The 72,089-nt window shown below is 30.1% G+C and overlaps 3 protein-coding genes and 1 long non-coding RNA gene across 4 annotated transcripts; 2 read left to right on the top strand and 2 right to left on the bottom strand.

Moving 5' to 3' along the window:
• Window positions 1-22,944: 22,944 nt before the first annotated feature.
• Window positions 22,945-24,864, bottom strand: LOC107625036 (protein LIGHT-DEPENDENT SHORT HYPOCOTYLS 4). Its single transcript, XM_016327566.3, has 2 exons — window positions 24,323-24,864; window positions 22,945-23,604 (listed from the first exon to the last, which is right to left on the bottom strand). Exons 1-2 carry the CDS (start codon window positions 24,628-24,630, stop codon window positions 23,148-23,150), a joined length of 765 nt encoding a protein of 254 aa, XP_016183052.1. The 5' UTR covers window positions 24,631-24,864; the 3' UTR covers window positions 22,945-23,147.
• A 24,851-nt stretch (window positions 24,865-49,715) lies between these two features.
• On the top strand, window positions 49,716-50,882 carry LOC148573192 (protein FAR1-RELATED SEQUENCE 5-like). The gene has a single exon (XM_088505707.1). The coding sequence runs from the start codon at window positions 49,716-49,718 to the stop codon at window positions 50,880-50,882; it is 1,167 nt and encodes a 388-aa protein (XP_088361833.1).
• Window positions 50,883-56,511: 5,629 nt separating this feature from the next.
• LOC107625037 (uncharacterized) lies at window positions 56,512-59,401 on the top strand. The gene is made up of 11 exons (XM_016327567.3): window positions 56,512-56,537; window positions 56,637-56,724; window positions 56,881-57,423; window positions 57,539-57,645; window positions 57,748-57,835; window positions 57,923-58,012; window positions 58,253-58,342; window positions 58,638-58,775; window positions 58,882-59,006; window positions 59,107-59,176; window positions 59,261-59,401. Exons 1-11 carry the CDS (start codon window positions 56,512-56,514, stop codon window positions 59,399-59,401), a joined length of 1,506 nt encoding a protein of 501 aa, XP_016183053.2.
• Window positions 59,402-64,793: 5,392 nt separating this feature from the next.
• LOC107625038 (uncharacterized) lies at window positions 64,794-68,480 on the bottom strand. The gene is made up of 4 exons (XR_001617047.3): window positions 67,960-68,480; window positions 67,235-67,408; window positions 65,995-66,066; window positions 64,794-65,891 (listed from the first exon to the last, which is right to left on the bottom strand). It is a non-coding gene; the product is annotated as an uncharacterized LOC107625038 (long non-coding RNA).
• Between the last annotated feature and the right edge of the window lie 3,609 nt (window positions 68,481-72,089).

Genomic DNA, 72,089 nt, shown 5'->3' with positions numbered 1-72,089 from the left:
GTCATATATTTAATATTTGTAAAAAATTTTAAACTTTTAACATATTTAAAATATACAAAAATATTTATAATAAAATATAATAAATTTAAAATATCTCATAATTTTATTAATAATAAATAATTATTTATATATTTAATTATATTTTAACAGGCCCAGGCAGGCCTGACAGGCCTATAAGGCTAATTAGTGAGCCTGGGCCTGGCCTATTAATGTATTAAGGCTTTTAAAAGAGTCTGGGCCTGTACCTATTTTATAACAGGTCAGGCCAGGCCAGGCCAAACACAGGCCAGGCTGCAGGCCCCTGACAGGCCGCCTGGCCTTTTTCCACCCCTATTTTCAATAAGTCATTATCACAACTACACCAAACCCAACTCAAGAAAATCAACGAAATCCTAAAATACAAACAACCAATCCAGTGAATCACAATTTAAACCAACTTTAACATAATTAATTAAGAATCACAATTTTCAGCCACCTCAGCCGAACAATAACTCAATCAAGCAAACAATTTCATTTATCCAAAATAATTTAATCCAATCCATAAGATTAACATCATCATAAAAATATATTTTTGGCATTAATATGGACTTGTAATAATTCTTGAAAGTAAAATAAGCTTAAGAAAAGTTCCCCTACCTCAATCACGACTTAATCACACGACAAAATTCCTTTAGCGGAATCAACTCAGTCCATCCTAGCAGCAGCAACAGTTCATCAAACATAGCATGCAAGAACCGAAACTCAACCTTGAGATATTAACGTCACGTAAAACACAATAACTTATTACAGAATAATAACGCTAAGGATTTCGGGATAAGAACAACTTACTGAACTCAGAGAAGAACTAAATAACGGAGTAGCTGGAGTTCCAGTAGTAGTTTTTGGCGACCACAGCGCCTTTCCCGATAAACTTCGTCCACAGCAACGGCGACAGTAGCCCAGGTGTGGCCGTGGTAGTGGCGAAAACAGCTCTCTTTTGCACGGCACAAGCTTCACGTGCTTTTCCCTCTCACATGCAGTGGCGGGATGGCATTTTCGGCAGTGGCAGCAACGGTCCCGACAACGTGCGTGGCGAGGACATCTTCTCTCGGCGACGGTGGCGACAGGAAGCTCGACAGTTCAGCGGTGGTGACCAGGCCTGGCAGCAGCAGCGTCTCCTCGTGGCTCCATGGACGGCGATATGTGTGACGGTGGTGACGACAACGGACGCAACCAACGACGATGACAGATGCGATGAAGCTGACAGCAGCAAGGCGCGACAGCGGCAACGACTCCTCCCCCCTTCTGGTGTGTCGCGTCGTCTCTCTCTCTTCGTGCTCGGTGGCTCGGCGGCGGCGGTGTCCCTCTTCGCCGACGCCATCCTCTCTTCTTCCCTTCCCTTCTCCTTCCTCGATCGCAGCTTCCCCTCTCTTCTTTTCTGTTTTCCGTGTGTGAGTGTGGGAAGGGGAGTGGGTGGCAGCTGGGATAGATTAGGGGGTGTGTGTGTGTGTGTGAGAGAGCTTTTACAGTTAGGGTTTTTGAATTAAAAGGGGATAAAGGTGCAGTAATTTTAATAAGCGTATATTAATAATTTAAAACTAAAATAAATATAAAATAATTATCTTTGAAATATGATTTTATTATCAACTTGCAAATTATTTTTCAATAAATACTAATTCAATAGAAATGGGAGATAATCAAATTGATTTTTCTTTTAAAATCATAAATAATTATCGTAATCAAAATTTTAAAAATCTAGGGTCTTACACATTCTCTTCTTCATCATTAAAAAATGATCATAGAAGATGACACCTATAAATTTTATTAAATTAATATCTTGCATAATAAAAAATAAATATGAGTTTATTTATTTAAAAATAATTTCTTTTTGAAAAAAATACATCTTCAAAATTAATTTATAATTTATTTTAAAAATACATAAAAAAATTTGTATATAAATAATCAAATTTGACATATATAGACCGAATACATTAGAAACTAAAATTTATTAATTTAAAAATAATTATATATAAATTATTCAAAATGACTGTTTTGAAATTTTTAAAAATTTTCAAGGACTATTTTGAGATTTTTTAAACTTTGAAAAATTTTTTGTACTTCATCCTAGAAACTGATTTGTCCGAAATGCATACGTAGATACGTGGGAAAAAAATAAATTTATGTAACTAAAGATATTTTTATTTATTTTAAAAATAAAAAATTATTTTAATTCAATTCAAAAAATTTTCCAATAGTTTACGTAACAAGAGCATATTATTTTTAGCATGGACAAATTCCAAGTCAATGGTATAAAGTTTAGGAATTCTTGAATTTCTTAATTCTAAGATTCTTTATGTAGGAGGTGTTAACGGATTAGATTGGATTGGATACGGTCAAAATTTCGATCCGATCGACACTAAACTCATCAAATTAGATTGAATTGGATCCAATATCTACACATTTTATATTCGAATCCAATCGATCCACACATTTGCATATCAGATCGAATATTAAATATATACACAAAATAAAAAATATATTAAAAATATTATTTCTATAAAAGTCAATAAAATCTCTTTTTTGCTCTAATAAAATTTATTTTCACTCTTTTGAACTACTAAAATATTATTAAACTAACTTTTCTTAAATAACAAAAAATAAAATAATACAACAAAAATTTCTTTTCACTCTTTTATTTATTATTTATTTATTATTTGGTGCAGATATATATTATTATTTATTTATTTATTTATCATAATGCATGGTTCTTTTATCTTTTTTAACAAAAATTTACTGAATCTTTATTGACATAGAATAGCAATTTTTTAACAACATAAATTACAAAATAATTTTGATATTTTTTGGGACCAAAATCATGTATCTCTATTTAATTATTTATAGGAGCGTCAAAGCGAGTTAAATCAACTGGATCGACCCGCTAAACCCATGTTGGATTAGAATTTGAAACTCACCAAATCAAAAAAATGTTCAAAGTATGCACCACTAAAATTGTGAGTTTTGACAAGGAGGATCGGTCACCAGGCCAATGTTTGTGTTTAGAAGGTGATGAGTACTACAAGAATATATATATAAAAAATTAAAATTATAACTTCTAACCACAATTTTTTTATTTTTTTATCTTTTTTGTTATTAATTTTGTTTATTTTATTTTTTATTTTATTTTACACTCTCATATATATACTTAAATTATGTGACTTAACTTACTTCTTATAATAAAAATGATCTTTTGTTTTCTATCAGAAAACTCTAATATTTTTATTTTGTGTTGTATTCTATTGTAAATATTGTTATTGTTTAAAAAATTGGTTATTTGAAATTAAGTTGAAATTGTTTTTCAATCTTTGTAATGGTTTGAAAACGAATATCATTGTCCACGACTATACTTGAGTTAAAAATTTATAAAAATATTGTGAAAAAATTGTGCCGTGCACTATTTTTATTTATATTTGAATTTTGATTAAATTTTTATTTATATTTTTTATTAACTTCAACTAATTTTATTTTATTTTTTAAAAAAAAATATTAGCCAAATTAATTCACCCATCTACCAACTCACCATAAAATAGAATAGACTAGCATTTTAAGTCTGCATTTCCCTCTTTACCGTTTTATCTATTTATAATTGACTATTGATTCCCTTCAAATTTTGAAAGTCCATGTAAAATAAAACAATATCGATTTTATTCTTATTAAGACCTAAATCGATAAGTGGTCTTAGTTTTTTATTATTTAAACCAATAGTCAAATCACTTTATATAAGACAAAAAATAAATAGCTAATATAATTATAACATAATATTAATTATATATATATTACCCACAAAATAGGAAAAGAAAAATAAATTTTCCAAAACATAAAGGTAATTTTAATTTCTTAATTGATTAATAAGCAATAATTTCATCATTTTTTACTTTTTTTTTTATGATAGAATGAATGTTTATTACTATTAGTATATCATATTCCAAAATTTTCCAGTCATTTCAAAAAGATTCGTAAGATTTAGTTGTTCATTTGTTGCTTGAGAAGGTAGGTCCCTCTATAAATTCCTGTCGGGCAAAACTTAAAGCAATTATGAATAATTTTACCTCAATTTATTGCGACGAAAGTTTAGATACAGCTATTTTATTGTACCCACTACAAACTACTATATACGAGTACAATTTACAGGGAAAAAATGCCACCAAAAATGTTTATTTAATTTTAAAAAAGAGTTAGGACACTTATTAAGGGTACTAAAAATATTGTTATAAAAATAGCTATTATATTTAGGATACTAATTAAAAATAATTACTTGATTTTCTTAATTCTCAAATATAATAGCTATTTATCTTATTTAGATGAGATAATAATATAAGTAGCTAGTGTGTACGAAAACTCATATGATATTTTTTCTTATAACAATATACTCTTATTACAATATTTCAGAATATCGGATATTTGATTATTTATGTTTCATGAATCAGTTGGCAATTTTTGCGCAAAGGAACGAGAATTACACGAGTTTTTTAGAACCACTCTCAGTAGTTCATTCCGAAGTTTAGCATACTTTACAATTATATCCAAGACTTCTATTGGAATTGAAGTATAGAAAATTTGCTGAAAACCGATAAAAAAAAATGTCGTCGGATACCATTCCCTCGAAAAAAAATCTCTACGAAAAAATAATACTATCTGATTTTAGATATCCGGTGCTAATAAATAAACCATTTTAGAAATGATGGGGCAGAACTCGAATTAATCTATAATAATTGATCTACGTTTGCGCCATTTTTTTGCGACAGTAAATCCAACAATAATTTTTTATGCTAATTAACTACATTTGCGCCACTTTTTTTCAACAGACTTACCATCGGATTTATGTATTCGATGGTAATGAATTACGAAAGCGCTAATTTCAGAATTTTCGTCGATTAATCAGCCGGTAAATCTGATAGAAATTACCATCGAAAAACTTCAATCATAATTTTGCTGGTAATAAGCGCATTTCTAGTAGCGTCACTACAATAGAAGCGCTGAATAACAACAGTTTATTTTGCGATTTTCGGTGGTAGTAAACTGCCGCAAAATCGATCCCTAGCGGGCGTCCTTTAGCGGTTCCAAAAGCCATTGGCATAACTGTGTTGATCAAATATTTCGCACTGGATTGTTTGACAACAGTTTTAAACCGCTGCGATATGTCCAAAGAGAAGTTATTTGTTGTTTTGCGACAGACACAAACTGCCTCTATTTAGTACTGCTATTTTTATTTTAATTTTTTTTTTTTGTGATTACGAACCATTGCTATATGAAAACTGCATAATTTTTTAATTTATTTTCGTCGGTTTATAACCGCCGCTAGATTCTGATTTAAACTGCCGCAAAAATGTTATCTTTTGTAGCATAACTCGCTGCTATTTTTCTTTCAGTATTTTAGGTATATTTTTTGTGCTTTTGGGAGTTATTTTTTAATATTAAAAATCTTATTATTTTTCCTCAAAATATAAATTGATGGTGAAAACTCATGAAAATATAACTACGAAACAAATTAATATATTTATATTAATATCAATAAAGTATATATCTAATTAAGAACTGCATAGTCAAATAAAAAAATGTATACTTCAAATAAAATAACATCAAATCCAAACATCTATTTTCCGTTATGTCCCACCAAGGAAGTCATCCCTGCAATGATGTCTGGTGGCAGTTTTCCACCTTGCCATTGAATTAGATATCTTAGAACACTCTCCATTGTCTACCTCTTTATCTTCTATGTTGCTACTTCATCCTCTACTGCCTTCCTTTTCAATTTTTCAACTACCACCTTTGTCTGTAGTTCAAACAACACCCTTTAGGCCTCCTCAGTTTGAGCTCCATCCCCAGGCTAATGCAAATTCGGATTGAAGAGTTTACTAGGAATCAGTCCAAGACTTACGTCACGCACTCTATCTGAGTGCTCTTTTCTGAGAGTTTGGGCAAGCGAATCATTTTTAGACAACACTCTAGAGGATTCATCATGCTATTTAATCTCTACAATTTTTTTCTACAGATATAAATAAGCAAATATAAGCAATTAATAACTAGAGCATATTCAACACAATTTTATAATTAAAATCAATGAGAAACAACATAAAGAATCTCAACGTAGTACTTATACCATTGCCCCAAGCTTCTTCATTGATATAGGAGCCATTACTTTGTTTGTGCACTAAGTTCCATATATAACTCTCTTCTACTGACTTTCCTCCCTTGTAGTTCCGACTATAACCATATAGTTTATACCATCACCATATTCTACCCAAATAAATAAAATATAGTCGAAAAGACAATTCAAAGTGAATTCAAACGAAAACTTTCTCTTCTTCTCTTCGCCTCGCCAAGCTTTTTGAATCACTTGTGTGTATAGTTGTTTTAATCGATACACAACATTTTTCCTGCACTTCTCCTGTTATGCCATCAAAAATAAGAGTGATTAGACACCGATTTTGTCCAAATTAATGTAACATAAATAGTATTATTATTTTACAAATTCAAAATATGGTACATGTGTGTCAATTTTATTGCGATATGCAAGGAACCATCTTCAATGCTTTTTATTAATTTTCGGCGGACATTCCTCAATATTTTGTTCATTAAGTTGTAATACTCATGATACAACCTACTCTTTGTATCCTTTCCAGGACTTCCCTATACTTTTTAAAATTGTACTCTTAATACTTCCAATACTATCTTCATCAAATTGAAAATTTTCCTACAATGATAAGTTCAAAATTGTTAAATGAAATTTATTTAACTCAACAATACTATAAATTTTTACCTTTATACAATCATTATAAACTTTGTCTTTGGTGCTAATCTTTTTTCAACTTTTCTCACAAATGGAAAATTTATTATAATCAGCACCTAGCAATCCAAGAACAGCATGTAATAGACCAGCCCATCTCCAATTGGTTGCAGTTCCCTGTTGAACTTGAGTATGATCTTTCTACCGTTAGGCCGCTCCATAGCTTTCCTCAAACTTAAATGAGTTTACTTGATTACGCCATTAGAAACTATAAAGAATAGAATCTTATTTATATAACCGTTGTGGCCAAGATGCGAGAAAAAAAATAGAGTCTAAATTATTTTGAATATAAAGGATTCAAGATTTGTTATCGATGATATCATTTCAAAATTCGGTATTCTTGCGTTCTTTGCGCCTTTGAACATCAGATGCAATAAAGAGGTTGTCAATGTGTTGTTCAAATAAATCTATCTCATTTGCCTCTGGTCCAAGTCTTCATCACCTGGCTCTAAGTTTTGAACACCGTTTGTGCATGTATGTGGATCAAGTCTTAGTTCACTACACGGCGGACAGAATGGGCAAAAAGATGTAGCTTTGGGGAGACCACCATCATTTGGTAGGAGAATTAGACAGTCATCGTGATGGGCTGATGAAGCCGTAGGAGCTCTAGTTTGAGGCTGCTAACATGCTATTTCTAATTTTGAAGTTTTCGTGAAATGAGCATTCCTGGGCATCTTAAATTCCTAGTATAAAAATGCAACCATAAATTGAAAAATAGAGGAAAGAAAGAAACATATATCAATATTTCAACAAGAAACTAAACATGGATAGAATTTTGCACAACAATAATAATAATCAAATCTAAGGAAAAATAGACAATCTATCGCGAAAAACAACAAAAATTCTCTCACAATATACAAAATATAGTTAGAGAAAATTTGGTCAAAAGCAAAAATGGAAATAAATAGACAACAACATCAGAAAGTAGCAGTCAAATCTATTCATCATCACTCAACTTGGAAAAAGCAAGATCTATACGTGCAATTTGTAACTTCATTTTCAAGTTTGAATTGTGCATCCATCAAAAAGACGTACCCCTAACACAATTAGAATGAATAATACCTTGCAAAATTCTTATTCTAATCACAATGGTACCAACCTATTTAGATCAATTCTTATCAAAGACATGTATGCACACTATGATAAAAGGATAAACTTTTCTTTACTGAATTAAATTGAAGTTTATTCTCACATACTAGATTCTTTCATTCTCATTATATAGGGTTAGCATGTCTCTAAACTCATCATACGCTTATAGGGATTATTTTGCATGTGTATTATTATTTCGCTTTTGCAATATATATAGATATATACATCACAATAAAGGTAGCATACTAACATGAATAAAATAATTTTATAGTTGCAAGTGGAATGATAGGCAGGTAAAGTTATTTTTTATCCTTTAACTCTATTAGACTTTCTCCAATTTTACTTAATACACATAGCACAATAACACACAATAATACACAGAGCAAATGCATTGCCAATAAAACACAGAGCACACATTGTAAGACCCAGAACTTTTGAAAAGTCTTATTATGATCAAGTCTCAAATCATATAGTTATTTATAGCCTTAATTTCGGAAATCATTTTATTAAAGATAATTAAGGCAAATTTTGATTTATTGAATTTGAGACGAGTTATGATTTTTATCTAATTTTATAATTATTGGGTTATTTTCTATATTCAGATTATGAATTTGGCAATTATGAAATAAGAGGGGTTTTACATGATTTGGATTAAATAATTAATATTTTAAATATTAATACTGCTATTTTGGAAAATAGAGAAATTAATTATATTATTTCTAATTTTTAGATTTGGACATTTTATTGAAAATAATTTGTAGAATTGATGAGTAAATAGCATTTTTCTATATACAAATAGTGTTGGATTTAAATTGGGTTTCAATTACTACATTATCCCCAATTTCATTTGAAATTACCAATTTGCCCCTAACCCTAACTTTCAAAATAATGAAACCCTAAAGCCTTCATCCCAGCAGCCGAAACCATGCCTTGTCCCCCTTTCACCCACGGTTTTCCCTTCCTCCATGAACAAAGAAACAGAAAACAAAAGAAAGAACGGAGGGCCGCGGAGGGGAAGAGAAAGAGGATTGCGCTGACGTGCTGGGCTCACTGCCGTCGCAGTCGTCGTCGCGCCTTGCTGCGGTCAGCTTCACCGTCGCGTCCTGCCATCCTTGCCACTATGGAGCTGTTCCGATCTGGACTGAGGGAGAGAGTTTGAAGGGAGGCCGCTGCCCAATCCACGCCACCGTTGCCCTCACCATCGCAGCACAAGGAGCTTCCATGGCCACTGCTGTCAAGCTCGCAGATGGAAGAAGCAGGGATGACGCGAGGAAGAAAGGGAGTCATCGCGCTCTGCCACCGCGAGCCCTATCGCACCCTTCGCCGCCGAGGGTTCCGTCCTTGTCAGATCCGTCACCGTCCAGCCATCGCCGTCCTTCTCGCGCCGCCGCTTCTGTCCTCACCGTCATCGTCACCATCGGTGGGAGAGAGAGAGCTCACGTCGAAGACTGGAGGGACGTGGTCTGACTTACTGCTGCCTCCGTCGTGACTGGTCCGCCGGCGCCACTGCTAGGGGTTGTCGCCGGCCTACGCGCCGCCGCTGTGCTCCTTGTTGTAATGCCGCCGCTGTGTGCCGGGAGAGGGAAGCCGCCGGGTCGTAAGAAGAGAGGAGGCATAACCACGCCCAGCCACCGCCGTTTCTGCCGCCAAGAAACCCCGTTGTGCCTCTGGTTGCCGGGAAACGGTGTGGTTGCTGCGGGAGGTCGCCGCCGGAGCTGCTGCTCCACTCTGCCGGTAAGGGTTTTATTTGAAGTTTCTGCCCTTTTGCATTTCGAGAAGGTTTTAACGCTGCGCAGTCTTTATAGTTGATCTACCGAAGCTTCTGGCCGCCCCCGGAGCTGTTGCCGGGCCGGTTCGAAATCGCAGCTGCTTCGTGTTGTCATTCCGGTAAGAAATTATGTTTCGAAAGCCTTACGTTAGTGCCCCGTACGTGTATTAAAGCCTTTACGGTATCAATGTCCTTAGAGTTTAGTAACTGAGGTTGCTTGTGGTAATTTAGAGCTGTTTACGCTGCTGCGAAGCGTGTGGGGCTGTGCTTTGAAGCTGCCTTTGATTTCGGGTTGAGACGGAAAGGGCTCTGTGAGACGTTTGGATTATGGAATTGCGTTTTGAGGTAGGGGCGCTTTTCGAAAACTATAGTTTATTATTGGAATTATTACATATGGGTACTGATGTGAGATATTGTGTATTCGGTGATTGTATCTGCCTTATGTATCAATTGATTGACTCGAATGACTATGGATGTTGGTTTGGCTGAATTGTTGTGTGGCTTGTGAAATGTAATGCTTGAAGTTGATTCTTTAAATATTTGAAATGAGTTTAATCCGTTGAGGATTGGTTTGAATTGAGTCAATTATTTTGATGATGTGAAAGATAGAATGCTCTTGAAATTCAGCCTGGGTTGCTTTAATTGCTCTGGTTTTGATAAATGATTTATTGCTGAACCGATTCTTTAAAGCTTTGGGAATGAGTTAAATTGATTGATATTGAGTTGATTTCTGAAATAGTTTCCTTGAGATATGCCACTGAGGCGACTGTTGGATTTAGCTTGCTTTTGAATTGATTTCTGGTTTTGGGCTGTTAAAAAGGAATGAGAAACGGTTTAGTTGGGACCCGAACCGGGTGGCAAAAGTCCAAGTTTTAGGGGAGGTGCTGCCGAAATTTCTACAAAATCCTACTCTTGTTTGTAAAGTTATTTAAAAAGGGTTGGATTTGAGAAATTGTATTAATTGATTTATTAAGAGAATATTTATGTTTTCAAGCTTAATTTATTTAATGAACTTTATGCGTTGAGTTCAGCTTATTTAGAAACGAACTATTTGTACAGTTTGAATCACTGAAGGAAAGAATGATGCTCTAATATTAATTTCAATATAAAAAGGAGCTTTTAGTGATTTTAAAGGAATTTAGACTTTTGATTGAGTAATCAAGTTTGAGGCATTTTGGAAGAGTTAGAAAAATGGGTTCCAAAAAGAAACCTGAAGGTGGTTTGATTCAAATGAACCGGTTCCGTTTCAAATGAGTTGATTTTTGGACCGGGTTGGAACTTGTGATTTTGTATGATCGGTTTCATAATAAATTCAGTTTTATTTACTTGAACCGGGAATCTATGATTTTAAAAGTTTCAATGAATTTTAAGGAATTTATATAAGTTGACCTTCCCTAAAGACTTGGGACTCTGGCAAGAAACTTTTGTTATAAAATCCCATTGTTGGATGGGTGATTTTGAATGTTCCCAAAAAGAATCTTTAACTTTCCATGGTTTTGGAAGTTTTGGAAAGAGAATGCCGAGAGTGGCTTTGCTTTAAAAAGGAAACTCACTTTGAGTAAATTTGGCTTATGAGCCTGAGATGATTTGAAAATGAGATCTTCAAAGTCAAGGCTAAAAAGAGTTAAAACTCTATTTCAAGTGAAATGATTTGGGAAAAAGTGATTTATGGCTTAAATGTCGATTTTATGAATTTATGATGTTGAATGTGGAAGTGCTGTTTTGTTGTGAGCCGGAATGGCTATGTATGATTATAAATATTGGTTGGTTCTGGATTGAACCGTGAGCCGGAATGGCTGTGTATGATATGAATATTGGCTGGTTCTGGACTGAACCGTGAGCCGGATGGCTGAGATGGATGTTGATCCATGGATGAGATTGAATGAATGTTTATGCTGAATCATTGATAAATGTGAATGTTGCACTTCCACTATCTGAGATACGAGTTTTCCTGGGTAGTAGCAGTGGCTAGCCACCACGTGCTCCAGGTTGAGACTTGATACTCTGTTGACCCTATGTCGTAAGTGTGGCCGGACACTGTGAAAGTCCCGGATGAGCTCGCCCCCGTAAATATTCACCAGTGAAGGTGATGGATATGGATCATGATTATGATCAAGTTTATGATGAGTATAACTCGAGTTGGGGATGCGCGACAGAGGGACAGTCCAATGGTTAGCTACCAGGACTTGTCGGGTTGGCTCTATAACCGACAGATGATATCATCAGCCATTAGGGACAGGCATGCATCATATGCATCTATGTGACATTGTTTGGGTGTGCATATCATACTTGGTTTGCCTATGTGATTAATTGCTAATTGTTCTACTTGCAATAACTGTTTGTTTGTGCTTGCATCTTCCTTTTGTGTTTGCTACTGGGACTTTGTTGAATTGTGGTGATTGGTTGATGGTTGGGTTGTTTGGGCCTAGGGCCGTGGTTGGAATGATATGAACCGATGGTTGATTTTGGTTTCGTGTTTCTGGTTTGGAATAAAATATGAAAAGCTATTTTGGTACAGTATAGATAAACCTTTTTGAAAGGCTTTGATGTTTTGAGAATAGAATGGTTCCTCTTTCAGAAAAGATTTCCGACTTTACTTTTATTGTAAACCGTTGTTTTTGAAAAGAGGCATAAGACGGTTATAAATCACTGGCACGGTTTATCTTCATGTATCCTATTACAGTAATTCCCAAAAACCCTCTACTGAGAACCCTTTCGAGGATGATGTTCTCACCCCCCCTACATTTTTCCCCTTTCAGGATATGGGCGCAGAAGTTATGAAGAGCTTATTTAATTGTTGTTGTGATGCTCTGTATTGTTTTAGTTATGGTTTATTGTACCTTCGCCTTTATCTTGATATATATTCTGTAAGAGGGATAGGGATTGTATTGGTTAATGTTTGTAATATTATTTATATATATTTATGTATATATATGGATGTACTCTTTTTGAGTTGTTGTAAGTTGAATGGTATTTATGGATGTACGTTATCGAACGAAAGTATCTTTGGGAGCGGTATTGCGGTTTAAAGTTTTAAACAGGCTCATATTTTAGTATTAAATAATATAAAAGTCGTCGTAATGTCCGAACTATCAGAGTCGCGCAGCCGGAAGTGTGAGCTTTGGTAGTTAGGGTGTTACACACATAATCCATAAAATCCAATAAAACACTTCATATTTGTTTTTTAATAACCAATTGAAAAATTGAAACCCACGACATAAAATCAAGGTCATCGTCGAAGAAGAATTTCTAATTTGACACTTGAATATAGAATTTCTTTCACTATATTAATTCAGAAACAATAATTTAAAAAAAACTAGAGTAAACAGAATCAAATTAAATTCGAAAACATTAATCAAAATCACTAACTAGTTGTAGCAGACTTTGCACAAAAAGGATCGATGGGGCTGGATTTTGCTGGAGGGAAGGCGCGGCCAACAAAAGGCGTTGCAACGACTGCTAGAGTTGCGAACGGAAGTCGCTGCAATGACTGTAAGAGCTGCAAATGGAAGGCAAAATGATGATTGCGACAGAAGACGCTATGACGGTGGCTAAAGGGATTGAGGTTGGAAATGTGGTGACTTAGCATCGAGAGTTTACAATGATGGAGAGGGATTGAGGAAGTGCGACGCTGGAGTGTTTTTAAGAATGGGGTGTGCAATGTGTAGTAGTGTTAGTGTTTAAATAATAATAATAATATGAGTAAACCATCAATTCTTAGTTCCCAAATTATAATCACGCTAACAAAAGTGACCTTTACTTTTATTAACGAAAAATATATTCTTGAAATATTTTAAAATGCAACAAAAATCTCCAACGTTAAATATATATTTTCAAACAGTGCTTTAAATATTGGATTTTAATACAATTTTTTTCAAGCATCATTAGAAAAAAATATTTTATCTTTAAAATTTGACGATTGTAACGATAAGTAAAATTCTCTTTTTATGTTTTTTTTATCAATGACTAAGAATGATAAAGTAAAAGCTTCCCAATGATAAAAATAAGTAGTCAAAATTATTGATTTAATAGTGAATTTCATCAAATGATTGATTAAATATCATTTATCATTTTCTCCATTCTTTTCTTAATTTGCCCTCTTTTCTGAAGAGTAAATGTGATGATCCTGTATTTACTAGTACTAATAATATCAAGAAAGAGCCAAGTCATTCAATGTGCCAATTAAAAAATATACTAAGCTCCAATATAAAGTAATCAGTGTGTCAATTAAACATACTATTTAACAACTGTTAAGGGTGTTTCAATATGTCCTGTGAAAGAAATGATAGACTAAGGTCCTTCAATGTGACATCATAAAATTTTCTATCAAACTAAACATTTATCTAGTAAAAAAAAATGCAAAAATCAAGTCAAATTATCCTAAACAACATGAATAAAAAGACTTTAACTAAACTCCTGCACTACCTTCCCACATCGCTAAGAACCACTCATTCCTCTTCTCGGAAAATATTCCAACATAAGGTTCTTCATTCTCTTCTAGTGTTTTATTGAGGCCATAAGATAGCATGGAAGCGTTGTGTCCAGTAGAAACAATCTTATAAGAACTATTGCCAGTAATAACGTCTTCTTCCTCCATTGAATTTGAAATTATCTCCCCTGGTTCTTTTGTTGTCTCTTGAATCTTGTCCGAGATAAACCTGAAAGTTTCATCGTAGCCAAACAAGTCCAATCTATCAAGAATTATAGTGGCAACATGGTCAGGTAAGATTAACACAATAGAAATCTTATTTTTCTTACGTTCCCAAAGTCATGCAAGGTCACTTTCTATAAGAAGGAATTTCTCCCGAGATGCATTATCAAGTTCAACAATAAAACTGTTTACAGAGTGTGCCTGCACAATGTAAAAAATGCATATCGAAAAATTGTAATAGCTAGAGACTAGAAGTGATCATCTCACTTAACACAAAGACACATTTCATTCAACATCAACAAGTGTTTCACTTTGGAGCAAGGTTGGTTCTTATATATGCAATATATATACTGCCATTTTTCTTACCCTATGTGCCTAAAAGTTATGCTTTCAAATCTCATTTCATATCTCTCCCTCCATTTCATATCTCATTTCAAATCTCCTTCCACCTATATGATTCTCTACTCAACATATACAAGCTCTTGCAAACCTAAATATCTCAATTTTTTATTTATTTAAATTAACATATACACCTTGTTATTTAATTATTTTGGATTGATCGCTAAATTTTTAATTTCGGTAAAATGGAATGAATCTTATTCAGAATGAAAATTTTGATTTTTCACTTCACTGTTTCTTAATTTCATGTTAGCATATCAATACATACTTTCTTTTATCCTATTGCATAAATGTAATTTTTTATTATTTGATTTTGTGTGTATACAAACTAAGCTATTTAGACATGACTAGTTCACTCATTTATATCCAGCTAATAGATTTTTCTTGGATATAAAAGGATGCAAGAATTCTACATTGCTAAACATGCATATTCAATTACCATTATGTTTATAAAAAAGTAGCTTTACAAAAATGATAGTAATTAATAGCATGTTTCCACCCTTGAATATCTTCTAGCAGAATGATCAGCAAGCACCTTCTCAAAAGCTCCTTCGCCTCCACTATATGAGCAGAATTCATGGTCAACTTTGAGATTGTTGTGCTTGTTTGTTATTTCCATTTATTTGTAAGAGTTTCATTTTGCAGTCAATAAATATGATGTGCAAGTGTTTTAATGCTTTTCTTAAGATGACATTATTCCCTTACTATTTTGGGTGACCAAAACTTAATGCATGATGTCATGGCATGGTACTCTAGGTATATTCCCTAACTATTTTTTAGAATAATGAGTTTAGAACCTGCAAGTTGTTTGCCTAAAATTTTTTATAGCTATTCTATCCATGTATTGAGATATTGATTATTAACATATACTGAAATTTTGTGTTGACTATGATAGAGTTAAAAAACTTTTAAGTGTTCATAAATCCAAATCCAAATTTTCAAGTATTTGTTGCGTTAATCTTTTGTCTGTACTTGTTATGAACCCAAATCCAAATTTGTCGCTATACTTTTGTCCTTATTAATCCAATTCCTACAATTTTAAGAGACTCCAAGAATGAAATATCTTTGGGTGTTTCTTTTGTTTAAAGGATAATAAACTAATTAAATTACTGTTGCAATTCAAAAAAGATGCAAAACTTTAAAGCTGTTGGGCATATAAGAGAAAAACTTTCATAATTGCACTAGGTACATGACCAACAGTATCAGCTATATGAGTGTGTGTAGAGAAGGCACTCAGTCATGATTGCATACATGACTTCCTGAACCATAAGTCTCTTACAAATGATGTTGCGTGCTCTAGTGAATAGAATGAAAATGCTTCAACCATCTCCTTGGCAAACCAAATGCCAGTGGAGCAAAGAAAGAATTCTTGCATCTCCTATTTTCCTGATAAGCTCCATAATAAAAACAATGAGCAAAATACATAGCAGTGTACACATCAATCAATCAATCTATATATATATACGCATTAGTAGTAGTAGCATTAAAAGAGTAAAATAAGGATAGTTCATAGGCTATACATAGACTAAATGACCATGATAACAAAGTTCTATCTTTTAATTAGACTATACATAGATTAGTAGTGTACATATCTTTCAATGTCGACTATATACATTTATAAATTTGTAGCCTCTACGCAATTATCTAGGACATCATTTGTGAATTCTTTTAAATCGCCATCCCATGTCAACCGCAAACTTTCGACACGCGCCACACTCAGACAACCTAGTCAAACATGGTTGGGGAGAAAGATCGACCTCACATTGTTCATTGTCTTCACCCATGTCACAAATCTCTTGGCTTCACATGGACTACTACACTCCTCTTCTTACCAACTTCATCGTCCATATAGTATACAAGATGAGCCTCAGATACAAGTATGTATGGTTTGTCATCTTCTTGTTCACCAATGTGAATCAGATTAGAGAAGTTGACACATATGTGGCCCAAAACGTCTTGTTTTATGCCTCTACCATATGTGGTGTTTGCTGAGAGACATCTAAACAACATGACTATGAATTGGCCACTGTAATTCAGCTTAATGATGTCTACTAATATTTCATAATACAAGATGCCACCAACATCAATATTACTGTCACATTTGTTTGCAGAACTTCTAGTATCAAAAGTGACATAAACCCTGCTATTCTTGGTTTTCATCCCATCCTCTCTCAAGAGGGTTCTAAACTTAAATCCATTGATGTTGTACTCTTAAAGCATCTAGCTTGGATACTAAGGCCACATGCAAGCCACTGCAACTCATTTGAATGCCTGACCACACACTTGCACATGCCATCGTACACTCGCACGTCTCGGTCACGACAGATCCTCCTAGTCCTGTGACCATGAATGCTGCGGCATCTCCGTCCCATTAACGTTGCTTTACTCCCCTCTCATTAGTGCCACTGTCGTCCTTCCTGGGTTTGTGATATTTTCCTTTTAACATATGTGTTTTTAAATCTTGTAGACTTCTCTGTTTGTGATTTTTGCTTGTCATTGTGCATTTGTGCTTGTCTGGCTAATTAAACTTCTCTGTTAATTTTGTAATTTATGCTTGTGTTGTTAATTTCTTTGTTAATTCTAGTAAATTAAGATTCTTCTTTGTGTTAGTTATGTTCTGGTTCTGTTATTAAAATTTTATTTATTCATTTTTTCTTCTTTTTGCAGTGTTTAAATTGTTATTAATCTTCTATTTGTTTTGTTTTTTTTTTCTCTTTTTGCAATATTTAAATTTCTTTTGTTAGTTGTTTTTGGCTACTAATTTAAAAGTTCAACAATGTTAGTTTCATATTTTGAGGAAAAATATCTTTTGTAACGTGTATTTTGCTAACATATGAATAAATTGATTAATTGAAAAAAATAACATAAATTAATTGTTCTTTGTTATCACAGGATGTCCAAAGCAGTGAGTCAGAATTTACTAATGATACTTGTTCGACCTTTGGAGAATTATTTTTCATGATTTATACATTATAGAGTATTATTTCAGCGTTCTATATTAGTGAAGCAAAAGTTTATTTTTTTCTTATTTAAAAAATCACAAATCCAATCCAATCCAATCCAAATTACTTGGAATTGAATCAAAGTGTCTAAAAGAATCATCCAATACAAACCATACCGCATATAAAATAAGTGTTCGAATCAGATATTTTTTGCCTCAAAACCGATCGAAACTACACTGTGAACACCCCTAATTAAATGTAGCTCAATTTTATTGAGAGCACTTTAATTTTAACCAAAATCAAGCTCAAGTTCTATATGGAAAACATGTTGTACAAAAATATGCATTTTTATATGCTTCATGTAAGCGTTAATTTTGACTAAATCTCTGTAGTTGTCCCTAAGATTCACGGCTTTCACTATTTTAGTCCATCAAATTCAAAATTCCCTATACTTATCCCCATGATCCAATTCTAGGCACCATATTAGTCCCTAAACCCTTTCTGGTGTTGAGTTAACAAACAAAATGTCGAGTTAGCTTTGACTTACCACGCTAGACACAAGGCTAAATGATGTTTGTTCATTTTGACTATTAAACAAGGCAAAAATGAGGTCATTTTGAAGAATGAGGGGAGATAGAACGGTTTGCACATCATATAAACTCTTCTTTGTCTTCTTGTTTTGTTTTGTTTTAGCGCTAAAACGAAATAACACTGTTTAACCCTGTATCTAGGGTGGTAAGTCAGAGTTAGTTTAACACTGTTGCTGACTCAGTGCTAGAAAGGGTTCAGGGACGAATATGGTGCCCAGAATTGAATTTCGGAGACCAGTATAATGATTTTTGAATTTGAAAGACTAAAATGATGAAAGTCGTAAATCTGAGGAACTACTTTGGAAATTTAGTCGACTTTTAAACAAAGTTTATCTTTTTAATATCCGATCAACTATTAAGAATTAATTATTTTTCGAGACTTTATGCCACTAAAAGAAATTACCTTTAATTACTTCATCTAATATTTATATTAGATATTACTCATTACTCATAAAGTTATTAATTAATCAAAAATATTTGGTAATAAACAAAATTTAGTCAAAATCAACTAGAACTTACCTTATTTAGCATTCATTAATTATTACAAGTTCTGACAGTTTTTTTTTTGTCTCCCTAACATTAACAGAATTTAATCAATGATCTTGAGTTTGACTGTTACGAAAATTTTTTTCAATTAGAAGACTCCTTCCTTCATTGTGAGATTTCAAACAAACTTGGTTGAATTACTAGCTAGGTTCCTGATAATATGATCAAATGTTAATTAGGTTTAATTAGTCATCAAATTTCTGGTAATATGATCAGATGCTAGTTCGATCAGCATTTAAAAAAATAAAAAATAAAAAAACCACTATTATATATATTATTGACTGGAGAGATTGTTGGCTATTTGGATTTCATAATTAAAGTGTGTATAGGTTGGAGGCATTTTTGTGAGAGTTGCTTGTTAAGGAGCATGCAATGTATACAAAGTGGAAGCTAGCTAGGTTTGTTGGAATAATCATTTGAGAATCCGCCACTAAAAAAATGATAAAACAAGTGGACCTCAAATCTAGTACGATGTTTACAGCATCAACCTAGTGATCAATAAACAAATTAATGATGACATACTAAAGCTAATGCTTTAGTTGTATAGTTCTTAATTTACTAAATATAAGGGAGGGTCCAGCGACACAACATCGATTTTTTAAAAGTATATATGTGTATACCGCCTAAAGTCTAACTTCACGAAATATATAATATAACTAAATAATGCAGCTAAATTATTAGAGCAAGGAATAGATCCTCTTCTATATCTCAGTGGTAGTCTCATACATACCCCACACTAGAATCACTAAAGAGGGTGAGGGGGAAAAACATATATATAATTTGTTTCAATTAGTGTTTGAAAACTGTTTTTAGGACTTAAATATAGAGTTAGTAAATATAAAAATTCGTTTGATAACTAGAATAAGTATAAGAATACAATTTTTCTATTTTAGGGTATTATTTTCCTTTTGAACAATTAAAAATACTACCAAAAACTTTTGGATTTAGCAACAATTTTTTTAGTGACGGATCTAGTTTGATATTAGTTTATGACAATGATTAAAAATCAGTCATTATTTATAATTTAGTGACCAAGACTTTAGAAATAACCACTAAAATTAGTCACTAAATCAATTATTATTTCAATAATTTTTTGTTAGATAATGCAGATGAAAATACAAAAAGGAAAATTATTTTCGTTTTGATCTTCGATATGTAGTCACTCCATCTATATTGAGTCATATATGCCATTCTCGTCTTGGGGAAATTAAGTTAATTACAATAAGTGCCTCTTCATGAATAGAGGGATTCCGGAAAATCCTTACTTTTTTTAGCCAAAGTAAAACAATCTTAAGGGAAGTGACAAGTGAGATTACCCAAATTTAATCATATTTTATCAAACAGATTTGGCCCTCTCAATTAATTATTAATAAAATTTTCTTATGCCATTGACGATTTGTCTATGCGCTTTGTAATCTATCACTTTTATTTTTCCCCTTTTATTCATTATGAACCTTTTTATATTATTCTCTTACCTACTAAGACAAGTTTGCCTAATCAGCTTTAAGAAGGTGTTTTCTTTTTTTTTTTTTAATATTTACTTTTTTTTGGTTTGCACCAGGATATCCATTAGGTCGGAAGCCCAATGACTAATCCCTCGAGTACTGCAGAGGCACAAAGTGGACGACCCTCCCAAGCAAGCAAGCTCCATTCCCATCCTCCAGTGAATATCGAACCCAGGAGAGATGCTTAAAGAACACAGACCCTCATTTATCTGTGCCAATTTGCGTTGGTCCACCAATACTTACTTAAGCGAACTAATACGTCACTAGACCGAACTCAAATTGATTTTCAACTTGAAAAAACTAATTAGACATAATTGGCGCTTTCTTGTCCTTGATTTCTTCTAACCAAGGGCAAACTTTAAGCATACCTAAATGTTATATCATTAATTAATTCAGCATACCTAAATGTTATGTACATTCAAAGGTGAGTGGTTTGATTGAAGAGTTTCCTCTTTTAGTGGGACAAATAACCTAATTGCAACGGAAACAACAAGCTAGTTAATGACGTATTATGACCTTGAGAGAAATTTTGATTAATTAGATTTAGAAGTCTTCAAAAAGCAGATGAAATTAATTAATTAATTATTACTAATTTTATTAATTGGATTATTTAGAAATCCTCCGATCCTAAAGAAAACAACAACAACAATAATAATAATAATAATAGAAAACCAATTTTTAATTAACCCATATTAATTTTAATTATGAAACTTATTTTTCTGAAGATATAAAATTTAAAATTTATGCTAAACAACATATTTTTTAAAAAATTAGCTGATATTAGTTGAAAAACTAATATTTTTTAATATTACTCTAATAATAATAATAATAATAATAATAATAATAATAATTTTTAATAAGATTTTGAAGTCTTCAAAAATCAGATGAGATTAATTAATAATTGATTATTATTATTATTATTATTATTATTAATTTTTATTAATTGGATTATTCGGAAATCCTCCTACCCTAAAACAAATAATAATAATAATAATAATAATAATAATAATAATAATAATAATAGCTTAATTTTGTAGGAATTAATTAATACATTGTCTGCCATTAAATTTTCTTTTTTCGTCATTTCCCTTCACAGTTGAAATGACAGCACTATACTGCCTATAGAAGCCAGTATCATCAATCAAATTGACCAGGTTAACGGTCAGCAGTTAGTATTGATTGAACAAAAGAAAACCTAATAAAAAAATAAAAATAAAAAATCAACAAATAAAGAAAAATAAATAAAATTGTCAGAATGAAACAGAAACTTACTATGATTAATCATTCTTTCCCCACACAAAAAACACAATTTGAGGAGACAGTGAAGCAGTAAAAGGTGACAACTTGGAAACAAAAAAAGAAGGAACAAGTTAAGAAAAAGACTACTAGGACTACTAGTCTAATTTAGTTAGTGGACATGGAACCACAATTAATGAACATAATTATGTGACCACAACAGTCCATAATAATGCAAATAACTGACAAAGAACATGTACGGAAATATATTGACCTATCTATCTGCACATCTTCAAACAACTATTTGGGGCATTGAATTGCTTCCACAAGTGAAATAATTAATTAAATTTGAACAATATCAAGAAAATTAAAGATTGGTTTTAATTTGATAGCACCGTCCTTCTATTAGGCCCTAATTTAGAGACTAATTGAAAGTATATTAAGTCACTAGTTATTTTAGTCTTTAGTAATCTGTTGTAAATATTAAGCAATAACGTTATTTAAATTTGGGAAATTTGTTAGACATATTAAATCTTTTAGAAACTAAATTGTTAGTATTTTTTAAAAGAAGTAAACCGACAGTTTACTCATAAAAGTAAATTTTAAAATATTTAATAAAAAAATGTTAAAAATAATAAAAATTGATTTTATTTAATATTTATTTTTTTAAAAATAATTAATAAATACTAAATAAAATAAATTATAAAATTTTTTTTCTATAAAACCAATCAAGATTAGAAACATAGGTCAAAAGTGATAAGAATGATTGAAGGCTTAATTGTAATCTGGAAATTAGGCTTGACATAGATGATGATGATAGAGTTGGTGGTTTAGGTTCCTTTAATTTTCTCATCACATGGAACATTAGAAGAAGAACCTCTTCTACGTTCATTGATTTCATTTCATATTCATTCATTCACTCTCACCATCACTTTTCAGGTACTCTCACTAGTAGTCTACTTACCAGTACCACACACTGTTCTTCCTTAAAAGCAGATTCATCATCATAATTCATAACCCCAAACACAAGCTAATAAAGATCTCAATCTCTCTCTCTCTCTCTCTTTAACCTTTTGTTTCTGCCACAACAAAACAACATACATACACAAACAACAACAATAACAGTCTATATGGAATAATATTTTTACGGAAATATGTAAGATATTTTTTCAGTATTCTAATAATTTTAGTAGTAGATCTTAATTATTTATACTTTATAATTGAGATTAATAACTAAAATTACTGAAATATCGTATTTTGAATAATATAAGCTAAAAGTCAAATTAAAAAAGAAAACTAAAATAAAGGAAAAAAATAAAAACAAAAGTAAACCCTAAACATGCTGACCTAGCTAGTATCACTGAGATCAAGGGATGAAAGAGAGAGATCAAGAGGTTTTATCATAAAATGAGATTTTTTTTTTTTTTTTTTGATAATTGAAAAATGCTTGAACTGTTCGAATTAGAGAGAAAAACAAAGAGCACATGATAACTTAGATAGAAGCGAAGCCTTATAGAAGAGGCTTCAACGAAGGCGCGCTTCACAGCAAAGATCAGAGTACATTACATTATACGAGAAATCAAACAGATATAGAGGCCTTATTGGGTTGCACCTGGAGGCGGAAGCTGATGATGATGATGGTGGTGGTGATGATGATGATGATTTAAAAGCGGCATCAACGGCATAGCCATTGACAGAGTTTGTTGTTGCTGCTGCTGCTGTTGGTGTTGGTGTTGGTGTTGTTGGTGGTGGTTATGGTGGTTATGTTGCTGAGGTGGACGCTTGCGCTTCTTCTTCTCATAACTGATTCCTCTGGCTTTGGACTGAAGATCTCGAACTTCGCGAAGGTAAAGTCTAACGGCCCTAGCACCGAACGGGTTGGCTTCAGGCTTCCCTCCGTTCTCCTCAAAAGCTGCCCTAAGACGGCCGATGAGAGCATCAAGACTTCCCCAAGCTTGCCTGAGTGGGCATGGACATGGCGCCGGCGGGTTTGGGTGCCCGTAAAATGGACAGATTGGTGTGTGAACCTTTGTCTTTCCAAATTGGTCCAAATACCTGAAATATTCATATCATATCAAATCAAATCAATTCAACACTAGCCCCTCTCTATATCTTTTGTAGTCATATAATATCAAACTTTTATAATCATAATCTAGCGATTAATTTATGGAAAAATCCAATTAAATAAGTGTCAGTGTTTTAAATCTTATCTTGTGCATACAGCAAAATGACAAATTTTTTAATAGAATTTTGATTCGTAACAGATTAATCATTAACTTGTCCCTGTGTGATACCATGGGAACCAAAGCTTTTATAATCATAAAATTTATTATTAATTTTTTGTTATTTCATTTTTAATCATCATGTGTCTTTTTTTATTTTCCTGGTATTTTTTTTTAAATATTCATAGTACATATGATAAAACCATAGAAAAACTGAAATTAGCCAAATTTGAGGAATTATTTTTAATAAAAGAAGTAAAATTAAGGGAAAGCTATGAACTAAGAAGGTTCGTTTTTGGTTTTCAAGACTTAGAAATTGTATGTTGTCTATTGAACTGATTTTAGGAACTTTTGTACCATTCCTTGGTCAAAAACTCATATTCATTCCAATCATGTATGTAAATTTCTTCTTTTCTTGTCTCTCTCCAAAGTCCAAAAATCTAAACATATTAAACAAAAAAATAATAAAAATTTACAGAGAGGGCGAGAGAGAGAGAGAGGTGCATGGTTAACTAAGAAGGAGAAAAGCGTGTTAATATATAATAATATACCTTAGAAATTCAAGAACATGTGCACCGCTGCACCTAGAGAGGGACAAAGGGGGTCGGTGATTCTTCAGATACTGGCCAAACGTGTTCCAGTCACGCCTCTTCTGATTCTCATACCTGCTGCTTCTTGTGCTCGTCGTGGTGGTGGTTGTGCTGGAAGAGCCACCGCCGGAAGGGGAAGAACCACCACCACCAACAACTATGCTGCTGCTATTGTTGTTGTTGTTGATGCTGATTATATTTCTGTTTATGTTGTTGGTGTTATTGTCGGTGTTACATGACTCCATGAACTCCTGAATTGATGAATCCATAATATCCAACAAAAGGGAGGGTCTAATTTCTTTGTTTTTTGACTTTTTGTCTATTGAATTTGATGCAATAATACTACTTAACCTGGGTTCATTGTTCTTGGTCTTTTATTTCGTGTTCTAGGGTTCCTATTTAAGACAAGACAGTGACCAGAGTGAGCTGAGGGAAGAGGGGAGGGGTATAGAAGCAGAAAAGTAAGTAAGAGAGAAAGAGAGAGATGTAAAATGAGTAGAGATAAGATGAGATGAACGGTTACTATACTTATAATTAGGGTAACAGTGGGGAGCAGTATATAGTTTCAATGTTTACTCTCGTATACAATTTTTTTAGTTTAATTTTAATGTATTTATAGTGTAATACACAGATGTGTAATTATATTCATTTTTTTAGATGATTATTTATATAATTAATATAAAAATAATTATTTTTTATTGATATAATATTATAATTAAATACAGGTATGAAATTAAATTATTTTTTTATTATTGTTACGGTAAATAATAAAAACACTTTTTTTGCTTTCAATAATTAGTGACACTTAGACTTTCAAAGATGGAAATAAGACTATATAAAATCTGATCTAATACCAAGTACATAAAATAATTAGTTATGAAACTTATGTTAGAAAAATATTTTATTAGAGATATAATTATTTATATATTTTTTATTAATTTAAATTAAAAAAATAATTTTATGATATAATATTAAAATTTTTATAATTAAAAAAATCTAAAATTTAATTTTTATTCAATTTTAAAAGAAAAAATAAAGAATTTTTAGTATAAGGTAAAAACAAAAAGAAAAACAAAACTTATGTAAAATTCACATAAACTAAAAAAAAGCTTTTGTAAGAAAAAAATGTATTAGAGATATAACTATTTATGTATTTTTATATTAGATTATTTTTTTTATAAAAATAATTTCATGACATCTTTTAAGACAAGAACTAAGAAATTTAAATCAGTTTTAATAGGAAAATAAAATAAAAATGAGAGAAAAAAAAAAGAATAAAACTCTAAATTGGTTCTATCAATTTTTGTACGGGACAAATTAGTCTAGTCTTAAGAAAAATATTGACAAATTATGTTTTAATATTTTAGAATATTAGTCAAATTAATCTCTTATTTTTTTAAATTTCAAATCATTTAATCTCTTAACAATAATAGTATTTTTAGAAAAAGTTAAAGATTGATTTGTTATTTTTTAAAAATATTAAAGATTAATTTGCATTTTCATTTTATTAAAGACCATTTTTGTTTAATATTATAAAAAAATTAAAAATTAACTTGTTAATTTTAATTTTAGAGATACATCTAAATAGATTCTTAAGAAATTTTGTGTCGGACATTTTTGTTTCAAAGAAAACTTTATTACATTGAAGTTTATGAACTTTATAAAAATAAGACATATAAATTCTTTCGTCACATTTTAAAAATATATTTATCCAAGTAAAAACAACAAGTTTAAATTAAGATATGGACTTATATATCCTATTTTTGTAAAGTTTAAGAACTTCAATATAATAAAAAAAATTTGTAAACAAAAACTTGTAACGCAAAATCTCTTAAGAATCTATTTGAGTATATACTCTTAATTTTATTAAAAATAATTTACCTAATAAAAAAATTTATTAACAGCGAATTTTGGACCATGCTAAAAGGATATATACTTTTCTCATTATTGGATGGATATGAGTTTTGCATGAAGTAAATTTTGCACTCTTAGAATATATTTAAATTAAAGTTAAAATATAATGATAGAAAAATACATACATACAAGTGTAGATAGTTACTTTTCTTTTATTCGTTTAAGTAAGTATTGAAATTTAAATCTTGTCTTATATATACATACTAACTCATTAATTAAATTACAGTAAATTCTTAAACAAAAATCAAATTTACTACAGATAATCTGTCAAAAAAGAAATACATACATGTATTTAAAACTAAAAATAAATACAAGAAATACGATGCTAGACACGCATTTTTGTGCAATTTTTTTATTCTAAAACAATTATCAAATATAACCTTTCATAATATTGAAAAAATAAATCGATTTATTAAGTGTGTATAATACAAAACAATATATTATATATACACACCAACTTTATAAAGTGGATATATAATTAAAATTTTCTTTTAATATTTTTAAAATAGTCATGTTTTAGTCATTTTAATCGTTTATATTATTTGATTGATATATAGGCTTTTTATTTAATTTTGGAAGAGAGAGAAAATGAGGAGAAAAAAGTGGAATAGAGCTCCAAATGGTGAAGCAAAGGACTATTTTATTTTTATGATGTGTTTGAGGATTTGATTAGATTGATGGAAGGGTGACTGCCATGGACTGTTCCTCTCTATTTGCAGTGTGTAGTGTAAAAATTGAGCAATACTAGAAAGCTACTAATAATAACTATATAAGAACTCATGGGTCAGTCTTGTTTTTACCCTTTATTTCCTTTTATTTATTTTTTGTTTTTTGTTTTTATTTTTTTTAGTAGCTTTTAAACCATGAGATATTGCTCCAAAGGGATTTTGGGTTTAGTTTTGGTTTTCCCTTAAAAGGGTGGTGCAGACTCAAACTTTCATCGCCAGTTATATTAATGGTTACATTAATATTCCTTCTTAAGTTGGTAGGTGGACATGGAAAAAGGGAAATGGTAGGGCTTTTGATGGAAATTTAGAAACAAGAATTAAGAAGGGGTACAGTGCACTGTTAAGGGTAAAAAAATAATTTCTCGTAATTGCATTATATATTAATTCCTGATTCTTGACACTATTGTTTGAATGACAGTTCCTTTCAAATTTACCATAATGCCCCTGTCATTTTTTTTTCTTTTGAAAGAGAAAAGTTAATTGATGCATTCAGGTTTTGTCTACATCTTTATCATATTCGATATTAATCAAAGATAGATAAATGAAATTATCATGATTCGTGAGAGAGAAAATTTTGAAAAGAATAAGCAGAAATGGGCGTGTAGGATTCTTCTAAGAGTAATAATAGATTAGGAAAATTTTTAAATGTTTTTGAAACATTGTTGAATAATTTTAATAGTTGATTTTTTAATTAATTAATATATTATATAATTTTTTATAATTAAAATTAATGATTAAAATTATTAGACTACAAATGTTTTAAAAATATTTGAAATTCTTCTTATTAATACTGCTACCATAAATCATTATTCAATTGAATTTATCATCAAATGTCTTGATAAAAAATTAAAAAAAAAATTGAAATACACTTAAACTTCTTTTTTTTTTTGTCTTTCTTCTTCATGCTCTCTTATGACTTATCTGAGTCCTGATCTTCTTTTTTTTTTTTTTCTCTTATTCTTATTCTTCTTCCTCTTCAATCTTCTTCTTTTGTTATTAATTTGCTTTTTTTTTTTTTCTATTTTTCTCTTTTTTTTTACATTTTTCTTATTTTTCTTTTTTTTCCCCTACTTCTTTCTTCTTTTTTCCTTTGTTCATGTTCAGTTTTATATTTTTTTTCTGTATTGTTCTAAGACATTTTTTATGTCTTTTTTTTAATTTCTGTGGTTGATTACCAAAAAATTCTGTGTTGATTTTTTTTTTTTAAAAAATAATTTTTAGAGCCTTAGTTAAAAAGATACATATTCTCCTAACATTTTTCATTATCTGCATGCCAACTAGAAAAAGAAAAAAAAAAGGTATAACAAAGGGTTTAGTTTATTTCATGATTTTTTGGAATAAAGATCATTTTTATTTATTAATAATGATAAAATACAGAAAATATTATCGGAGTTTGTAATGACATCCTAGATCTAAAAAGAAATTAATTAAGAAAATCAAACTCAAAAAATAGGAAAAAATTATTTATTTATTTTTGACTGATTACAAAGAGAAATTTAAACTACAATAAATCCAAATAACAACGAAAAAAGTTAATTACTGACTTAAGGTTCGTTTGATAAAATTTTTACGAAAATAGCTTTTAAAATATTACTTGCGATGGGCGGGGGTTTTGTGAAATTTCTACAGGGATGGGGAAATTAATATTATTCAAGAATATTCATATGTATTTATTTTTTGCATAGGAAGAAATTAAATGGGACTTGTGACGAAAATAAAATAGAAATAAGAGATATTTTTTTAAAGGAAAAGTCTAGAGCGCCAGCAATTTTATTGAATTTTGGCCAGCATGTAACCAGCAGAGAAAGATAAGTCATTGGATGAAATCTCACACCATTAAATCATCATTGATGGCTATTTGATGACTACTAATCACAAAAATTGCTGGCCCTAACATTGCTCTTTTTTAAACATAAGAAAGGAATATACATCTGCTTTATGGATACATATAGTCATTTTTAGGATTAAATATTACTTTTTGAGCATGTTTGATGTGTGTATTCTGAAATGTAACTAATTAATTAATGATCTACATACATTATTACATATAATAATTAGTTTCAATTTTCACACTAATATATATATATATATATATATCAAATTAGTTTTTGAAAGATAAGATATTTTTTAAATTTGTATCTGAAAAATTTTTTCAATCAAATTAGTCCTTTAAAATTACTAATTAATCATATTTGTCTTCCGATCACTTCATTAATAATTTTCTTTAAAGAATGATGTAGTAAAACGTTAAATGATAATATATATAATACTTGATATGTCTAATTAGATATTGACCAAATATATTTTATGAAATTTTATTAATTTAGTCATTTTTCTCAATTATAAAAATCCTATTCCCAATATGATCTAATGACTAAATTGATAGATTTCGTAAACATATTTAGTCAACGTCCAATTGAATATGTTATGTGTCATGTATGCTATCAGTTAACATCTTACATCATTAATCGTTGAAGAAAATTATGAGTAGAATAACTAAAAGACAAATATAATTAATTCGTAATATTTAAAAAATTAATTTAATTAAAATAATTTTTCAGAAATAAATTTAAATAATATCTAATTTTTCAAAAACTAATTTGGCTATTTACAGAAATCACCGGCGACCTATATAATTATGAAAAAAAAGGTTTAATTACTCTGTTAGTTCCTATAGTTTCGTAAAATTTTCAATTAGGTTCCTATACTTTTTTTCTTTTAATTGGATTTCTATACCAAATTTTTTTTCAATTAAGTCCCTCTTAACTGTAATTGGTTTTTTTTTTTTGGTGACAAACAGTAATTGGTTTAATTATATAGGGACCCAATTAAGAAAAAAATTGGTACAAGAAGCCAAATAAAAGGAAAAAAAAAGTATAGAGATCCAATTAAAAATAAAATTTAGTGTAAGAACTTAATTAAAAAAAAAAAAGTATAAGAATCTAATTGAAAATTTCGCAAACCTATAAAAATTAACAGAGTAATTAAACAAAAAAAAATATATACGTAGGGATAATGACTTGTTAGGGTTGGCGTGTTTTTCTGAACGTTTTGATTCACGAATCATTTGACTTTATGAAAATTAAAAGTTAGTTTTTATAATTTACAGTGAAGAAAATATTACTTAATTTAAATAATTTATTAATTATGTCACTTTAACGAAAAAACTAAACTAATCAGATTTACAAATAGAAATGTTTTGCTTACTGAACCCCCAGTCAATCATTTATTCATTCTCTGAAAAATTAAACTACAAATTCGCACTCAAACATATACAAGCAAGTAAAGGCAAGAGATTTCTAATGCTAATTTTAAATTTAATTTTATTTCGGATGTTATAAAATAATATATTAATATTTATAAAATCATATGTTATAAATAATAATTTAAAATTAAAAATAAAATTTATTATTTTAATATTTAATTTCAATTAAATTAGATAGAATTAAAATTTTATATTATTTTTAATTTCTATCAACATAATTATATAAATAATAAAATTTAATTTTTTTAATCAAAATAATATCTTTTTTAAGATAAGAACAATTTTATTTTATTTATTAATTTTAATATAAATTTTAATTTTAAATTAATTTATTTCTTAAAAATATCAAAATAATATTCTAGATATACTCTATCAGAGTTGCTCTGATAATTAGAATTGATAAGTAATGTTATCAATGGAACCAAATTCAAATTGACTATTAAATCCTTTGGGTATATAAAAAATACAAAAATATTCAATATAATGCTTTATTGAATATATGAATCAAGAAATTTATTTTTCAAATGCCGCTTTAATATTACTCACTTATTTCGGGTCGGTTGACTTTGCCTTTTAAAAAAGTTACTTATTCGTTATCTTCTTAAAAATTTTTTAAATAAAAAATATTTTGTATTTCGATAGATTTTGTAAAAAAAAAATTTTAAATATTAAAAGTATTTTTAATTTTATTTTGATAAAAAAAGTATTTTTTAATTAGAATATATACTTAAATAGATCTTTAGAAAATTTTATATTAACTATTTTTGTTTTTTAAAAACTTTATTATGTTAAAGTATTTTATAAAAATAAGATATATAAATTTTTTAATCATATTTTTAAAAATTTATTTATTTAAATAAAAATAATGTGTTTAACTAAAATAAAGACTTATATATCTTATTTTTATAAAATTTAAAGACTTTTAATGTAATAAAATTTTGTTGAGAACAAAAACTTTCAACACAAAAATGCTTAGGGACCTAAATATTTGTTTATATACTCTTTTAATTAAATTATACAAAGCATATGTCGAAAAACTTTTCATAATTAATGTTTTGTCTCAGTTTTTTTTTTTTGGATAAAGTGCTATTTTGGTTTTCAACGTTTGAAGTGAATTTTATTTTAGTTTTTAATATTTTAATCGTCTTATTTTTATCCTAAAATATTTAAAATGACATCAATATTATTTTATTACTAAAATTTTCACCAATAATTAACGAAATTGATGTATTATTAATAATATTTTTGTTAATATTATATTTGATTAATTTCTTTTTCCTACCTTTACTCTCTTATAATAGGTCCAAATTTTGTTTTTCTATTTTTTTCTTTCTTTTCTTTTTATACTATTAATTTTTTAAGAGGAGGTTAAGGAGAAAGAAGTAAAGGAAGTAAGAGAATGTAATTTGAATTTGTTGAGCGAGTAAAGGTAAGAGAGAAAGTTGAGCTAAATGTAAGTTTAACAAAAATATTTATTAATAGTACATCAATTTTGTTAAATGTTAGCGAAAAATTTAACGGTGGAATAATATTGATATTATTTTAAATATTTTAGAATAAAAATAAAAAAATTAAAATATTAAAATTAAAATAGAATTTATCCCAAATATTGAAGACCAAAAAAATACTTTATTATTTTGATCGTAATTATACAAACATAATAATTAGATCAAATATAATATATTTGATTTTCGACCACAAATGTAACATGTTTTATAATAACATGTTTTATAAAAATAATTATAAAATTTTACAAGTTATTTACATACGATTTTGTAGAATAAAGACGCTTAAAATAGTATACTTTCCACAAATGCTTATTAAGTTCAATCTGAAATTACATATATGTATATAAATATAGTGAAAATTATTCTCAGTAGATATAATAATATTTTGTTTTTATTTATTTTGATCGTTCGTCACAGAAAATAATGTGACTATCCAGATATATAAAAATAATTTTTTTAATATAATACAAATATGTCTTCTATAATATTTTTATTTTTTTCACTTTTTCTATTTATCTCACACATAAAAAAATTTTTTAAAGAATTTTTATCTTTCAGCGTATCTTATAATATTATGATAACAAAGCAAAAATTATGGTGTACCAACCAAGACATCTTATCGAGTTAACGGTTGATAATCCATCTTACATATTTATTTTAATTGTTTTTATCATAATTAATTAAAGAATAATATTATGTTATGCCAATTAAATAATATAATAAATAAATAATAATAACCACAACAGATATAATAAAAATAACACTAAATATAATACTAAAATATAAAATTTAAACAGATATAATAATAATATTATTAATCATCATAATAACATCATTAGCTGTGTTAATAATAATAATAATAATAATAATAATAATAAGTAACGTCGTCAAAACAATGATTATACAACAACAACAACAATAATAATAATAATAATAATAATAATAATAATAATAAGTAACGCAATAACAATGATTAAATAATAATAACAATAATAACAATAATAATAATAATAATAATATAGTTCAGCAATAATAATATTAATAAATAATTATAAAGTATTAATAAAGTAAACAAATGATAAATATAACATAAAAATAAATAAATAAAAAAATCAAAACGGCAGTAATTCGCACTGAGCCAACAAGATATAATATTAATAATAATAGTAAATTAGTAATTATAAAGCAATCAGAACAACAATAATCCACTGGACCGAGAAAATAAAAGATAAATAATAAATATAATAATAACTTTAACCAAATCCCACATGGGAATAGACAACAGATAAAATAATTAGATGCGAGAAAATAAAACATTAATAGAATATAAATAATTATAGTAATATAATAGCCAAAAAATTTATTTAGAAGAAAAAGATATATCTACCTAAAAATTTTAATATTCTCACCACTTTTTTTTTTAATTTTTTTTCTCTCTCTTCCTACTCTGAGTCCTCCTGTAACATTTTTACTATCAAAAGGTCACGTTTTTGGTTGCACTACTCTGATAGAATAAATATTATGACTACTTCTATACATATATAATATTAAAATAAGAACCTTTACCTCAAAATTGTATCACTGTTTTCTTTGAAAAAACGGAAATACTTTTTCTTTTCCTCACACATACATATATAAATACTATTACCTCCACAATCCGAATAATTATACAAGCATATATATATATATATACAAAATTAATTATCTCACAAGAATCACAACTCCTATCCTTCTTTACAAAAATATAAATTTCAATAACAAGGCGAGGAAAAAGACTTTTATGATAATACAACAATAAAACGCAAAAATCACATCGTAATCTTCCTCATCCGCTTCCTGAAATAGAAGTCTGTAGGCGGTGAGAACATCGTCCTCGCAGGTTTTTAGTAGAAGATTTAAGATTTGTTATAAGAGGATACGTATAAATAAAAGAATAGATTTCAAACGTAGTGATTATCGTTCGTCTTATGAATCTTTTCAAAAACCAACAGTTACTTACTCAAAACCCAGATTCATACTTCCATTATAAAATCTTAAAAGTTACTTAAACTGTAACACGTTACCACACAAAGTTTTACGCTTAAGTTCGTAAATCAGAAGTTGTGAGGTATTACAACCTCTAAAAGTGAAATGCGTACATAGGCATATATGAAAAGAAGTTTAACTAGGAGCTTTGAAGAAAAAGCTGAACGAAACAAACAGAAGACTCATCGCATCGAAACGGTTAAGCGTAAAAAGGGATACATAACATCGTATAGTAAAGATAATGTATGTATATATATGAAATTCCAAAAAGATACAAGTAGCAAGCTCTTAACTCGACCTGCGAAGCAAAGGCCGATTAGAGGGTAATTATATATACATATATATAACCCAAAATATTTCCAAAAGACGAAGTAAAATCCTGTCTCTCTAAGTTAACCTCTAGGAGGGACAAAATACAAATATACACAAGGTGGAGGACCTATATACATATATACATATACAAGATACAAAATACAAAGCCCAAAAGTAGATCGATCTTCGCTTTAGCAGAGCCTTCAGCATGCTCAGCGAGGTACCTCGCGTCCTACATTTGAAAAACAACAATATATGTATGGAATGAGAATCGGGGGTTTTCAGTATGAAAAACGTGCTCGCATAGATAATAAATAATGTCCCGAAAAGTCAGAGGCATTCCAAAACTCCAACAACCCATAATCGTATCCTAAAGTTTTCACTAAACCAGAATTAAGGTGACTATGTCTAAGGGATCTAATATAATTTAACTCTTCATTTCCTTTCTCAGCAATCCTCCAAACTCTAGGTGGAACAACACTCATGGTCTCCTCCACCCGCCAGAGGAATCTCTCAAAAACAAACACAGGCAAAACAAATAAGAAAAGCAATTACAGCAGATAGATCAGATAGCAGTTAATTATGGTTAAGCAACTAGACAAGCCAAAACAAATGCAAACTCAAACAAAACATACAAATACATATGATGCATGCCTGCCCTATGGCTGATGAGTCTCATCTGTCAGTTATCCAGCCAAACCCGACATGTCCGGTAGTGAACCCTGGCCAGTCCCCGACATGTCGACCAAAATTTACAAGCCAATTCCACTGCATCTTCTGAAGCCTATTCTTCATCATCAGTAGCACCACCTCCATCAACTTTGCATAATTCTAGAGCATATTTCACTCATCCAACTGCTACATCAGAATCATCTGCATGGTTCTCAGATACTAGCGCCCCGCACCATATAACATTAAATTAGTCTAACCTCCTTTCATCTTCTGACTTTCAAGGTTCTGAACAAGTAGTATTAGGTAATGGTTCAAGGTCCTCTATTGCTTATATTGATTATCCCTATCTGATTTCTCATCTTGAAATATTGTTGCATGCCCTTAATATCTCTAATAACTTGATCAGTGTTTATCAATTTACAGTGAAAACTAGATGCTATTTTGAATTCCATTCTAATACCTGATATGTTAAATCACAAGACACCCACCAAATTCTGTTCCAAGAATGTCCTAAGCAAGGAGTGTATGAATTTGAAAGGATGGCTATAGCAAAAACACCAACTCTTACTTCTAATCCTCTAGCTTTTACAGTTTCTTATAAAGACAATTTTCATAAATTGCATCAAAAACATAGACATTGTGCTCTTAAAATTGTCTTTTTGATTTTCAATAAGTTTAATATTCCATTTGTTAAAATGAATAATGAAAATTTTCTAAGCAAATATTATTGTGTCTCTAAAATGCATCATTTACCCTTCAATCTTGATAATCATCAATTCTCTCAGCTTCTAGAAATAGTTTACATAGATGTTTGGGACCCTTCTCTAGTTCTTTTCTATCATGGCTTCTCTTATTATGTATCATTTATTGATGCATACACCGAATATTTGTGCATATACTTACTGTCCTCCAAATCACAAGTTTTTGCTGCCTTTTAGCAGTATAAGTTGCATTGAAAAGTTTACAGGTTTTAAAATAAAATAAATTTACTCAAATCATGGACAAGAATATTTGTCTCGCAACTTTAGAAAATTCTTAGCTAACAATGGTATAAGTCATCCATTCTCCTGTCTTTACATACATCAACAAAATAGACGAGCAAAGAAAAAATACAGACATATAGTAGAAGTAGGCTTAGCCATGCTATCTACAACATCAATCCCCCTAAAGCATTGGAACGATGCCTTTTATAATTTTATCTGCTACCTATGTCATTAATAGGTTGCCATCTACTGTTCTCTCCAATAAACCTCCAAATGAAATGCTTAATAAATATGTTCTAGGTTACAAATTTTAAAGGTTTATGGTTGTAAATATTATCCTCTACTTACACCCTACAATTCTGCTAAATTTTCTTATAAATCAGACTTTATGTCTTTTTGGGATATGCTCCCTCTCATAAAAGTTATAAATGTTTGAATTTAGAAAGAAAGTTTTTTATAACTAGAATTTTTATTGGATGAGCAATTGTTTCTGTACAATTCTATGTTTTCTACTAATATTACATCAACTACAAAGAAATTCACAACATCAACTATTCTACCTATTCCTCTCATTACTTTACCAACAATCGATTCATTTGATAATCCATCTCTACACCATCTTTTCCATCTTTCACTTTACAACCACTATTACGACCTGAAACACCTAACTTGCAATTCATTGATACCTCCAACACTAATTTAGATACGTCACCACAATCTGAAATTCCTCCTATACCAATCTCTGGTATTGAAATTCATTTACCCCTATGGAATCCAACTCTAATACTAATATTCATCATATGGAAACTCAGTCTAAGACTGCATCCCTCGGGTCCAAAATTTTTCAAACAAGCATAAAATCACCATCAGACTTAGTCAATGAAGTGTCTACATTAGTCAAACAGGCTCTAATAACAACCCGCTGGACACAGGCAATGGAAGAAGAATTAGCAGCACTGCATAAGAATCAAACGCGGATAGTAGTTGATCCTCCTTCTAGAAGCATTGTGATTGGATGTCGCTGGATATATGCAATCAAGAGGCATCCCAATGGCACTATTCTTGAATACAAAGCAAGATTAGTTATCAAAGAATTTCATCAAAGTGAGAGAATTGATTATGATCAGGTATTTACACAAGTTATAAAATCAGCAACAATCAGAATTATTCTCACCATTGTTATTACAAAATTATGGCCAATTTGCCAATTTGATTTTAACAATACTTTTCTTAATGGTGATCTTCAAGAGATTATCTATATGCAACAACCACCAACCTTTCTTCAAGGTTCTTCAAATTTCAACTCAATAAATCTATTTATAACTTAAAATAAGCTCCAAGAGTTTGGTTTACTAAATTGGCATCCATCTTATCACATTTTGGATTCAAAAATACAAAGTCAGATCCCTCTCTCTTCCCTCGAATTACTGCAGTTTTAACTATTTATGCTTTTGTTTATGTAAATGACATTTTTGTTACCTCTAATGATAATTCAGAAATTACAACTCTTATACATCAATTACACTCTCTTTTCGCACTTATGTACTTAGATGAATTCAATTATTTTCTAGGAATAGAAGCTACTAAAACTATTTCAGGCTCATATATCATATCTCAATCTAAATACATTAGAGATCTTCTCACTCGAGCTCACATGCAAGAAGCATGCCCAATGTCAACTCCTATGATCACTATTACTAAACTATCTATTTATGGCAGTGATATTTATTAGAATCCCACTAACTACCGCTCCATTGTAGGAGCTCTATAATATGCTACTTTGACACAGATGGATATAGCATATGTTGTGAACGAAGTTTCATATTACATGCACAATCCCTTACTGTCCCATTGGAAGTGAGTCAAATGCATATTGAGATATTTAGCTGTTACTAGTAATTAAAAAATTCTATTTCAACCCTGTACTGACTTAAAATTGTTTGCTTTTATGAATTCAAATTGGGGATCTGATTTAGATGATAGATGATCTACCACTAATTTTCGCATTTATTTGGAAATCAATTGTGTATCTTAGGCTAGCAGAAAGCAATATTCAGTGAGTAAATCAAGTACAGAGGCTAAATTTTAAAGCATTGTAGTAGCTGAAATTGATTTAAAATGGATCTTAAATCTTCTTTCTGAATTGAATATCAAATGATCCAATAGAGTAGTGATTTATAATGATAACATCAGTGCAGTTATGCTTACAGCTAATCATATTCTACACAATAAGACAAAGCCCTTTGATTTGGACCTTCATTCAGTTAGAGAAATGATCAACAGACAGCAACTAGTAGTTATGATTAGCCATGCTACCCACAAAATAGACGAGCAAAGAGAAAACACAGACATATAATAGAAGTAGGCTTAGCCATGCTATCCACAACATCAATCCCCTTAAAGCATTGGAAAGATGCTTTTTTATCTACTACCTATGTCATTAATAGGTTGCCATCTACTATTCTCTCAAAAAAAATCTCCAAATAAAATGTTTAATAAACATGTTCCAGATTACAAATTTTAAAGGTTTATGGTTGTGGATGTTATCCTCTACTTACACCCTATAATTCTGCTAAATTCTATTATAAATTAGACTTTGTGTCTTTTTGGGATACGCACCCTCTCATAAAGGTTATAAATGTTTGAATTCGGAAGAAAAGATTTTTATAACTAGAACTTTTATTGGATGAGCAATTGTTTCCATACAATTCTATGTTTTCTACTAACATTATATCAACTACAAAGAATTTCACAACATCAACTATTCTACCTATTCCTCTTATTACTTTACCAACAATCGATTTATTTGATAATCCATCTCTACACCATATTTTCCATCCTCCACTTTACAACCACTATTACAACCTGAAACACCTAACTCACAGTTCATTGATACCTCCAACACTAATTTAGATACATCACCACAATCCGAAATTCCACCTATACTAATCTCTGGTATTGAAATTCATTTACCCCCATGGAATCCAACTCTAATACTAATATTCATCACATGGCAACTCAGTCTAAGACTAGATCCCTCGGGTCTAGAATTTTTCAAACAAGCATAAAATCACCATCAAACTTAGTCAATGAAGTGTCTACATTAGTCAAACAGGCTCTAATAACATTCCAGTGGACACAGACAATGGAAGAAGAATTAGCAACTCTGCATAGGAATCAAACGTGGATAGTAGTGGATCCTCCTTTTAGAAGCATTGTGATTGGATGTCGCGGGTATATGCAATCAAGAAGCATCCTAATGGCACTTTCCTTAAATACAAAGCAAGATTAGTTATCAAAGAATTTCATCAAAGAGAGAGAATTGATTATGATTAAGTATTTACACCAGTGATAAAATTAGCAACAATAAGAATTATTCTCACCATTGCTATCATAAGATCATGACCAATTTGTCAATTCAATTTCAACAATGCTTTTTTTAATGGTGAACTTCAAGAGACTGTCTATATGCAACAACCACCAGCCTTTCCTCAAGGTTCTTCAAATTGCAACTCAATAAATCTATTTATGGCTTAAAACAAGTTCCAAGAGCTTGGTTTACTAAATTGGCATCTACCTTATCACATTTTGGATTCAAAAACACAAAGTCATATCCTTCTCTCTTCACTCGAATTACTGCAGCTTCAACTATTTATGCTTTAATTTATGTAGATGACATTTTTGTTACCTCTAATGATAATTCAGAAATTACAACTCTTATACACCAATTACACTCTCTTTTTGCACTTATGGACTTAGATGAATTTAATTATTTTCTAGGAATAGAAGCTACTAAAACTGTTTCAGCTCATATATTCTATCTCAATCTAAATACTTTAGAGATCTTCTCACTCGAGCTCACATGCAAGAAGCACGTCCAATGCCAGCTCCTATGATCACTACTACTAAACTATCTATTCATGGCAGTGATATTTATGAGAATCCCACTAACTACCGTTTCATATTAGGAGCTCTATAATATGCTACTTTGACACGAACGGATATAGCATATATTATGAACAAAGTTTCACATTACATGCATAATCCCTTAGCTTACTGTCCCATTGAAAGTGTGTCAAATGCATATTTTGGGATCTGATTTAGATGATAGACGATCTACCACTGATTTTCGTATTTATTTGGGAACCAATCTTGTATCTTGGGCTAACAGAAATCAATATTCAGTGAGTAAATCAAGAACAGAGGCTGAATTTCAAAGTATTGCAGTAGCTAAAATTGATTTAAAATGGATTTTAAATCTTCTTTCTGATCTGAATATTAAATGATCTAATACACCAGTGATTTATAGTGATAACATCAATGCAGTTATACTTACAGCTAATCATAATCTACACAATAAGACAAAACACTTTGATTTAGACTTTCATTCAGTTAGAGAAAGGATCAACAGACAACAACTAGTAATTATCCACATCCCTGCTACAGGTTAAATGGTAAATTTATTAACCAATCCTCTCTCCTCTCCTAATTTTAATAGGTTCAAAACCAAATTCAGGATCTTGTCCAAACTGACCATGAGTTTGCAGGAGGTGTTGAGTATAAAAAGTATAAGGGATGTAACTTAGTGTGCAAGAAATTCAAAAATGAAAAATGTACACTACAATTCTGTTAATCTGTTAGTTTCGGTTTCTATTAGTATTAGTCTTCTGTTAGGAACATTGTTGTATATAATAATATCTATCTCTTGTGTAAAGTTAAGTTCTGTTTGAAAAAATCATTCAATATATTTTTACTCTACATCTCTTCTTCCTTCTTAATTAGCAGAAAATAGACACCAAAAAAAAATTAGCAGAAAATGAATTCTGTTTGTTCTAATTTTTACAGCAATCTATTCTTCTATTCCTTGATTTCTGGTACCTATCAGATCAAATAATTTTTTATTTTCCTACGTAGTACATTCAAGTGGGACAATCAATCTACTGAATAATTCAATCCCAGAGAGTGAAATATTTGTCTCTCAATAATATTTTTTAATTGTTGCTTTGCTGTCCATGACAAATCTCGTACCATGGGTTTAGACAGCTTTGTATTTAATAACATTTTATATATATATATAAGTTTTCAAAATTCGTCCAATCTAAAAGTGTTGTTATTGGTTACGCGTCCCCCTCTGAATGTTCAAATCACAAGAGTCCCCAAATATATTTTTAATTTTATATTCCTATCTTTTAAATAGAAAATGTATGTACATCCGTAAAATTGAAGTCATTATTTTCAAAATTACATGTGAAAAAAAAAAAGCGAATCTAATAAGTGCCTTGAATTTCAAACACATGAATAAATAATGTAGTAAATTAATAAACACACCCCTCAAATTAAAGCTTTAATTAGTGGGTGGACCATTCTAGCTAGTTGGAGCTAAGAAAAATATATTTAGGTATCTCCATATTAAATGTGTATTAGCTTTCAAAGTAATTAAATGTAGCTTTCAAAGCACACTTGACAATTCATGAAAGTGACTCTCACATCATAAAATTTATAAACAATTCAATCATATAGCATTTTCACTTAGGCGTGTTATATTCAATTATTCACCTACTTTGAAATCAAACTTCATGCAGTAAGAAACTGAGAATCTAGCTATTGTAACTAGCTAGGTCAGATTAGATTGTATTATGGCTCTCACAAAATTAGTGCTACATTCACTGCTATTTAGAGTGGTACCAAACCAATCACTTACCACCACGGAGAAGGTATTAACGGTGCATTATTATTTTAATATTTGTAATATAGAAAAATAATATATATATATATATATATATATATTATGATATAAAAATAATTTTTTTATCTTTTTTTCTTTTTATTAATTATCTAACATTCATATATACTAGCTAAAAACTGAGTTATTATTTATTATGGTATATTTGGTAAAAAATGAGAAAAAAATATATAAAAAATTAAATGTGTTATTTTAAAAATTAAAGTCATTTATTAACTTTTTATTCTATTTTTACCTGTTAACTATTTATTAGGATGTAAAAATTAAAATAAAAGGTACATAAAAATCTTCATACATAAATTTGTACATATTTTCACATATTACATAATTCGTCTATAATATTTTTTATCCAATTTTAAGATATATTGTTATTGGGAGAAGGGGATAAAAATGGAATAAAAAATTTTAATGACATAAAATTTATCTGTAATAAAATTGTTTTATTTTAAGCAACTGATCTACTTCATATCAAAGTTTTATTGCCATCTAAGTCCAATTAAATAGGCTTAATACTAACAAAAATCACTCTTATTAAAAGAGCGTGTAACACCCGTCCGAAATTCCAAATAAATGTTACCTCTCGTTTCGTGCTCTGATATAAAAAACCGTTCACATCTTCTACTCAAAATTTCAACAAAAAAATTTGAATTTTTTTTCAAAATCTCTCAAAAATCTTTCAAATTCTCTACGAAAATTACAGGAAAATTCGGTTCTGCATTTGAGATCATCAACAAAAAACATAGAAAAGGAACAACAAAAATTTCTCAAGGTACTAACGAAACTACTTGTTCATTATGTTTAATGTTCTCCTTCACATTTCTCGTATTTCTATTAGTTCGGTTTAGGATTTAGTGGAGCGAATTCGTTTATTTAGTAGATCGAGTTTCTCTGATTCAATTTTTTCTTGTTTTTCTCTGCAACTAGGGCATCGTAAATAAATTTAATGTATTTTTGTTGATGATTGAGTTTTTTTATTGCTTGTTCAAATTTGAACTAATTTCGGTTCATTTGTGAATTAACTGAGGTTCACTTGATGCTGCTGTTAAGTATTGACCAAATCTTTTATTCCTTAATTTTCTCTAGTACCATCATTAAATAATTTTGGTTTATTTCTAGTTTTTTTGAGATTCATTTGGATCCAGAAATGAATTTAATATGTTTTTGTTGATGATTGAGTCTTTTTGATTGCTTGTTCAAATCTGAACTAATTTCGGTTCATTTGTGAATTAATTGAGATTCACTTGGTGCTGTTATTAAATATTGATAAAAAATTTTATTCCTTACAGGTAAGTATCATTAAACATAGTTGATTCTCTACTTCTAAAATTAATACATATTAATAATTTTTTTCAATTGTAGAAACAAGTTGATGTTTTCAGCCATGAATATAGTCCAACCATTCTCTTGGACAAGATAAATAAATTGAGACAAAATCATTGAGGAATCTAAAGGCATAAGAATCTCAAAGCCATTCGTTGCTCTCTGAAATTCTTTTTGTAGATTATCATATGAAGATATAGAAAGTAAATAAATTCAATTTTCTAAATTGTAATGAATTTCTATTGACATTTTTTAACATTATTTTGTAAAAAATTATAAGAGGCAAACACTTGTTTGATTCTTTGTAAAAAATTTTCTATATATATATTTTTAAAAATATTTTCTTAAATTTCTTTTGATTTATTTGTTGAAAATACCTAGATTGTATTGAGATCATATTAATTTGAATGAATTTAGGTTCACATTGAATAGATTGAATGTGTTTATCAAATCTCAACAGCAGCAAAAATACAAATGAACCGAAATTTAGACACAAATGAACCGAAATTTATTTTAATAAATACCTAAACTGTTTACCACAACACAATTGTAGAAACTAATTTGAAAAATTAAAAAGTGACTATTCAATAAAACATAATACAAATAAGAAATTAACCCTCATTTTCATCAAGTGTCTTGAAAGTCATCTCAATTTTGGGACAAATTGTTCATTGACAACACACTTGGACTACAAATGAACCGAAATATAATTATAACAAATGAACCAAAAATTGTGCATTGTATAAATTCAAAAACTTCTGCCTTCTATCCAAATTCAAATTCATAAACAACACAAATTTTAGATGAGAATGAAATTATTCATTATCACTTTATTTAATTGCATTAGATTCCATTCCATTCCATTCAATTTGTCTTGAAAGTTATCTCATCTTTTGGGACAATTTTTTTATCAACAGCACACCTAGACTACAAATGAACCGAAATATGATTATAACAACACCATTGTGTAATAACAAATGAACAAAAAATTGTGTGTTCTATAAATTCAGAAACTCTTGCATTCTATCTAAATTCAAATTCATAAACAACACTGATTTTAGCAAAAAAGAATGAAATTATTCATTATCACTTTATTCAATTGCATTAGATTCTATTCCATTCCATTTAATTTAAAATTGTTGAAGAATGAAACTAGACAAAATTAAGAACGATCCAAACTTCGTCCACTTGATTCGATTCAGAAGAATAATCTAAATCACCCTCAGTCAACTTATTTAAATTTGAATCATTCATTGTTTAAGAACTCGCAAAATGTAAACGATTTTAATTACACTATTCGATTTCAAAAATAAAAATAAATGCATATAAAAAATATGAAGAAAAAGAGAATAAAATCCAAGGATAACACAAGAAAATTAAAGAAGAAAACGAAAATTTAAAGAGAAAGAGACAATAATCAAATAAAAATATAGAGAAATCAGAGAAGAAGAAAATGTTTCCATTAAAGAAGAATGAATAAGGAGAAGTTTATGTTAAAAATCTATTATAAACGACGCATAACTTTAAATCACTTGATTAAACTTAATTAGTGAAATCACTTGAATATAAAGTATTTTTGTTTAAGCAAACATATCCATAATAAGGACACAAAATGTGGAGAAATTACTATGAAAGAGACTAATATATAATTTTACAAGTAAATCTAATTCATAGAAGTTTTCATAACATTTTTACAAATGAACATTATTTGAGTTTGGGATAAGGGTGATATTGTCAATTCCTCAGCAAGAGTGAGAATGGTCTTTTCATGCATGAAACAGCTGTGATAAGGTCATTTTTTTCTACAGCTCAATTCAATAATATGATGAATATATGACTCTTTCATAAAGCAGCCATGCATGGTACAAGAATAATGCATTCTTCTATCCATACACATTTGATGCATGTCCAATAATAAAAGGTGTTTTTAAATTTAGGGGGGAAAAAGAAATTTATATAAATAGCATGCATCATACTCGATGAAAAGAAATTAAAAATTACTTGAAGGTAATTATTTTTAAGTGAAAACCAATCTATAAATAGAATATTTTTTATGACCGAATATAAATTAATTTTTTAAAATAAAATATATTTTTTGTAATTAAAATTTATGAAAAAATTTAAAAATATTTTAATTTAATTTAATTTTACTTTAAAACGTTTTGAAATAAATTTTATTTATATTCTTGTCATTAATTTTTACAATAAACATTTTTTTTTTCAATTTTATTCCGTCAAATAGATGAAAAAAATCAAAATTTTACGTAAAATTGAAATAATAAATTAAATATGTAAACCATAAAATTATAACAAAATTTAAATCATAAAATTATATTATTTAATATAAATATTATAAAATCGATTGACTCATTTAAAACAATAATATAAAAAAAATTGGTAAAATTATTTTAAAAGACCGTTAGAAAGAGTTAATTATTAAAAAGGACTTAATACTAAAATTATTAAAAAAGACTAAATTTTTTTATAATATTTATTTAAAAAAAGAACCAAATCTTTTTATAAAGAAACAAATATATCTTTAACTATTTTTTTATTTATTTTTTATAATATTTAATATATGCTGTTTAATTCTCAACGCTATATATATATATATATATAATATTCACTTGGGATTAATTAATTAATTAATTTAAAAAAATTACTTTAAAAACTCATTAGAAAGATTTAATTATTAAAAATAATCTTTAATATTAAAATTATTAACAACAATGAAATCTTTTTATAATATTTTAAAAAAAAGACCAAATATTTTTATAAAGAAACAAATATATCTTTAATTATTTTTTATTTATTTTTTATGATTTTTATATTAACAATTTTTATTTTTTTTAAAATTTTAGTAATTTTTATTATTTATTTATTTATTTTACTTTTCTTATCTTTTGTCTTTTTTCGTTGGATAAATATCACAAAAATAAAAAAATAAATAAAAATAATTAATTAATTAATAAAAATTATTAAAATTTTAAGAGAAATAAATTTTATTAATATAAAAATTAAAAAAAAATAAATAATTAATTAAAAATATATTTATCTTATGATAAATTTTAATAATTTTAGTATTAAAAGTCTTTTTTAATAATTAAATCTTTTTAACGATCATTTAAAATAATTTTTCCAAAAAAATTAAGAAATAAACGAGATTTTAGCTATCATATCGTAAACAATCACTGCGATATCCACATTCATCTCCATCCTCGTCACTATCCTACTTCCACTGCCGTCACCACCACTATCAATCTTACCAACAACAAAAACAAATTGAAAACGACAATTAACAAACAAACACATGGCGGGGTTTCCGATTCTTCTTGCGGGATACATAGGAGATTTGTGGGTTGAAATTCTGTTTGTTGTAGTTGTTGATCTTGTTCTTGTTGGGTTGTGGTATTTGCATTTTGAGGGGGTGTGGTTTCTTCCATACCCAACTAGTTTGAGGGTATTACATACCCTTCCTACATGTTTCAATTAAGTATTGACAAATGTATTCATTAATTCCAGTCAGCAAATAATTTTTTAATTTTTAAAATTAAAAAAATTAAATTTAATACATGTATTATATACTTTATATATACATAACTTAATACACTCTACATACATTTTAACTCTGGTTAAATCAAATCACCATACATGGTAAACTTTAAATAAATTGAAAAAAAAAAGAAAAAAAAAAGAAAAAATTGGTTTTCCTCTTCTTCCCTAATCCTAATCCCTTCAACGGCACCAATTCCCCCTAACCCTAATCCCCTCAACGGCACCGATTTCCCACTGAGGCAGCAAGCCAACAACCCCTCCAGGTTCCAACTCCGCTGGCCGTCTCGTCGTCTTCATCTCGCCGGACACGGTGCGGCTTCGACGACCTCCCTGCACGTTGCGTTTTGGCTCGCAGCCTCGCAGGTCGTCTTCTTCATCGCAGCTCCTTGCTCTGTCGGTGCTTCTTCTCTGTCACTGCTGCCTCCCCTTCGCCATAGTCTGCTTCGCCGTGCTCGAACAGGTTGGTCTCCTACTCTCCTCACTTCTCTGCGTTGGTGAAGTGAAAGTGTGAAACCCACTATCTCTGTTTTTTTTTGTTATTCAACTGGATTTTAATTTAACTAAGCGAGTGAGTAACTGATTAATGATGTTGAATTGTTGATTATAAATCTGTTTATGTTATGTTGTTAATGGCAGATTGATGATGTTTATGTTATATCTGTTTATGAATCTGATTAATGATGTTGAATTGATGATTTTTGGCTGTGTAACATACATAGGTTAATGGGAGATTGATGTTTGTTTTCTGATTATTAGTGTTTATGGTTCATCCTCAGGGTAATAAACAATAGAATCTGGTAATGGAGGCAATGATGCTAGGCTGAGAACACTCTCCAGAAATGCATGTAAACAGTATGCTGAATATGTAACATGCTATCCACCTTCTTGAACAATTACAAGGCGTCCATCACTGTGCTGTTTTGCAAGATCATGAACAATCTTTCCAATTTTTCTATAACCCTCCATTGTTAAGCATTGCCTTCCATTTGGATCAAACTGAGGCACATAAAGTAAGTAAAGATTCTTTATTGTTAGATAATGAGGGAAATAGTAAAGATAATGTGATTTGACTACTGTTAACATTGTCATGTTCCATTCAATTGAAGTTTGTAGAAGGAAATTTTACACAAGAAGTATTTTTTTAATATCTTATTTAAAGGATTCAATTGTGAAAGAAAACTGACTTTACTTCTGCTGTAATTGATGAGAACAATCTTTTTTGTGATTGAAATGAAACAGATCATTTCTAAGGGTATATTTGGTTGAGGGGTTAACAATAGGTGAAAATGCTAACTATGACAAGAGTATAAATCATGAACCTAAAGAAAATGATAAATAGAACTTACTGCACTGGAGTCTAGTCCAATTGTCAAAACAAACATATCAGGTCCAAATTTCTGGATTGATGGAATAACCAATTCATTGAGTGCATAAACATATCCATTGTCCCCAGTTCCATTTGATTTTCTTTTTCCAATTTTTTCTCCTTCGATAGCATTAATTTAGAATTACAGAAACAAAGAGTACTTCAAAGAGTAGTAGAAAAAAAAATATTATAATATGTATTATTATACTGTTTAGTATTTTAATTTTTTAAAATATGTATTATTATTCCAATTAGAAATGATAAATTAAATAAAAAATTAATTATAAATAATAATAAAAATATAACTTGTAAAAAATTAGAATCTAAAATAATAATAAAAATAAAATTAAGAGTACTTAAAGAGAGTACTAAAATATGTTATTTTAAATATTTTTTAATTTAATAAATAAATATTATTTTTTACTATAAAAAATATTTAAAAAGTTGTCAATTTTTATGTGATTTTTAATTTCATAAATAAATATTCATTTTTATTATAATAATAAAAAATTATAATATACTAAAATAGAGTACAATAAAAAAATATTATATAAAAAATACTAAAAAAATATAAAAAGAATTAAATACACTTAAAAAAATAATATTACATTTTTTTAGTAATTAATTAATTATTTATCTAAAAGTAATTTTAACTAATATTATCCAAATAATATTTATTTTATCAAAATCAATTTTAGTAAAAATTACCAAACATAAATCATGTTAGTACAAAGTCACTTCTACCCAAAATTAATTTTACAAAATCACTTCTATTCAAACTCCAATTTGCCCAACGTAAATCCAAACACACACTTAATCGATATTCATATAAAAGGTTGTAACGTTCAAAAAAAAATTAAACATACTTGCTGTGTTTTAAAGATGCTAAAGCAAACACTCCCTTAATGGATAGATGCATAATTTTAAATCTGTCATGTGATTTGCTTCCGGAGTTGAAGCATAAAAGAATCAAGTGCCTCATAACTTGACCCACCTTTGGCCAACGATTTCAACGCACTCTCTTTGACCTCTTTGACTCTCTCTTTCACCGCCTTCCTTTCTTCATCCTCCATTACACACTCTCACCACTCTCCCTATTAATAGTACCTGTTATTTTGCTGGTGTCACAAAAGTCAAAAACTCAAATGTGATTTTGAAATGCTTTTAAGACTCTACTTTGAATAATGTGAAGATATATATGAACTAATAACTATATCACAAGGATAGGATTATTATTATCATTATTATTACCTGCTATAAGTTGGATGAACATGCCATGATCGTGAATTCAGGAGTGTTAGATTTGAGATTTGAATATTGTTCGAGAACATGAATTCAATTGTAGTAGTACGACTAATTTTATGGATTGTTATTCTTATTGTGTCAAATTAAGATACTATTGTAGTAGTACTAACTAATTTCATGTCTATTTTTGTATTAGTTATCTTTAGAATTTGAATGTTGGTTGTTCTTAAAATGTTGGTGAAGATATTATTTTAAATTTTATAAGTCTTTGACTATTTTTTATTTTTTATTTACGTGGGTCCGATTTTACTGGTTCAACCAGTGATTTATCGGTTGAACCAATAAACCAGTGAACCAGTAGCTTGATCGGTTTGATCACTGGTTCGGTTCTTACAACTATGAATATAGTTTTTAATGGGAAGTTTTGAAAAATCTAAGCTGCTGTTTTATAACTTTGAAAACTAAATATTGCTTAAAACTATCGTCATAAACTTATAAACTTAAAATTAATTAATACATAAGTGCATTTATCACAAATTTTTCTTATGTATATCTACATCTGTTTATTATTTTTTGATTACATTGATTGATTGTGTATTATTATTTATTGTGATAATATTTTTTTTTACTATTCAAATTTCCTTAGATGCAATTGAATAGTATTGTGCTCATTCATTTTTTTTACATTTTATGTTAATAATAGACTTACAACACAAGTATGGGGAGCGTTCACAAAAATTCAACAAAGAGTTCTGTTGAATTTGATGATTTGAGTTTTGAGTATAGTGGTTCTAGTGAAGAAAATGATATAAATATATCTCAAAAGAAGGGTACAATTGATGAAGCTATGAAAATGGTCGATCGTGGAGATGGATTTGGTGAAGTTGAGAAGAAGTTAACTGAGTTGACCAGGGATGACATTTGGGGTATTGAGCATGATAGTGTAGAGCAGTGTGTTCAATTCTACAGAAATTATGCCAAAGTACATGGTTTTGTTGCAAGGTGTGATGAAAAGGGTTATGATTTCAACGGCAACCTTAACATGAGACAAATGGTTTGTAATAGAGAGGGTACACGGAGAAAGAAGTATCTGGAGATGGAGAATAGGAAAAGAGACCACAGGCCGATAACACGTGTAATGTGTCAAGCGAGAATTAGATTTCACTATGATATGAAATTGAGGAAGTGGAAAGTTACTGCATTTGAAGAGACTCACAATCATGACCTTATCCCACCTAAATATATACAATTTGTCCCCGCATATCGCGTAATGACCGAGGCCGACAAAGCGCAAGCCAACAGTCTACATGATTATGGTGTGAGAACTTGCCATATAATGGGGTTCATGTTAAAGCAAAAGGGAGGACCTGGAAAAATTGGTTTTACAAAGAAGGATTTGTATAATCATTTCGACAAATCAAAGCGTGCTAAAGTGAAAGATGGTGATGCATATGCAGCATTGAGTTACTTGATTTCTAAGGCCGATGAGGATCCATTGTTGCAAGGGAAATTTACTCTAAAAGATAATAAACTTGAAAATTTAGTATGGGCTGACGGAGCTAGCATAATCGATTATCAATGTTTTAGTGATGTACTAGCATTTGACACAACATACCAGAAGAATAAATATAACAAGCCATTGGTTGTCTTCTCAGGAACTAACCATCACGGGCAGACATGCATATTTGGTTGTGGCTTGCTAGCAGATGAGAAGCATGAGACATATGTATTAGTTTTGAAGATGTTTCTTGAAATAATGGGTAATAAATATCCAACAGCAGTGGTGACAGATGGTGATCTTGCAATGAGAGGAGCAATTAGAGAGGTGATGCCAAATGCAACGCGTGTGAAGCTATCAAAAATTCTGAGTTTCTTCATGGATTGAAGCACCTCATGTACGGGAATTTTTTTCCGGATGAGTTTGAAGATAAATGGCATCGCTTGGTATCAAAATTCAAGCTTTCTGAAAATAAATGGGTGAAAAAAACATACGAGATCAAAAGGATGTGGGCTTCTGCATATTTGAACGACACGTTTTTTGGTCGAATTAGGACTACGTCACAATGTGAAGGAATTCATTCGTTGATAAAGCACTATATTGGTAAAAAATGTTATCTTTTGGATTTGATGCATAATCTTAACGAGGCAGTGAGGCAATATCGGACAAATGAGCTATTATCTGATTTTAAGTCATTGTTCTCAAGTCCAGTTTTAACTACATGTTTCGAAGACATCGAAAAGGAAGCAGCCAATATTTTTACCCATAATATGTTTAAAGAGGTAAGAAATGAGATACTAGAAGCAAGTAAACTAAACGTTATCGGCCATTCAATTGACGCTAATATCATTGAGGTGAGAATGAACAAATATCAAGAGCCGGCTATTGAATATAAGGTTCGGTACGATAGAAGCACTAACAACTTTGCTTGTGATTGTCGATTATTTGAGAGCCGTGGTATCCCTTGTTCCCATATTTTTTGTACTATGAGACATGACCATATTGTCACTATTCCTAATACTCTTATTCACAAGAGGTGGAGGAAAGATGCTAAAAAAGAATACATTAGTTCACTTACCGCCGAGGATATTGAATCTGAAAAGATTGCTGGTGTTAGGTACGGTGCTCTAGCGACGCTTTGTTTTTCACTATGTGATAAAGCATCGAAACATCGAGATGACTTCATGGAAATAAGAGAAGACATTTTTGGATTGATTATGAAACTCCATAAAAGACACAATCCAAATGAGAAGCTTCCTTCTACCGCCAACTTGGTAGGTGACCCAAGTGTTGTGAAGACAAAAGGAGCCCCACGTCAAACAACCAAGACTGCTAAGGCCCGTAAGTGTTCGCATTGTAAACGGATTGGTCATACGGTTCGTAGGTGTCCAAAACTATATGGTGGAGAATGCTCACTAAGTTTGAACGAAGATAAATTGAATACTGACAATGACCAATCAAGTACAGAATCAAATAGTGTTACGGTAATATCTATTATTAATTTTTCTTTGTTTAGGGTGCATTCTTTTCTGTACTACCTATTTCTTTTAAAATTTATGTGTTGTTGGAACATATTGTATTACAGGATATGTCTGCTGAGGAAACAATACACCAATTTAACAAAAGACGTAGTGATTTATTTGAAAATATCCAGAAAAAAGTGAATAAGCCTCATGTCCAATCTACAGAAGTTCAAAGCAACCACTACAACGATAACAGAACAGAAAAGCCTAGTGCACAAACAAAAATAAATGCACCTGAAGCTGCTTTTGAGGTATATAACTGTGTATTATAATATAATTTGAACTGCTAGAGATTTTTTGATAGTTTTTATAATTTTGCATGTAGGACACAAAGAAAGATAGAATTTCAAGTGTCCAAAAGAGTAATAAAAGAAAGCGGTTAGATAATAATCGCATCGAAAAGGTTTGTTTGCCATGTTGTATTCTCATGTATTGATGGAATAGTTTATGAAAAATGTTTTTAATAATTTATTTTTTTTATATTTATTTAGCAGAGTAGAAAACCAAATAAAGAAGATCATCAAGAAGTGTCCACCGAAATTGGAACTTATGGTGCCATATCCTCTACAAAGGGTATTGAGAATTTTCAATACATGAATGGATTACCTATGTACCCCAATTTTAATGGATATCCCATGCCACCTTGTTATTCATACAGTGGAGGTGGAACACCCATGTTCCAGATAAATCCATCACACGCTAATGTACCAAATTACTACTATTATTGGAATGCAAGAGTTCAAGATTTTAACAAGAAGAAGAATTAATGCATTCGTCAATAATTATAAGTTGTGACTTGTGTTTGCTATGGAAGTGTATTACTGTACCCCAAACAAATTTTATGTGTAAGATCCCGGATTTACGAAAATTAAATAATACGTTATTTTACGATTTATTCTATTTAATCAAGAATATATTTTCAGAGATTTTTAGGCTTAAATATCAAGTAATTTCTTAATTATAATTTAAAGTTTTAGTAATTAAGAAATTGAAAATTTTATATAGCGTATTTTGAAATATTAGTTTCGAGCTTATTCTATAAACAAAGAAAAATTTATTTATTTATCTATAATTTTAAAATATAGTATTTAATTATAAATAATTTACAAAAAAAAATATAGATAACATTCTTAAAATTAATTTTATTGATTAAGTTTAGTTTTCAACTCATATTCTATTTCAATCCCTAAATTCCCAATTTAAACCCTAATTTCACTAACCTTAACCCCCTATCACTCAACTCACACACACCTAAGCCCCAGCTGTTTACCCCTTAGTGAGCCACGCTCACTTTCCACATGCCCTTTCCCTCTTACCCACACCCACACAAGACACACACATACACTAACAGTGGAAAGATGAAAGAAAGAGAGGGGAAGTCTGAGAAAAGGAAAACAGAAGAAGAGAGCTTTCGAAAAAGGAGGAGGAATGAGGGTGAAGCTGTTGCTGTGCCGTCGCGTCCAGCTCGCCATCGCCCGTGGACGCACCGCGTCACCGTCGAGAGTAGAAACGCGAGAGAGGAACGCGAGCCCATGGCTGCAGAGGGAAGCCCACTGCTGCGACGCCGGAGATGCGGGTCAGGGCCGAGAAGGGAGACGACGCCGCTGAGGCAACGAGCTCGACGCCATCGCCAAGGCTCTGTCATCGCCGTCACGCCGTGACCCGGTCGCCACTACCAAAGGCTCTAGTGCTAGCCGCCATTGTCTGTTGCATGTGCGAAAGGAGAGAGGGGATTTGAGTACAAGGAAAGGAGTCGTGTGAGGCTGGTGCCGAGAGACATAGGGTTGTTCAGCCGCCACCGCTGCTGCATCGTCAACGTTGCGGTTTCAGTGAAAAAAGGGGAAGCCGTCGAAGTACCTCTGATATGGTCTAGGTCCCTTCCTCTAATTTGCTCTTTTTCCATTCTTGCTCTACTGCTATTTTATTTGTTACCCTATTCTCGTTTTATTTAGTTTCAGCACATATAGCTATGATTTTTTATAATGTCACTGCTGTGATTGATGATGTTGTGTATTTTGATGTTAGTACTTGTTGATGATGATTTTGAGTATGGAATATTGAGATGGCTGCTGGAAATTTATTTGATGAATCATAACTTGAGATGCTAAAGAATGGATGATGTGATAATATGGTTATGTTGCACCTATGATATATTGAATTAAGAGTTCTTGGGCAAGTTTGGTTAGTCAAAAAGAAGTTAGAAATGTGGTTTTAGATAAATCCTAGGCTTGAATATATGATTTGGTATATGAGGTTGTTGGAAATATTTTGTGCAGAATTTCTGTAGAAATCTGCATAACTGGCAGCAGAAAGAATGAATTTTTGGGAGCAGTCCAGACCTAATTTTTAGATGAAATTATTTTTCTGTAAAATTTTAGTGTGTCTTGAATATTCCATAAAAATTTCAACGCACTTTGGCCAAGTGGTTTGGAAGATATGATTTTTTGAAGTTTAGTGGTTGCTGCAGATTTTTCTGGTTTTATGGTTCTGCAGTACCATCTTCCAGACGCTATAACTTTTAATTTAAATAGAATTTTGAGTTGATTTCAAAAGAATTTTAAAGATACATTAGTCTATTTTAAGTGAGTACAAGTTACATGTTCATATCAATTTTGTAGACTTAGATAAATCACTTGGAAGGTAGGTTGTTTGCTGGAAACTCTGAGATGGTTTACGAAAACAGGGCTGCACTTCCAATTGATAATTAATTAATCAAATGAAGTGATATGAACCTGAAACTTCTGGATTCTGAAACTTAGGGATGTTGACCATAACCTCACCAAAACTTAGAAGCAACGGATTAGAATTGAAATTATTATGGAATTCATAAAAAACATGGCTGCTGTCTGTTTTCTGAATTTTTTTAAATGCAACAGCAGAATTTTAAAGCTTGTATAAAATTCAATTCATACTGAGAACGTGTGGCTTTGTTCTCACTCCCAAGGTTTTTAAAAAACCTTTTCAGAGATACAGACAGGATGGCTAATCAAAAAGCTACGGACGAATGGAAGGCTTGTTTGCGTAGTTGCTTCTGGGTTTATTTTTCCTCGCCCTTGATGTTGTAAAGTGTTGTATTTTTAAAGAGGGGTAGGTTGTATTTAAGTCTTGTATGAATAATTATTATGTATTAATATTAATTACGTGAGTATATGTTTATCTGACATAGTTGAGTTGAAATATATACCAAACTAAAAGGAATTTTGTTTTTCTTAAAATCAGAGGACCATTTAACGTGTAGAGTTAAGCTGTTACATTATGTTTCGCCCCCAATTCATTAACCCTCAATAGACTCTACCTTACTCTCTGTCTGTCTTTCTACATAATTTCATTTGGTTGAAACCCTTTGCAAATGACAGCTAGTCCAATTGCATGTTGAAAAACATGTTCAATGAAAATTTTTTTGACATAAATAATAGATTTTTATGATTGAATCCATATCTTATCTATCAATACGATAATTTTTATACTTGATTTGTGGTTTATCACTAAAAATAAAGTTGTTTATGTTCATAATATAAGTGAAATAGTAAAAACTTAGAGATGGTCATATGACGAAGATAAAGAAATGCTAAAAAAATGTGATTAATCCTATGGCGAGAAAGCCTTCAATAGTTAATTCACAATAAACTAAAAACATGAAAAAGAATCATTGCAGTTTACAAATTCCTAACAAATAATATATTTTATTAATGAGGATTAAAAATACAACTTTGTATGATATAACATAAAATAAAACCAGGAAAACTTGCTATGTGGGTAAAGTTTTAAAGAGCATTGATGTAAATTATATATCAAATTTTATGTGCTTAATATCTTTTATTATTGAGGTAATTATTAATTAATGTTTTAAAATACTATGATACTTGTGCTTCTGGCCGTTTAAACGTAAAGTAAAATTATTTCTAAATCATTTAATTATATTTAATAGAATATTATTTTTTAATTAGACGGTATAAAAAATGTATGCTGAATACCCTAATCACAATTAAATGAAGAGGATGCAGAAGCAACTTTTGGACGTCTCTTCTCACCCTATAGTATGTTTTCTATCTTTAACTCATCCCTTTCATCTTCCGTCTTTCACCCCATAGTAAATTTTCCATCTTGTAATCACTCCTTTCATCTTCCGTCTTTCCTTTTTCTTGTTACAGAAATATGAGAAGTCAGGCTTTATGAAAAATTACTTCAGAAATAATTGATGCGAAACCCATATACATGATGACCTTTCATGTATCCAGTTTCCAAATTTCCTATAAATGGATGAAATTATTTCCAGTTATCACCGTGGAATTCGAATGTCTTACAGACATATATGCATATTGCTTTTTCTACTTGTAATTATGTCTTCAAGAGGAACTAACAACTCCGTTTCAAAAAAAGTCATAGCTGAAAGCAATCACACACCTCAATCACCATCTGATGACATTGGGGAAAACCTTGGCAGCGCTCAACAAAAATCAAATGTAACAAAAGCACAAGTGAAGAACACTCTGATGGAGGCCATCGAAATTTCGTCTAGGTTGGAATACACTTCAATTGATTCTATGAATTTTAAATTTTTTTCCGTATTTTTCTTAAGAATTTTGATATTTACTTATGTATTTATAATGGTTTTCAGTCTCAATGAGGGCGTCAAGACGGTAGAAAATAAGGAGGAATTAAAATCTAAAGAAGTGGATGTGCCAGGTGAAACCATCTTTAACAAGGTGATCTCTAATCTCTTCTGAGATTGTTATGTTGAATTCACTTAGTATTGGTCAGTCTTCAATTAATTCATCTGATAATTAGTTGATTAAATGTCTATAGCATTTCGTGGAATACTAATGTAATCATTTTCTTATCACTTTCCAAATATTTTGTAGGAGAATAAAGGTGAAAAATATGATGCGCTCAACTCACAAATCATAAAGATGCAAGAAGTTGTCACTAACTTGCAAAACATGGCCTCTGTCAATCAATCTATGATGCCAATGATGCCTTACTTTCACCCCATGCCGTCACAATTTTATAATCATTTGGGAGGATTTAACCCAAGCTCACCTCCTTATCCATCGCTTTCAATGCCAATGACCATGTCTCCATATGCAAGTCCCTTTGAAAACCTTTCTTCTGAGCAAGCCATGACAGACACGATAATAAAAAAGTTGGCCACTCCCCCGGTTAAAAAACCTTCTTTTGACAGAAAAAAATCTTTTCTCGGTGTGAAGAAGACTAATCCTAAAATTTCTAGAGCCCAGTCATCGAAAAAATTACATGGTAAACAATTTTGTGTCTCAGAGACTCCATCAACTGATGTTGTCAAATCATTGCTGAGTAACGCATCTCCTACTGGTTATCATATAAATCAGAGGATGCCAGGGTTTACAAAACTCCAACCGAGAAATCTTGGGGTTGAAGCTCCATTTGTGAGTGTCAATTGCTTAAGTTTTATTCGTCCAAACACTTTTGAAGATTTTCTAATTCTTGAGTTATTTTAAATTTCGAGGCTTAATTTTTGTTACCTTTTATTTTTCTTAATAGTGGCTACCAGTATTGTTTGCACCGCCAACTACCATGGAATTAGATGACACTGAAATCATGGTTGCAACCTACATATTTGGAACAAATAAAGATAATGAGTTTGGGAGGTAACTTATTTTAAAAAAATATTATTTTTGTACTTTGTCATCTTACGATCATATTAGAACAACAATGCTAAATTATTTTTTTTATATTTAATCAAATTGTAGGCAAGAGATATTAGCAAAAGGATGCAAATTTGATGCAACCAGAGATTCTTTTTTTAACTTAATTCCAAAGGGTTGGATTGACCAAACTGTAAGTTATTTTAGTTGATTTAATTTTGGATATCAATTCAATCTCATTATTATTATCATTATATAACCATGTCTAATATGCATTTAGATACTGGACGTATATGCTCATATGCTAAATGATGAGGAGAAGACTACTTCCGGAGTTTTAAGACATTGGTATATGCCCACAGTCTTTTCGGTAAGCCACTTGTAATTTATAATAAATTTTTTTAATCAACATTTCAATAATTGTTAATATTTGTCACACTTGCTTGTATAACGTAATATAAGTGCTCCAAATGCTTATATTATATAAATAACTTGAAATTTTTGTACCAAAAAAAATATATAATTTTCATCCTCATTCTGTGCAATATTTATATGTAATATTAGTTTGGCAATTTAACATTGATAAAATTATATTTTTCTCATTGTATAGCAAATGGCATTGTCGGGAACTATCCCAAGTAGTCAAGTTCGAGAGGATTATAAAGAGGCATTTATGGGCAAAGTGGAAGTCCTTAGAAAGGTAAAATCATATGATATAATTTCATTTCTACTAAATAAATATCTGTTCCTCTATTTGTTATGCATGCTTAATAAAGAAAATAATTATCTTTGGTTTGACAACTTTTTTCATCAACATGTAAAGTGTTGAATCTTGTGATAATAAGTTTGTTTTGGATAATAAGTCTTATGACTATATGAGACTTCACATTGAAGTCACTCCCGTGATAGAAATTTTAATACTCTTCATAAATAGAATTATATTTTTTAACCATCACACTCAAAACATAATAATTATTTCTTGTATATATGTACAGATTTATGTGCCTGTTAATGAAGATAATCTTCATTGGTATCTTGTTATCTTCGACATGAATCAGTGTCAAGTAATTTTGTTGGATTCCAACCCAGATCCTAAGAAGAAAGCAAGTAAAATATTCAGCATTAAGCAATTGGTATATCATTTCTGTATTCAAACATTTATGGCATCAATTTTACATCTTCATTTATACTATTTTTACCATTTATAAAAACACTAATTCAATGTTAACCACTTATTAGGCTTTGTACCTTGAAGGGATGCTTCAACATGACTCTTTCTATGATTTTGAGAGTACAATTAGGCCTAAGGTGTCTGAGTTTCCCATTTTGGAAGCTCTCGGAATAGGAAGACAAAGAAATGACTCGTAATTTTCTAGCTCTTTATTTGGTTCGTCAAGCAATCTTTTTTCTTTTGTCACATTGTCTAACTAGTACTTTTTTTTTTCCATATAAAATTTAACATAGCTTTGATTGCGGTATTTGGGTAGCAACTTGGATGAAGAACTGCATTTGGATTGATGATTACAACATTTATGTAAGTTACATTACATGATAAATTTCTAATTGTTTAATTTCTAATTACATAAGTGTGACTTACTACTGGTTTTATCATTTGAAGGTTGATGATGCAACTAGGATGCGCATTGCTATAGATTTGATCATGAAGTCATACAATCTGAAAAAAAACACCATTATCAAGGCAGCTAAGAAGAACTACAAAAAATTTGAGGAAAAGAACAAGAATTTAGTTAAAAAATAAGAGTATATGTTACTTCTGATTGCATCAGTTGGAAAAATTCTAAATAAATTATGTTAACTATAAATGATATAAATAAGTCATTTTGGTGCTAGTACTTTTGTAATGAGACTTTTTTTTGTGGTAGCTATCTATTGTTATAGAATCTTTCTATATATAAATTAAAATCTATAACAATCCTATATATTTATATTTTGGAATATTGAATTTTCTTTCTTTTTGTAAGAATGGATTTTGTTATGACAGATTTTTTTATAGAATGTTTCAACCATTTTTATCATTCAAAGAAATTTCTATTGATTAAAGACTATAAAAATCAACAACAAATAAGGGTATGTTTACAAATTTTTAATGTATATATCACTTTAAATTTTTGGTAAATTTGTGTACCAATTTTTATTGATTGGTTAAGCTGCTCGAAATGAACATCACATCTATATAATCAAGTATAAACTAATAAATCATAAACAGGAGATTATAATCATCAATACCGAAAATTTTATATGAGCTATAACCTGTATCTATGTTGTACGATTATTAAGAATTGTTACTATTAATTTTTTTTTCTACTACTCTTTGAAGTACTCTTTGTTTCTGTAATTCTAAATTAATGCTATCGAAGGAGAAAAAATTGGAAAAAGAAAATCAAATGGAACTGGGGACAATGGATATGTTTATGCACTCAATGAATTGGTTATTCCATCAATCCAGAAATTTGGACCTGATATGTTTGTTTTGACAATTGGACTAGACTCCAGTGCAGTAAGTTCTATTTATCATTTTCTTTAGGTTCATGATTTATACTCTTGTCATAGTTAGCATTTTCACCTATTGTTAACCCCTCAACCAAATATACCCTTAGAAATGATCTGTTTCATTTCAATCACAAAAAAGATTGTTCTCATCAATTACAGCAGAAGTAAAGTTAGTTTTCTTTCACAATTGAATCCTTTAAATAAGATATTAAAAAAATACTTCTTGTGTAAAATTTCCTTCTACAAACTTCAATTGAATGGAACATGACAATGTTAACAGTAGTCAAATCACATTATCTTTACTATTTCCCTCATTATCTAACAATAAAGAATCTTTACTTACTTTATGTGCCTCAGTTTGATCCAAATGGAAGGCAATGCTTAACAATGGAGGGTTATAGAAAAATTGGAAAGATTGTTCATGATCTTGCAAAACAGCACAGTGATGGACGCCTTGTAATTGTTCAAGAAGGTGGATAGCATGTTACATATTCAGCATACTGTTTACATGCATTTCTGGAGAGTGTTCTCAGCCTAGCATCATTGCCTCCATTACCAGATTCTATTGTTTATTACCCTGAGGATGAACCATAAACACTAATAATCAGAAAACAAACATCAATCTCCCATTAACCTATGTATGTTACACAGCCAAAAATCAACAATTCAACATCATTAATCAGATTCATAAACAGATATAACATAAACATCATCAATCTGCCATTAACAACATAACATAAACAGATTTATAATCAACAATTCAACATCATTAATCAGTTACTCACTCGCTTAGTTAAATTAAAATCCAGTTGAATAACAAAAAAAAACAGAGATAGTGGGTTTCACACTTTCACTTCACCAACGCAGAGAAGTGAGGAGAGTAGGAGACCAACCTGTTCGAGCACGGCGAAGCAGACTATGGCGAAGGGGAGGCAGCAGTGACGGAGAAGAAGCACCGACAGAGCAAGGAGCTGCGATGAAGAAGACGACCTGCGAGGCTGCGAGCCAAAACGCGACGTGCAGGGAGGTCGTCGGAGCCGCACCGTGTCCGGCGAGATGAAGACGACGACACGGCCAGCGGAGTTGGAACTTGGAGGGGTTGTTGGCTTGCTGCCTCAGTGGGAAATCGGTGCCGTTGAGGGGATTAGGGTTAGGGGGAATTGGTGCCGTTGAAGGGATTAGGATTAGGGAAGAAGAGGAAAACCAATTTTTTCTTTTTTTTTTCTTTTTTTTTTAAATTTATTTAAAGTTTACCATGTATGGTGATTTGATTTAACCAGAGTTAAAATGTATGTAGAGTGTATTAAGTTATGTATATATAAAGTATATAATACATGTATTAAATTTAATTTTTTTAATTTTAAAAATTAAAAAATTATTTGCTGACTGGAATTAATGAATACATTTGTCAATACTTAATTAGAACATGTAGGAAGGGTATGTAATACCCTCAAACTAGTTGGGTATGGAAGAAACCACCTTTTGAGGGGCTTTAGATGGGTAGTATGTGAGGGTTTGAATCACTCATAACATACATTGTTTTGAGTTATTGAGAGAGGAAGAGAGAGTGAATGCGACAGCTCGTTCACTGTGATTCACTATATACCTAATTTTTATAAAATATATATGAGGTGTGGGTAAGGTAGGGTACACCCTAAACCTGTACTCTACCCTATCCGCAAGCATACCCTGATCGTACCCTATCATATTTGTAGCGGATTGGGTAGTCTATCCTACCCGAACGAATTGGACCGGATTGAATACATGCGGGTAGGGTATGAATTGCCAGCCTTAACTGTGAAGTGTGAAGATTTATTTTTTTGTAGTTTGGGTAAAAGAATGGCTTTTTTTTTCATTTAAATAAAAAAATGAGAAAATTCCACTCCGCTTTCCTGCGAAATGGTAAAATGACACTCTCATCCTCTCTATTTATAAAATGTACATTTTTTTCCCTTATAACTTTTAGAAAATCTCATCTTTAATCTATTTTAAATTTTGTGTTAACTAATGTTAACTTTATCTATTTTTCAAGAAAAAAATTATTTTTTACAAAAATACCCTTTAGCAAAAATTTTATTTTTTTGTTATTAAATTTTGCTTACCAAAATACTCTTTAATAAATTATTTTTTTATTAATTAAATTATATTTTTACCAAAATATTTTTTAAAAAATTTAATAATTAAATTATTTTTTTTTAAGATATCTTTCTATAATTTTTTAATTATTAAATTATAATTTTATCAAAATTTTTGTTAACATTTTTTTTATATTTTACTATAAATTTTTTTATATCAATGTATATTATTTTAACATTAAATAAAAAAATTTTACCATTGTTAATATGTATAACAATTAATATTGAAAAATAATTTTACTAAAATTTTTTTAATATTATAATAATATATATTGATATCAAAAAATTAATAGTAAAATATAAAAAAATATTAACAAAAATTTTGGTAAAATCCTAATTTAATAATTAAAAAATTATTGAACGGTATCTTAGAAAAAAATAATTTAATTATTAAATTTTTTAAAAATATTATGATGAAAATATAATTTAATCAATAAAAAAATTTTTATTAAAGGATATTTTGGTAAGCAAAATTTAATGACAAAAAAATAAAATTTTTGCTAAAGAGTATTTTTGTAAAAAATATTTTTTTTTTGAAAAATGGATAAAGTTAACATTAGTTAACACAAAAAAATTAAAATAGATTAAAGAGAAGGTTTTTTAAAAGTTATAAGGGAGGGGAATGTACATTTTATAAATAGAGAGGAGGGAATTGTCATTTTAGCATCTCGTAGGAGAGTGGAGTGGAATTTTCTCTAAAAAAATTATTTATCCATTTAAATTGGAATATTCATTTGTATATTTAGTTTTATTTTTGCAGTAAAAGACTGCAAAAGCTGCTAGTGAAAATAGATAAAAAATTTTGTCTCATATTTTTTTATTACTACAAGTGAAAATAGAAAAAAATTGAATCTTTTTTCTTTTTTACCATTTTCGTTAGCAGTAGTTGAAAAAATGTGGGAGAAAAAAATTAATCTATTTTTTGGTAATAGTATGTGTAAAAATAAAAAATTAAATCTATTTCATTTTTGCTGACAGTCACCAAAAATTATAGAAGAGTAGTTAAGGACGACATAAAATGCAATGGTAATAATATAAGTAATAAAAGAAAAAAGATATAAATATTTTTAAAAAAATATAAATTAGTAAATAATTAATTTATTTTAATTATTTAAAAAATCAAATTAAATATTAGAGGTATTTTAACAATTTTAGGTAATTTAAAAGACAAAAATATATTTTACTCTTATGATAATTATTTTTATATATTTTTTTCATCTCTATTATTTAAAAATAGGATAATGTATATTTTCTATCATTTAAATTTGGTGATTGATTCGATAAATTCATACATACCGCTACGAAAAAAATTTAAACAAATAAAAATAGGATATATGAAATATATTATCCATATCAACATTTAATTTTTTTTAAAAAAATATATATTATATCATTATTTTTACGAAAACATCTTTATAATTTAATAGAAATAAAAATATTTTTATTTAATTTTATAAAAAAACATAAATATCTTTACTTTTTTTATTAGACAAAAATACTCTTTTAAATCAATTAAATTTTAAAATTAAACCAAATATATTTTTAAATTTCAAATAATTTAAATAATAAAACAAAAACATATTTGAGAATAAAAAAAAATCAAAAGATTGTTCTTCATCTAAGATTCTGATGGTAAAAAAGAAAAAGAAACCCTCTCTTTAAACACCATCTCAAAAAAAAAAAATCAAACATTTTTCTTCATTTTCTCAAGGTTTTCCTGTATTATTCTTCTCTCATCTTCCTATCTCTCTCCCAGGAGCTTGATCTCTCTCATCTTTCTCACTGAAGCGTCGCACTCAAGCTCTCTCCCTCTCTCGTCCCCAGTCTCTTTCTGTCTCCGTGACGGAGGAAAAATGTCGGTAAAAATTTTTACAAAAATTATCGCGTTGTAAGTATAGTCTAAATCGACAATTAAACCTCAATCAATATTTTAAATTGTTTGTCACTTAAGCAAACTCAATAAAATTAACCGAAGTATTTAAACCTCAGGTCGTCTCTCAAAGAATTGCAGAGAAGTGTACTTATAACTGGTTATGGAAAAGTATATTTTTGAATTTTATAATAAGAAACAAGTAATGTAAATAATAAGGAAATAAAATAACAACTAAGAAAAAATCCTAGCAATGATTGAGAATTAGAATTCATATCCTCATTATCATCATCAATTATGATGGTAATTACAAATTGCTCTTATTTAGTTAATCTCTAACAATTGAAGGTAAATCAAGTGAGCAATTCAACTTGAGCTCACAAGTTTCATCAAAGATAAGAGTTAGTGAATCTCAAGCCAACTAACAACTTTCAATCACCAATCAACAAAAAAATTTTGATAACTCAAGAGTCTCTAATTGATGAATCCAAATTAAGAACATAAAAATCTAATTTAAAATCCAACCAAACATTTTATCAAACACTTGGAAAGCATAATATAAAAACACAGAAAACTAACAAGACATAGCAAAATCTAAGACTAACCAAAGCAAGGAAATAACAATAACAAGGCAATTGAACAATAAGAACCGTGAAACATAAATTGCATTAATACATGTTGAGAGTAACACGAGTTCATAAACTAAATTAGCAAAATAAAGGAATCAATAAGAGAAGTAGATAACTAAAATGTTGGAACAAATAAGAGTAGAAAAAAACTAAATTAAAGCAAGGTAGAATTCTGAAATTGAAAAGAAACAAGACTAAAAAACTCTAAAACCTAGAGAAAGGAGAGAACCTCTCTCTCTATAAAACTACATCTAAACCTAAAATTATGTGAATGAAAGTGTGAATGAATGATCCCCCCACTCTGCAGCCTCTAATCTTCATTTTCGGGCTTGAAACTGGGCCGAAAACACCCCAGAAATCTCCCCCAGCGTCTTCTGTTTGATGCAGCATGTGACACTCTGTCACGCGTACGCGTCAACTACGCGTACGCGTCAGTGAACAAATTCCTGGTCACGCGTACGCATCGCCCATGCGTGCGCGTCGTTACCAGATGCTGAAATTCTTGATTTCTTGTGTTCCTTCCACTTTTGCATGCTTCCTTTCTATCCTCTAAGTCATTCCTGCTCTGGAAAACCTGAAATCACTTAATGCACATATCACGGCATCGAATGGTAATAAGAGAATATTAAAATTAGCAAATTTAAAGCCAAAAAAGCATGTTTTCAATCATAACACAAAATCAGGAAGGAAAATATAAAACATGCGAATTATATGAATAAGTGTAAGAATAATGGATAAAATTAATTCAATTCAGTACAAAATAAACCGTAAAATAGCGGTTTATCACTCCAGTCTCGCACTCAAGGTCGCCATTGCTCTCCGTGTCGTCAGTCGTCGCCGTCTCGCATTCAGAGGAGGGATTGGAAGCAGCTGAGGTACTTAATCAAACTCTTACCATCATTGGTTTTACTCCTTGATGACAAGAGTTTGATTAAGTACTTCAACTGCTTCCAGTTTCTTCTTCTCCTCTCATTCATCCTCCTCCATGTGTTTCATTACTTCAACAGCTCCTCTCAGACGCACAATTTCCAATTCCAATGCTTCTTTTTCGTCAAGTTGTCATTATAGTTCATGAATTCTTCTATCCAGTTTTTCCTTTTCCCTCTAATATTCAACTCCCAAATGGCACAATGAATAAATTGGACACACGAAACTGGATTAACAATAGTAGACATCCAAATGTATTTAAAATGAGAAAGGGAATAACCTTCTGTTGTTCGGCCTTACGCATCATTTTCTCATCAGCCTTGTTTTTGCTCCATTATAGCGTTGGTTTCTACTGCAGAATAGTATTTCAATTTCTGTATTATATTTAACATCAAAGAACCTTAGTCCTATGAGCTCACCAATAAGACGTATTCTTTACTTTTAGGTGCATAAACGACAATTACTGTGTATAATTGAATACATGAATATAAGTGGTGTTGATTCTTTTAATAACTGGTAATATGAACTTTGAAGGAATGGAAAATCTGATAAATAGAAACTCATGGATTATATCAATTTAATGGACATTAAACTACAAATGCTTGACATTGCATAGGTGATTGAGAGATATACATTTATGCAAACTATTGAAAATAATTATTGTAATTGCACAAAGATGAAATGTGCAAGTTGGGAAAGAGTTACATTTTCCTAGACAGATATTCTTCATTTCTTCTCATCTAATATTAATCCTAACTAATTTACAATTTATATCCTTGTCATGATGTAACCTCCTGTTTGTAAATTGATAATCAGTTAACAATTTCATGATCCATTTTCACAGAGAAGCCTACTTTTAGACTTTGAAACTCAACTAGAAAGTCTTCTGGCCACTGTTTTCAAGAATTATAAAAAGAGAATATATAAAATCAACTAAACTAACCAGCCAAATAAATAAAAAAAGATCATGCAAACTATAAATAAACAAAATATATGATGCAGCTTCAACATGAGAACTCTATTTTGTGTTAAAAAATTGGTGGGCACTAAGGGAACTTTCAAGTAAATATATTCAGCAAGAGAAGCTCTCTTAACATTTAAAATAATGGTATAACTTCAATATATTTAGAGTTATATATACAAAAGGAGTGTGAAGATAACATAGGTGACAATCTACTAGAAAATCAAAGATAATGCTACCATTTTATGCTATCAACCACAGACTAAGGTCTTAAACATTCTTGAACAGATGCACTTATTAGATTCTTAACCTTGTAAGCAAAGCATGTTTTCATTATGTTAAAGTCAACAAGAACAAGTTTTAGAGACAATGAATGTGCAAACATCCGGTCCTAATTTGGAACTAGCAAGTCGACTATATTCAACAATAAGTGATATTAGAATGCTGTCTTAACCTCTTTACTAAACTAATTTATAAATCACCTTCAAAATTCCACCAAAACTAACAAGGCAAGAGAAGCCCTCATCTAAGAACATTCCAAACCAAAAAAGCAACTCACAAATCGATCGAAGGGCTCTCTATCCTTGATGATGATGAAGGTTGGCAGGGCCTCAATCCTGTAATTGTGATCGCAGTTTACTTCTCAGAATCAATCTTGACTACCTGGATCTTGTCCTTAAGGCGAGTGCTCACTTCATCAAGAATGGGAACCATGAATTGACATGGACCGCACCTAGTATAAAACCATGCCGTAACTCAAGTCACTAACTAGTAGTAAGGAAAGGAGGAGAGAAAGAGATCACCTCCTCAACATCCATGTCTATTTCAAGTCATTTCAATGCTTTAACAATAACTTCCAACTTCACCCAATTCAAGTAAACATCAGAATCATCTATCAACATACATATATACTGAAGTGGAGATCCAAGGTGATTATGGGTACTTACATCTTCTTCACTAATCTATAGTATACTTTAGAACAGTTTAGCATTCAAAAGCAAAATAAAGAATACAAATTATTTGAGTAAGACAGCAACAAATTCAAGGTCCAGTGATGATAATCAGTAACAATTTCATGTCAGTGATGATTTTCAGCAACAAATTATTTAAGGTTCAATGATAATCAGTAACAAATTCATGTCAGTGATGATTTTCAGCAACAAAACCCTAGTTCAGTGATATTTTTAGCAACACATTCAACGTTCAGCAACAAGATCAGAGTGCGGTGATAATTACAGCAACAAAACTGTAAAAGAAAGAACAGGTAAATTTGTTGGAACTCACCAAATCGGAAAGCAGCTTCTGGTTACGCGAAGGACGAAGACCGCGGGGAGGAAGCTGACGGTGAGGAGGAAGTTGACGGCGACAACGACGACCAGCCTGGGACCTGCTGCTTCTGCCGCCGGCGACGACGAGCGCCACAAAGGCGCGCGACTGAGTGCAAGACAACGATGAGACAGAGAGCGACGACGACCAGTCCCGGGACCTGTTGCTTCCGCCGGCGATGACGAGCGCGACTGAATGCGAGCATTCAAACTGGATGTGCAGGAAAAAGAGGAGGAATTGGAAGCTATACAGTTACTAAATCAAACTCTTGACACTCATAGCTTCCAATTCCTCCTCTGAATGCGAGAGGGTGACGACACGGAGAGCGATGACGACCTTGAGTGACAGACCGGAGACAGAGAGAGACGAGAGAGGAAGAGAGCTTGAGTGCGTCGCCACAGTGAGAGAGATGAGAGAGATCGGGCTCCAGGGAGAGAGGGATAGGAAGAGGAGAGAAGAACACAGGGCAACTTGAGAATATGAAGAATGTTTGATTAGGGTTTCTTCTTTTTTACCATCAGAAACCTAGATGAAAAACAATCTTTTGCGTTTTTTTTTTTTGTCGGATATGTTTTTATTTTGTTATTTAAATTGTTTAAAATTTAAAAGAATTTCGCTATAAAATTAATTTCAGATATAATTATTTATAGTCAATTAATTTAAAAACATGTTAGCTACATAAAAAAAAAATAAAACAACTTTTTACTATTTTTATTTTTTAGAATTTTAAAATTAAAAACAAAAATTAATTAAATTAGCTTATGCTATAATTAATTCTTTAAAATTTTTTAATTTAAAAATATAAAATTAAAATCGGTTGAATTTTAAAATCTGATTAATTTAAAAAAAATATTTTTGTCAAATAAAAAAAAAAGAATATTTATGTTTTTTATATAAATAAAAAAATATTTTTTATTTCTATTAAGCTATAAAAATATTTTTGTAAAAATAATGATATAATTTATATTTAAAAAAATAAATATTAATGTGAATAATAAATTCTACGTGTCCTATTTTTATTTGTATAATTTTTTATTGTACCAAAATAATCATCTTTAAATTTTCATCAAGTTTTAAAATTATTTAAAACGAGAAATTTTAGATAGTCATTAATATAATTTTTTTTTATTTTAAATTTAAACCAATACTAACCAACTATTTCGTATATTTTTTTGGTGATATTATATGTATAAATATTTTTGTAATTAAGTCTAATTCCAACAAAAAAAATGCGCGTATGTATCACTATTTTTCTTTTTTTTTTTTCACTTTTTTAGCACCAAATTTTTTGTTGGAGAATATTAAAATTTATTGACGTACCACAAAAATTTTTACACGACACACAAAGTTTTATACATAGCACAAATTCATCGATATAAGATAACAGACAAATTTTACACATAATACAAAAATTATTGTACATAGCACATAAATTTTTGCTCTGAATGTATGTTATTAATTGGGTGAGTCAATTGTAATCTTTTAAAAATTTATGTGCTGAACATCAAATATTTATATGCTGTTCATAAAAAATTTCTATGTTATGCACCAAAATTTTGTACTATATGTATTTTGTTGGTTAGGTGTCAATACTTTGGACATATAATCTTTCAAAAATTATGTGCTATGCATTAAAATTTTTGTGTTGTGCACCAAATTTTATGTGATATATATAGGGCTGGAAGTGAGCCGAGCTGAGCCGAGTTAGACCAAGCTCAAGCTTGGATCACGAAAATTGAGCTTGGCTCATGGCTCGACTCATTAACAATCGAGCTTATTTCTTAAGCTCAAACTCGGCTGACCAAAAGCTCACGAGCTGGCTCAAATAAGAGAAACATATATACATAATCTATAATTTTATATCAATAAATTATAACTTATATATTTTTAAAAATATTTGAAAAGATCAATTTTATATATTGTTTATCTATTAATAAATTATAAATTTTTTATTTATGTCTTATATTAAAATTACATGTAAAAAATAAATATAAATATTAAATAATTAAGATTGTTATAATATATATATAATCGAGCCAGCTCACGAGCTAATGAGCTGAGCTTATCCAAGCTCAAGCTCGACTCATTTAATTTATGAGCTCAATTTCAGGCTCAAGCTTGGCTCACCAGCTCACGAGCTTAGCTTATCGAGCTGTTAACGAGTCGAGCTTGAGCTGGCTCATGAGATGGCTTGACTCACTTCCAGCCCTAGATATATACCAAATTTTCTGTGTTGTATGTATTTTGTTGGTTGAGTGTCAATACCTGAGTATGTGGTCCTTTAAAAATTTGTGCTGTGCACCAAAATTTTTGTGTCGTGCATCAATATTTCTGTGATGTGAATAAAAATTTATGTGCTCTAGTTTTTTCAATATATATAAAAAACGAAGAAGATGAAGAAGACGACGATGATGTTGATGATAATAGAGGAGGATGAGGAGGAAAAAGAAGGAGGACAAGAAATCAAACAATGACGACGATGACGATGTCGTTGTTGAAGAAGAAACACAAAGAAGAAGAAACGTGTGTATAACAAGCGGACTTAGTTTAAAAATCACTTGGCCGTCTAGTCGTATTGATATTTCTTATCCTAAAAGCGTTGATCCCTAATAAATAGAGGAATCTTAATATAAGGAGCAATAAAATGTATTAAATTATATTAATAAGTACACACGGATGTAAACTATTGGTAAATATAGGCACAAATTGTATTGATCTTATTCATATGTGTAAATTTTAAAAAATACGGATGAAAATTATAATGTGTTGATTTATATAGGTGTAAGTTGTATTTTGTGATGGGTGTAAAATCTTATAAATGTTAATTCAAAGGTAAATATAAAATGTTAACATATATTTTAGGAGAAATTTCTTAAAATACTCATTATATATTATTAATTTTATGGTAAAAATCTGTTATATGGTATTTTTAATTGCAATTAAATTGAAATTTTATCCTCCAAAATTAAAGAGATTTTTTTTCCTTCTCTTATTTATTTTTTTCCTCTTCCATTTATATTATTACTAGTTACTAATTTAACAACTAAAATTATCATATGATATCTTTTCGTTATAATTGAAATTAAAAGATATTATATATTATTAATTTGACAATTAAAATATACCACAATAATGTATTATTTTCATTATAATTAAAATAAAATATTTTTTTTTCAAAATTAAAAAATTATCTCTCTCTTCTCCACTCACTTTATTTCTTTTGGTTTTTGAACCAATATGCTACAATTTCTAAAACTTATTACTAAAATACCACTTGTTCTGTGGGTTACCTGAAACGTTGATTTGGGTCTGAACGTGAGGTCCAGATCCTTTTGTGTGGCAGCGCCGGACTTGATATGCCAAGGTGCCGCCTGTTCGAGTTCCTCGTGAGGAGGTGGGGGGTGGTATCTGCAAGAGATTCCGATACTTAAGTTAGCAAGGACTTTAGGCAGATTTTTAGTAGAGTGAATTTGAATATACCTGAGGGGTGTGAGTATATTTATAGTAGAATAGATAACCACCTTTTGGAGTAGTTCCACCTTTGTTGGTGGATAACCATTTCCTTTACCTTGGGAGTTGTTGAGATCTTCTTTTGTGTTCCAACTTCATGTAGAATGTTGCCCTTTGTTTTTCTTTATTTATGTCAATGGGAATCATGGCTTCTGTACCATGTGCATGTCAAAGAGAGATTCTTCAGTGGTAGTTTGAGTTGTTCCATACGCTTATAGTATTTGTGTGAGTTTTGAAAAGTCTGTCAATAGAAGCTAGCTTGTAATATCTTTTTGCCGGTGACCTGCCCCAGATAAATTCCACAGATTTCAATTTGATTTTCGTCTAGAATCTCATATATTTGAAGTTGGGACGCACTTTGATAGAGGTATTGAGATCCCTCTTTTATAGAGAATATTACAAACTAATTAAGGTATAGTGCTGAGCTTCTTTCATTAATCTCCTCGCGTTCCTTTATTCTTGAAGAAGGATGTCGAACTTGATATATTCAACGGTTGGAGTTATCCATCCCTAAATTGTGAGGATGTCCGTCTTGTTGACTTCTTTTGACATTGAAGGTGACTGTAGTGTTTGTTAGA

The sequence above is a fragment of the Arachis ipaensis genome, chromosome B2 (genome assembly GCF_059453495.1).
Source record: "Arachis ipaensis isolate K30076 ecotype BB chromosome B2, ASM5945349v1, whole genome shotgun sequence".
Lineage (NCBI taxonomy): Eukaryota > Viridiplantae > Streptophyta > Magnoliopsida > Fabales > Fabaceae > Arachis > Arachis ipaensis.
This window is presented reverse-complemented; position numbering and strand designations above follow the sequence as displayed.

Bases quoted from the DNA above. Each gene is read 5' to 3' on its own strand.
- LOC107625036 (XM_016327566.3), bottom strand. From the start codon at position 24,630: ATGGATTCATCAATTCAGGAGTTCATGGAGTCATGTAACACCGACAAT. The intron at 23,605-24,322 runs GTATATTATTAT...TGAATATTTCAG, and splicing joins CATGTTCTTGAATTTCTAAG to GTATTTGGACCAATTTGGAA.
- LOC148573192 (XM_088505707.1), top strand. From the start codon at position 49,716: ATGGGGAGCGTTCACAAAAATTCAACAAAGAGTTCTGTTGAATTTGAT.
- LOC107625037 (XM_016327567.3), top strand. From the start codon at position 56,512: ATGGAGGCCATCGAAATTTCGTCTAG. The intron at 56,725-56,880 runs GTGATCTCTAAT...AATATTTTGTAG, and splicing joins GTGAAACCATCTTTAACAAG to GAGAATAAAGGTGAAAAATA. The intron at 59,007-59,106 runs GTAATTTTCTAG...AATTTAACATAG, and splicing joins GGAAGACAAAGAAATGACTC to CTTTGATTGCGGTATTTGGG.